General features: G+C 42.5%; 2 protein-coding genes and 1 non-coding gene across 4 annotated transcripts; 2 read left to right on the top strand and 1 right to left on the bottom strand.

Annotated features, from left to right (window-relative positions):
* Nucleotides 1-32,331: 32,331 nt before the first annotated feature.
* On the top strand, nt 32,332-36,448 carry GPRASP1 (G protein-coupled receptor associated sorting protein 1). Its single transcript, XM_052663409.1, is given in 4 exon segments — nt 32,332-32,354; nt 32,356-33,371; nt 33,374-36,300; nt 36,302-36,448. Coding segments are annotated over 4 exon segments (4,113 nt in total).
* Nucleotides 36,449-38,614: 2,166 nt separating this feature from the next.
* Nucleotides 38,615-66,055, top strand: GPRASP2 (G protein-coupled receptor associated sorting protein 2). Of its 2 annotated transcripts, XM_052663253.1 has the most exons (5): nt 38,615-38,830; nt 62,053-62,116; nt 62,219-62,282; nt 62,463-62,539; nt 62,864-66,055. In XM_052663253.1, the coding sequence occupies exon 5, from the start codon at nt 63,187-63,189 to the stop codon at nt 65,722-65,724; it is 2,538 nt and encodes an 845-aa protein (XP_052519213.1). In that variant the 5' UTR covers nt 38,615-38,830; nt 62,053-62,116; nt 62,219-62,282; nt 62,463-62,539; nt 62,864-63,186; the 3' UTR covers nt 65,725-66,055. The 2 variants fall into 2 exon arrangements, with proteins under 2 accessions (XP_052519213.1, XP_052519214.1); XM_052663254.1 differs by lacking the exon at nt 62,463-62,539.
* Nucleotides 51,080-51,151, bottom strand: TRNAC-GCA (transfer RNA cysteine (anticodon GCA)). The gene has a single exon. It is a non-coding gene; the product is annotated as a tRNA-Cys (tRNA).
* Nucleotides 66,056-72,089: the final 6,034 nt, after the last annotated feature.

Genomic DNA, 72,089 nt, shown 5'->3' with positions numbered 1-72,089 from the left:
GTCTGGTTCTAACTGTTGCTTCTTGACCTGCATACAGATTTATCAGGAGGCAGGTAAGGTAGTCTGGTATTCCCATCTCTTTAAAAATTTTCCACAGTTTGTGGAAAATTTGACTGATCCACACAGTCAAAGGCTTTGGCCTAGTCAGTAAAACAGAAGTAGATGTTTTTCTGGAACTCTCTTGCTTTTTTGATGATCCAACAGATGTTGGCAATTTGATCTCTGGTTCTTCTGCCTTTCTAAGAGGTTTCTGCCTTCTAAGAGGTTTCCCTTGTGGCTCAGACTGTAAATCGTCTTCCTTCAGTGCAAGAGACCTGGGTTTGATCCCTGGGTTGGGAAGATTCCCTGGAGAAGAAGTGGCAACCCACTCCAGTACTCTTGCCTAAAAAATCCCATGGATGGAGGAGCCTGGTAGGCTACAGTCCATGGGGTCACAAAGAGTCTGACATGACTGAGTGAATTCTCTCTCTCTCCTGCCTTTTCTAAACCCAGATTGGATATCTGGAAGTTCTTGCTTCATGTACTTTGGAGCCTCACTTGGAGAATTTTGAGCATTACTTTGCTAGGGTGTGAGATGAGTGCAATTGTGTGATAGTTTGAACATTCTTTGGCATTGCTTTTCTTTGCAATTGGAATAAAAACTGACCTTTTCCAGTCCTGTGGCCACTGGTAAGTTTTCCAGATACACTGGCATATTGAGTGCAGCACTTTTACAGCATCATCTTTTAGGATTTGAAATAGCTTAGCTGGCAATGGCAACCCACTCCAGTACTCTTGCCTGGAAAACCCCATGGGCAGAGGAGCCTGGTAGGCTGCAGTCCATGGAGTTGCTACGAGTCAGACACAGCTGACTGACTTCACTTTCACTTTTCACTTTCATGCATTGGAGAAGGAAATGGCAACCCACTCCAATACTCTTGCCTGGAAAACCCCATGGGCAGAAGAGCCTGGTAGGCTACAGTCCATGGGGTCGTGAAGAGTCGGACACAACTGAGCGACTTCACTTTCACTTTTCACTTTCCTGCATTGGAGAAGGAAATGGCAACCCACTCCAGTGTTCTTGCCTGGAGAATCCCAGGGACGGAGGAGCCTGGTGTGCTGCCGTCTATGGGGTCGCACAGAGTCGGACACGACTGAAGCGACTTAGCAGCAGCAGCAGCAGCTGGAATTCCATCACCTCCACTAGCTTTGTTCGTAGTAATGCTTCCTAAGCCCACTTGACTTCATATTCCAGGATGTCTGGCTCTAGGTGAATGATTACACCATCCTGGTTATCTGGGTCATGGAGGTCTTTTTTATATAGTTCTTCTGTGTATTCTTGCCACCTTTTCTTAATATCTTCTGCTTCTGTTAGGTCCATACCATTTCTGTCTTTTATTGTGCCCATCTTTGCATGAAATGTGCCCTTTGTATCTCTAATTTTCTTGAAGAAATCTCTAGTCTTTCCCATTATATTGTTTTCCTCTATTTCTTTGCATTAATCACTGAGGAAGGCTTTCCTTGCTATTCTTTGGAACTCTGCATTCAGATCGGTATATCTTTCCTTTTCTCCTTTGCCTTTAACTTCTTTTCTTTTCTCAGCTATTTGTAAGGCAGTACCTGAAGAACTATGGATGGAGGTTTGTGACATTGTACAGGAGGCAGTGATCAAGACCATCCCTAAGAAAAAGAAATGCAAAAAGGCAAAATGGACAAGTAAGACATTCTTTGAATATATATCCGGGCTTCCCTTGTGGCTCAGCTGGTAAAGAATCTGCCTGCAATGCAGGAAACCTGGGTTTGATCCCTGGGTTGGGAAGATCCTCTGGAAAAAGGAAAGGCTACCCACTCCAGTATTCTGGCCTGGAGAATTCGATGGACTGTATCGTCCATGGGGTCGGGTCGCATAGAGTCAGACACGACTGAGTGATTTTCACTTTCACTTTCAGTAATAACAATTTAACATCTATCTACAGACTAAAGTGGGTTTCCCTGGTGACTCAGTGGTAAAGAATCCTCCTGCAATGCAGGAGATATGGGTTAAATCCCTGGGCCAGGAGGATCCCCTGCAGGAGGAAATGGAAACCCCCACCAGTATTGTTGTCAGGAAAATTCCATAGACAGAGCAGCCTGGCGGGTTATAGTCCATGAGGTCAAACAGTCAGATGCGACTAGAGTGTCTAAGCACATGGACAAAAGTGCCTTTGTGAGAGCTGTGGGATCCAACACCATACACAGGACCTGGATGGAGTCTCACCCACTCATGTCTTAGGTAATACACATACAGATCTCTGTCTTGGCTTCAGACCCTGCAATGGCCCCAGTCCTTTTCATCCATGGTCTAGGAGCCCCTGAAGAACACTGTGAACAATCTGTGGATGAGACAGTCACCCACTGACACGAAAGCTGTTATGGAATTCAAGGTTTTCAGCAGAGAAGGTCCAGCATGCTGTTGGAGAAAGCAGACACACACATTGTGTGTGTGTATGTGTGTGTGTGAGAGAGAGTATGAGTTTGGGTTCATTGGAGAGGGAAAGAATAACATTTTGACTTTACCTGTACCACCCCACCCCCAATCAATATGCCTCAGTTCCAAGAGACACTTTCTTGGCCAGTGATTTCTCCTGCATGGGCCAGGAGTGCAGGGTTAGTGAAAGGGTGTTAAGGAGTGTCTGGCTTCCCCAGCGTGTCAGGGACCCATTTCTCTCTCATTCCATTCAGAGTACCGAGTTGTGAGCTACATGACTGGGAGTAGAAAGAGGCTGAAAGAGTAACATATAGGACTCTTGGAGGGCACTGCTGCTGCTGCAGAGTCGCTTCAGTCGTTTCCGACTCTGCGACCCCATGGACGGCAGCCCACCAGGCTCCTCCGTCCATGGGATTTTCCAAGGAAGAGTACTGGAGTGGGGTGCCATTGCCTTCTCCTAATGGGACATAATCGTACTAGCTGCTTCATGGACTCTCTTAAAAAGCCATGAATTTGAGGCAGTTGTAGTGAGGTGGATGAACCTAGAGCCTGTAATACAGAGAGAAGTAAGTCAGAAAGAGAAAAACACATGTTGTATATTAATACATATATATGGACTCTAGGCCTGGAGAAGGAAATGACAACCCACTCCAGTATTCTTGCCTGGAGAATTCCATGGAGAGAGGAGTCTGGAGGGCTACAGTCCATAGGGTCGCAAAGAGTTGGACACGACTGAGTGACTGAGCATATGGAATCTGGAAAAATGGTACTGGGGAACCTATTTACAGGGTGGGAATAGAGACGTGGATGTAGGGAATGAACTTGCAGACACTGTGGGGGAAGGAGAGGGTGGGACCAAGTGAAAGAATAGCATTGAAACATATATTACTGTATGTAAAATAGATAGCTAGTGAAAAGCTGTTGTATAACACAGGGAGCTCAACCTGGTGCTCTGTGACAACCTAGAAGGGTATGGCAGAAACTAACACAGCACTGTAAAGTAATTGTCCTCCAATTAAAAATAAATTTTGCACATTTTTAAATAAAATTTTTTTAGTTTAAAAAGTTTTTTTTTTTTTAATTTTTTTTTGGCCACACTGCATGGCTTGTGGAGCTTCCCTGACCAGGAGGACCAGGGATCAAACCTGTGCTCTGTGCAGTAGAAGTGCGAGTCTTAGCCACTGGACCACCATGGATGTCTGAGTTATCTGACTTTTTAAAAAATTAATTTATATAATTGGAGGATAATTACCTTACAGTATTGCGGTGGATTCTGCCACACGTCAACATGAAACAGCCACGGGTGCACATGTGTTCCCCCATCCTAAACCCCCCTTCCACCTCACTGCCTACCCTATCCCTCTGGGTTATCCCGGAGCATCGGCTTTGAGTGCCCCGCCTCATGCATTAAACTTGCTCTGGTCATCTATTTTATATATGGTAATATACATGTTTCAATGCTATTCTCTCAAATCATTCCACCCTCCCCTTCTCCCACACAGTCCAAAAGTCTGTTCTTTACATCTGTGTCTCTCTTGTTGTCTTGCAATAAAGTCATTACCATCTTTCTAAATTCTATATATATGCATTAATATACTGCATTGATATTTCTCTTTCTGGCTTACTTCACTCTGTATAATAGGCTTCAGTTTCATCCATCTCATTAGAACTGAGTCAAATCCATTCTTTTTATAGCTGAGTAATATTCCATTGTGTGTATGTATCACAACTTCCTTATCCATTCATCTGCCAATGGACATCTAGGTTGCTTCCATGTCTTGGCTATTGTAAACAGTGATGCAGTGAACATTGGGTTACTTGTGTCTCTTTCAATTCTGGTTTCCTCAGTGTGTATGCCCAGTAGTGGGATTGCTGTGTCGTATGGCAGTTCTATTTCCAGTTTTTTAAGGATTCTCCACACTCTTCTCCATAGTGGCTGTGCTAGTTTCCATTCCTCCACACCCTCTCCAGCATTTGTTGTTCGTAGACTTTTTGATGGCAGCCATTCTGAATGGAGTGAGATGGTACCTCATTGTGCCTTTGATTTGCATTTCTCTAATAATGAGTGATGTTGAGCATCTTTTCATGAGTTTATTAGCCATCTGTAATGTCTTCTTTGGAGAAATGTCTGTTTAGTTCTTTTCCCCATGTTTTGATTGGGTTGTTCATTTTTCTGGTATTGAGCTGCATGAGCTGTTTGTATATTTTGGAGATTAATTCTTTGTGAGTTGTTTCATTTGCTGTTATTTTCCCATTTCAAAGGCTGCCTTTTCACTTTGTTTATAGTTTCCTTCATTGTACAAAAGTTTTTAAGTTTCATTAGGCCACATTTGTGTATTTTTTTTATATTTCCATTACTCTGGGAGGTGGGTCCTAGAGGATCTTGCTGTGATACATGTCAGAGAGTGTTCTGCCTATATTTTCCTCTAAGAGTTTTATAGTTCCTGGTGTTACATTTAGATTTTTAATCCTTTTTGAGTTTATTTTCGTGTATGGTGTTAGAAAGTGTTCTAGTTTCATTATTTTTCAATGTGGTTGACCAGTTTTCCCAGCACCACTTATTAAAGTGATTGTCTTTTTTCCATTGTATATTTTTGCCTTCTTTGTCGAAGATACAGTATCCATAGGTGCGTGGATTTATCTCTGGGCTTTCTGTTTTGTTCTGTCGATCTATATTACTGTCTTTGTGCCAGTACCATACTGCCTGGATGACTGTAGCTTTGTAGTATAGTCTGAGGTCAAGATAGTTGATTCCTCCAGTTCCATTTTTCTTTCTCAAGATTGCTTTGGCTATTCAAGGCTTATTGTGTTTCCATACAAATTGTGAAATTATTTTTCTAGTTCTGTGAAAAATACCAATGGTAGCTGATAGGGATTGCATTGAATTATAGAGTGCTTTGGGTAGTATACTCATTTTCAATATATTGATTCTTCCAACCCACAATCATGGTATATTTCTCCATTGATCTGTGTCATCTTTAATTTCTTTCATCAATGTTTTATAGTTTTCTATATAAAGGTCTTTTTTTTCTTTGGGTAAATTTAATTCCAAAATATTTTATTCCTTTCATTGCAGTGGTGAATGGGATTGTTTCCTTAGTTTCTCTTTCTGTGTTTTCATTGTTAGTATATAGGAATGCAAGGGATTTCTGTGTATTAATTTTACATCCTGTAATTTTACTACATTCAAGGATTACCTCTAGTAACTTACTGGTGGTGTCTTTAGGGTTTTCTAGGTAGAGGATGATGTCATCTGCAAACAGGGAGAGTCTTACTTCTTTTCCAATCTGGATTCATTTTGTTTCTTTTTCTTCTCTGATGGCTGTGGCTAGGACTTCCAAAACTATGTTGAATAATAGTGTTGAGAGTGGGCACCCTTGTCTTGTTACTGATTTTAGAGGAAATGCTTTCAATTTTTCACCATTGAGGATAAGGTTTGCTGTGGGTTTGTCATATATGACTTTTATTATGTTGAGGTATGTTCCTTCTATACCTGCTTTCTGGAGAGTTTTCATCATAAATGGGTGTTGAATTTTGTCAGAGGCTTTCTCTGCATCTTTTGAGATAGTCATATGGTTTTTATCTTTGAATTTGTTAATATGGTGTATCGCATTGATTTGTGAATATTGAAGGATCCTTGCATCCCTGGTATAAAGCCCACTTGGTCATGATGTATGATCTTTTTAATATGTTGTTGGATTCTGTTTGCTAGAATTTTGTTGAGGGTTTTTGCATCTATGTTCATCCATGATATTGGCATGTAAATTTCTTTTTTTGTAGATCTTTGTCTGGTTTTGGTATTAGGGTGATGTTGGCCTCATGGAATGAGTTTCAGAGTTTACCTTCCTCTGCAATTTTTGGAAGAGTTTGGGTAGGATAGGTGTTAGATCTTATCTAAATTTTTGGTAGAATTCACCTGTGAAGCCATCCAGTCTTGGGCTTTTGTTTGTTGGAAGATTTTTATTACAGTTTTGATTTCCTTGCTTGTGATGGGTCTGAAGATTTTATATTTCTTCCTGGTTCAGTTTTTGAAGGGTATACTTTTCTAAGAATTTGTCTATTTCTTCCAGGTGTTCAATTTATTGGCATATAATTGCTCATAGTAGTCTCTTGTGATCTTTTATATTTCTTTTTGTCTGTTTTGATTTCTCCATTTTCATTTCTAATTTTACCAATTGGATTCTTCTCTCTTTTCTTGATGAGTCTGGCTAGTGTATTGTCTATTTTATTTATTTTCTTAAAGAACCAGCTTTTAGTTTTGTTGATCTTTGGTATAATCGCCTTCATTTTTTTTCAGTTATTTCTCCTCTGGTTTTTATTATTTCTTTCCTTCTACTAACTTTGGGGTTCTTTTGTTCTTTTTCTAGTTGCGTTAGGTGTAAAGTTAGGTTGTTTACTTGATGTCTCTCTTGTATCTTGAGGTAGGCTTATATTGCTATGGACCTCCCTCTTAGCACTAACTTTACTGAATTCCATAGGTTTTCGCTGTCATGTTTTCATTTTTATTTTTTCCTGTGCATATTTTGACTTCCTTTTTGATTCCTTCCTTGATCTGTTGGTTATTCAGAAGTGTGTTTTAGCCTCCATATGTTTGTGTTTCTTATGTTTTTTTTTTTTTTTTTTTTCCTGCAGTTGACATCTAATCTTACCACATTGGGATCAGAAAAGATGCTTGAAATGATTTCAGTTTTTTAAAATTTACCAAGGCTAGATTTATGGCCAAAGATGTGATCTATGCTGAGGAATGTTCTGAGTGCTGCTGCTGCTGCTATGTCGCTTCAGTCATGTCTGACTCTGTGCGACCTCATAGACAGCAGCCCACTTGAGAAAAAAGGTGAAATCCATTATTTTGGGGTGAAATGCCCTGTAGATATTGATTAGGTCTAACTGGTCCGTTGCATCATTTAAAGCTTGTGTTTCCTTGCTAATTTTCTGTTTGGTTGATCTATCCATTGGTGTGAGTGGGGTATTGAAGTCCTCCACTATTATTGTTTTACTGTTAATTTATCCTTTTATACTTGTTAGGATTTGCCTACGTATGGAGGTGCTCCTATGTTGGGTACATATATACTTATAATTGTTATATCTTCTTCTTGAATTGATCCTTTGATCATTATGTAGTATCCTTCTCTGTCTCTTATCACAGTCTTTATTTCAAAGTCTATTTTATCTGATATGAGTATTGCTACTCCTGCTTTCTTTTGGTCTCCATTTGCATGAAACATATTTTTCAAGCCCCTCACTTTCAGTCTGCATATGTCTCTAGGTTTGAGGTGGGTCCCTTGTAGACAGCATATATAGCAGTTTTGTTTTTGTATCTATTCAGCCCGTCTTTGTCTTTTGGTTGGAGAATTCACCCTATTTACATTTAAGGTAATTATTGATAAGTATGATCCTGTTACCATTTACTTTGTTGTTTTGGCTTTGTTTATATACACCTTTTCTGTGTTTCCTGTCTAGAGAAGATCCTTTAGCATTTGTTGAAGAGCTGGTTTGGTGGTGCTGAATTCTCTCAGCCTTTGCTTGTCTGTAAAGCTTTTAATTTCTCCTTCATATTTGAATGAAATCCTTGATGGGTAGAATAATCTTGACTGTAGGTGTTTCTCTTTCATCACTTTAAGTATGTCCTGTCATTTGCTCCTGGCCTGGAGAGTTTTCCTCCAGTTATCAGCTGTTATCCTTATGGGGATCCCTTTGTGCATTATGTGTTGCTTTTCCCTGGCTGCTTTTAATATTTGCTCTTTGTTTTTAATATTTGGTAGCTTGATTAATATGTGTCTTGGGGTGTTTTGCCTTGGGTTTATCCTGTTTGGGACTCTGATTTTCTTTAACTTGGGTGGCTGTTTCCTTCCCCACTTAAGGAAGCTTTTGACTATTATCTCCTCAAATATTTTTTCATGCCCTTTTTGTCTTCTTCTTCTGGGGCACCTATGATTTGAATGTTGGGGTATTTAACACTGTCCCAGAGGTCTCTGAGTTTGTCCTTATTTCATTTCATTCTTTTCCTTTTTTCTTTCTGCTTCATTTATTTCCACCATTCTATCTTCCGACCCACTTGTCTTCTCTTTTGCCTCAGTGATTCTACTGTTTGTTTCCTCCAGAGTGCTTTTAATCTCAGTTATTGCATTGTTCATTATTGACTGACTTCTTTATTTCTTCTAGGTCCTTGTTAAACATTTCTTGCATCTTCTCAATCCTTGTTGCTAGTCTATTTATCTGTAACTGCATTTTGTTTTCAAGATTTTGGATCATCTTTACTATCATTATTTTGAATTCTTTTTCAGGTAGAATCCTCATCTCCTCCTCTTTGGCTTCATTTGGCTTCATTTCTCTGCCTTTTCATTTTGTTTAGATTACTGTGTTTGGGGTGCCCTTTCTGCAGGCTGGAAGTTCGTGGTTCCTCTTGATTGTGGAGTCTGCTCCCGCTGGATTGGGTTGGACCAGTGGCTTGTCAAGGTTTCCTGTTTGGGGGAAGTTGTTTCTGTGTCCTGGTGGCTGTAGCTGGATCTCTTCTCTCTGGAGTGCAGTGAAGTGTCCAGTTACGAGTTTGGGGTGTCTATAGGTTTGACATGGCTTTGGGCAGACTCTGTTTTTATGTTTAGGGATGTGCTCCTGTTTTGCTGAGAAATTAGCATGGTGCGTCTTGCATTGGGTCTTGTTGGCTCTTCGGTGGTGCTTCGTTTCATTGTAGGTTTGGAAATGTTTGGGTGAACTCTTGTCTATTAATGTTACCTGGAGTCAGGAGTTCTCTGATGTACTAAGGTTCTAGAATTAAGCCTCCTGCCTCTGGCTTTTGGTCCTTCTCTTACAGTAGCCTGAAGACTTCTCCATCCATACAGCATAGAAGGTAAAACCACTAGGTTAATGGTGAAACAGTTCTGCACAGCCAGGAACACCCAGAGAGATTCATAGAGTTATATAGAGAAGAGAAAAGGGTGGACCATAGTAGAGGTAACCTGGAGGAGAAAAGGGAGAGTCAAAAAGGAGAGAGCAATCAAGCCAGTAATCAAATCCCTAAGTGAAAATGGATAGTGAGGATTAGATTCTTGAAGGTACAAAATTGATTGCAAATATCATAAAGCAAAGACTAAAAACCTAGAATACAGGTTAGACTCTCAAAAAATACCATATGAAAATACAAAAAAGTTGATCACAAAAGTTAATAAAATATGTATGGAATTTATTTTAAAATAGGGTTTTTTAAAGGTAATATTAGGCTATAAAATGAAAGTTAAAGGAGTAATAAAGAACTAAAATTTTTTAAAAGTTAAAAAGTGATAATAATAAAAATATATCTAGGAATTTCTTTGGAGTTGTTGTGGGCAGTGTGGGGTCAGTTCAGTGTCATAAAGTCCCTTGTTCCAGCTTGTACTTGTTCCCAAGGTCTAAAGTTGCCCCTCAAATGCACAATCTCAGCATTAACTGCAGGGTTTTAATCTGTTGTACCTATCACTTCCAGAATGCTCTTCCCCCTTCATTGTTTATTTTGCCTTACTTTGTTTGCAAGTCTCTTCAGTGTCTAATTTCCTCCTTGACGTGAGGGGGTGATGGTGGCCCTTTATTTATCCTCACTTGTTCAGATGTGCTGTGGAGAGGGAGGTACACTGCAAACAGATACCACTGGCATGTTTGGGAAGTGCTTGCAGTGGATGGGCCACACTGGATTGGCCACAGTCCAAGGCTGCGTGTACTTCCCAGGTCCACACTGCTCGGGCTCCAGGGTGCTCTGCAATGACACTGTTCCAAGTGGGCCCTGCTCAGGTCTGAGTTGCTCAGGTTCTTGGGTGCTCTGCAGGGACACAGACCCAGATAGGCTGTGCATTTGCCCTTCCCAGGTCTGAACAGTTCAGGCTTGGTGAATGCACTGTTCCAGGTTGGCCATGCATCTTATGCACCTCCCCCATCCCGGCCACTTGGTTTCCCCGGTGCCCTAAGAGCACAGTCCCAGGTGTGCTGTGTGTCTCCTCTCAGGAGCTGATCTCAGGCTGTGACACTCCTGGCAGGTGTGATCCATCCACGATCCCAGGAAGATGTGGTTAGCAACTAGCAGCCTGCTCACAGTTTGGTGGAAGATGCGGTCTCTGCAGCTGAGATTGCAGCAGCTCCTTGCCTTCTCATTCTGGCTGTCACACACCTGCCTCTCTGCTTCAGGGGAGGGAGGACCCTAAATGGCAGCCAGCTTGCTCTCCTTTGGTATTCACTGGGGCACAATCCTTTGTTCTGTTAGCATGCCAGGCATCTCCATGCGGCATTAGAGTCTTTGCAGGAAAGGTCTTTATTTTCTTTTTTTTGGTCTCTCTGGCGATCCCCTGGTTTGGGTTGCTATGTCACATTAGCTCCCTCAGATTGTCCTCAGGGCATTCAAGCCTGGTCCTTACCCTAAGGAAGGATGATGCAGCCTGGGCCTCCCTATCCCGTCCCCACTCGGTGGTGGTGGATGCGAGCATCTGAGCCACTTCTCCACTGATAGTTATTATTAGGTGCATATTCTGTGTGTGTGTGTTTTAATGTTGCCCTCTGAGATTCCGAAGCTCCCCACTGACACACCTGTGAGAAGGTTTCCTACTGTGTGGAAACTTCTCCTTCATGACTCCCTCCCCAGAACAGATCTCCATCCCTAAATCTTTTGTCTTCTGTTTATGTCTTTTATATTTTTTCCTTCCTCCTTTAGAAGAGATTGGGCTGCCTTTCTGGGTGTCTGGTGTCCTCTGCCAGCTTTCAGAACTTATTTTGTGGAGATCGCTCAACATTCAAATGATCTTTTGATGTATTTGTGGGGGAGAAAGTGTTCTCCTTGTCCTATTCCTCCACCATCTTGGGGCCGCTGCTATGCCTGGTTTTTTGATGTTACGTTGTATGACCTATTTATATATATTGGATATTAACCCCTTACTGGTCGTATGATTTACAGATATTTTCTCCCATTTTGTAGGTTGCCTTTTTGTTATGTCAGTGGTTACCTTTGCTAGGCAAAATCTTTTATGTTTAATTATGTCCCATTTGTTTATTTTTGCTTTTATGTCCTTTCCTTTAGAAGAGAGATTTTTAAAAATGCTACTACTATTTATAACAATTATTCTGCCTATGTTTTCCTCTAGGAGTTTATGGTTTCTGGTCTATTCTGTTCATTTTGATTATGAAGCTTTTTTTTATTAGCAAGTTACACTGTGAAAGATGCACATGAATCTGAGATTCTGGTGATAAACACAGTGTGGAGACTTCTTAACCTCTTCACTTTGGTAAACTCTGGGTATCAGAGGTCCACAACCACCATATTTATATATTAGTTGGAAATAATTTATCATCATTAATACATTCAGGGAAAGATACCATGAACTGAATGTTTAGGAAATGCTATTAGTTTGTTATTCACAGGACACTGGTAGTGATAGCATCTTTAAAATCTTTGATAATATCATATATGCTTTTCTGTACCTTTTTGAAAATTACAAATAGGTTTTTCCAAGAATAGAGAGGCCAGTCAGGACGTAGGAAAAGAAGGGATGTTGCAACTCCTTTAAGGATTCATTAGACATTAGGGAACATACTAGTTAGCAATCATATACTTGTAGGTAACATGTTGAGTTTTCTACCTGCTCTGTTTTTATCTGCCACTGTTATCACAAAATCATAATTATGAGTTCACCTTTCCTCACAGAGCAGTAAACAAGTTTGAGGTCTTTAAGCCTGAAAATAGGCCTTGGTACTCTTCCCTAAATTCTAAGTAATCCCCTTAAACTCCAGAAAGATCTTCTCAGCTGTTGTCTTAAAGCATTCAGCAGTAGGGTTAGGGCAGAATTGATAGAGACTTTGCAGTGTGCTTAATTTCAATATTCTCAACAATTCACCTAGGTAATTCCCTAAAGAAGAGTTCTAGTATTTCTATTCTGCTTAAAATCAGAGGCAACTTTTCTTATAATAGTTTCCTATTTGTCCTGTGAAAATTACTACATATATAATTGCTTCATAATCCAGGATAATCTTCCCATATCAAGAACCTTAACTTATTTTTATTACCATGTAAGTTAACATACTGACAAGTTCCAGGGATCAAGATACTGACATCTCTGGAGGGAAAGGGCCTTATTCAGTCTACCATACCACTTACAGTAAAGGCAGTAGAGTTACAGTAAAGTCACAGAAACAGTAAAACAAGTTACAAATGTGTAGATACTGTGGTAAAACAGGCTACTCACATAATTTGAGTTTCGTTATATGGATATCTTTGACAGACATCCATCCAGTCATTATTGATGGATTCACACAAGGGCATATTATGATAAGGTAAACAGATGAGTGATAAACTCCCCAGGTTTCCTTACCAAAGTGGAGTTGTGAAATTTTACCATTCTATAAATTTTACCTCAAAATGAACAACTTGGAAAACTCTTCTGTGATGGACTTCCTATACATATGATAGGGGTTCATTTTAACTTTCTCTTTATCATGATAACCCTCTGTTATGGGCTAAATTGCCCCTCTTTTCCTAAATATGAATTCCTAACCTCTCGTACCTCAGAATGTGATTATATTTGGAGACAGAGCATATAAAGAGGTGATCAACTTCAAACGAGTCCATTAGACTGGTGTCCTTATAAGAAGTGTAAATTTTATCAGGGACACATCAGACATGCATGTGCACAGAGGAAAGACCACACTAAGGTACAGCAAGAAGGTGATAATCTGAAATCCAAGAGGAGAGGCCTCAAGAGAAACCAAACCTGCCAACACCTTGATCTTGACCTTCTAGCCCATGGACCTGAGAGAAATAAATTTCTAGTAATAAATTAAGCCACCCAGTCTGTGCTATTTTTGTTAGGGCAGCCTCAAATTTCTCTTTATTGACTTGGCATCTAACATCCATTTTGGGAGACAGAAGACCCATATTTATGCTTAATATATAGAATTTTGTGCATGTTTCTTCAAAATTACAAATTTTATAAATCCTAGCAAACCAGTAGTTCCCCTTTCAGTATTATATACAGTTTCAGTGTGCTAATGTGTATGCATTAGTTTTTAAATCTGTTTTAGATGGCAGAGTAAAAAAAAAATGTACTGGGTAGAATACTTTCACCTTTACAAACAAAAAATATTATCTCCAACTGACTAATGAGTTTAAAGATATTTAATGGAGTGCTTCTTAGTTTGGCCAATGATTTGTTGTTGTTCAATCACTCATTGTTGTTGTTCAGTCATGTCAGACTCATTATGATGCGCATGGACTACAGCTCTCCAGGCTTCCATGTCCTTCCCTATCTCCTAGAGTTTGCTCAAACTCATGTCCATTGAGTTGATAATGCCATCCAACCATACCATCCTATATTACCCCATTCTCCCCTGCCCTCAATCTTTCCCAGCATCAGGGTCTTTACCATTGAGTCAGCTCTTCATATCAGGTGACCAAAGTATTGGAGTTTCAGCATTAGTACTTCCAGTAAATATTCAGGGTTGATTTCCTTTAGGACTGACTGGTTAAATCTCCTTGCAGTCCAAGGGATTCTCAAAGTGATGTCTCTGCTTTTCAATACACTGTCTAGTTTTGTCATAGCTTTACTTTCAAGGAGCAACTGTCTTTTAACTCCATGGCTCCAGTCACCATCCACAGTGATTTTGGAGCCAAAGAGAAAATAAAGTCTGTCACTGTTTCCATTGTTTCCCCATTTATTTGCCATGAAGTGATGGAACTGGATGCCATGATCTTCATTTTATGAATGTTGAGTTTTAAGCCAGCTTTTTCTCTCTCCTCTTTCCCCTTCATCAAGAGGCTCTTTAGTTCTTCTTCACTTTCTGCCATTAGGGTGGTGTCATCTGCATATCTGAGATTATTGATATTTCTCCCGGCAATCTTGATTCCAGCTTGTGCTTCATCCAGCCTGGCATTTTGCATCATGTGCTCTGCATGGAAGTTAAATAAGCCAGGTGACAATATACAGCCTTGGCATACTCCTTTCCCAATTTGAAACCAGTCCGTTGTTCCATATCTGGTTCTAACTGCTGCTTCTTGACCTGCATACACTTTTCTCAGGAGGCAGGTAAGGTGGTCTGGTATTCCCGTCTCTTGAAGAATTTTCCACACTTTATTGTGATCCACACAGTCAAGGCTTTAGTGTAGTCAATGAAGCAGAAGTAGATATTTTTCTGGAATTCTGTTACTTTTCCTATGACCCAACGAATGTTGGCAATTTAATCTCTGTTTCTTCTACCTTTCCTAAACCCAACTTGTACATCCAGAAGTTCTCGGTTCATGTACTGTTGAAGCCTAACTTGAAGGATTTTGAGCATAACCTCATGAATGTGTGAAATGAGTGCAGTTGTTTGGTAGTTTGAACCTTCTTTGACATTGACCTTCTTTGGGATTGGAATGAAAACTGACCTTTTCTAATCCTGTAGCCACTGCTGTTTTCCAAATTTGCTGGCATTTTGAGTGCAGCACTTTAACAGCATTATCTTTTAGGATTTGAAATAGCTCAGCTGGAATTCCATCACCTTCCCTATCTTTGTTCATAGTTGTGCTTCATAAGGCACTGATTATTTTAAAAAACAAAAAAGGGGAAGATGCCGGGAGCCAGGATGAGGAACTCCGCCGATGGCAAAAGTCATGAGGAAGGAGGCTTGGCATATGCAAAGGCCTGATCAAGCCTCAGGAAACCCCCTGCTCCCGGCACCATTTGACTTCAAACTCCAGGATGTCTGGCTCTAGGTGAGTGACCACACCATCATGGTTATCTTCATTAATGAAAATGAAAAGACCTTTTTTTGTATAGTTCTTCTGTGTATTCTGGCTACCTCTTCTTAATCTCTTCTGCTTCTTTTAGGTCCTTGCCATTTCTGTCCTTTATTTTGCCCATTTTTGAATGATATGTTCCCTTGAAAGTGAAAGTGAAAGTGAAGTTGCTTAGTCATGTCTGACTCTTTGCGACCCCTATCAGACTCCTCTGACCGTGGGATTTTCCTGGCAAGAATGCTGGAGTGGGTTGCCATTTCCTTCTCCAGGGGATCTTCCTGACCTAGGGATCAAACCCAGGTCTTCTGCACTGCAGGCAGATGGTTTACCATCTGAGCCACCAGGGGTGTCTCTAATTTTCTTGAAGAGATATCTAGTGTTTTCCATTCTGTTGTTTTCCTCTATTTCTTTGAACTGTTCACTTAAGAAGACTTTCTTATCTGTCCTTCCTATTCTTTGGAACTCTGCATTTGGTTGGGTATATCTTTGTCTTTCTCCTTTGACTTTCACTTCTCTTTTCTCAGCTATTTGTAAGGCCTCCTCACACAACCATTTTGCCTTACTGCTTTTCTTTTTCTTGGGGATGGTTTTGGTCACTGCCTCCTTACAGTGTTACAAACCTCCGTCCATAGTTCTTCAGGCACTCTGTCTATCAGATCTAATCCCTTGAATCTGTTTATCACTTTTACTATATAATCATAAGGGATTTGGTTTAGGTCATACCTGAATAGCCTTGTAGTTGTCCCTACTTTTTTCAATTTAAATCTGAATTTTGCAATAAGGAGCTCATGATCTGAGCCACAGTCAGCTCCTGGTGTTTTTTATGATGACTGTATAGAGCTTCTCCATCTTCGGCTGCAAAGAATATTCCAATTTGAATTTGGTATTGACCATTTGGTTATGTCTATCTATGTGTAGAATCTTCTTTTGTGTTGTTGGAAGAGGGTGTTTGATGTGACCAGTACATTCTCTTGGCAAATCTCTCTTAGCCTTTGCCCTGCTTCATTTTGTACTCCAAGGCCAAACTTCCCTGTTTCTCTAGGTAGCTCTTGACTTCAAAGCATGTAAAAGGATAATAACTCTCCTCAGATTTAAAATTATAGTGTAAACTGATATAATTTTTATAATCAACAGAAAAGGTTGATTTTCCCAGGGTTCTGGAGGCATTTATATATTTAATAAGTATTTATTAAGCAATCCATTATATGTCAGGCACTGTTCCTAAGTCCTGGGAATAGAGCATAGAAAAAGATAAATTGTTATACTCATGGAGCTTACATTTAGGATGAAGTAAAACAGATAATAAGAAAGTAAATATATAAAATATGTAATATAATATTTAGTAGTGATAAATTCTATGAAGAAAAATTGAGAACATAGTATGAGGATAAAGGATACTGGAAGTGAGGTACTATTTTTAATGAGATAGATAAATTCTCTATGAACACATAAATGAATGAAATGAGGGATTGGGGCATGAATCTATCTGCAGAAGAAATATTCTAGGCAGTGGGAACAATAAATGTAGAGCTCCTTGGGTAGAGAAATAGCAAGGAGGCCAATGTAGCTTAAATAGAGTAAGCAAAGAGGTTGGAAAGAAATGTAAATTTGTAGCCAGTGGCTGGATCTTGTGAGATACTGTAGGCCATGGAAAGAAATTTAGATAAAAGAAGTTTTATGGGAAGCCATTAGATGATTTCGACAAGGGGAGTAGTGTGATACAGCTTACATTTTTAAGGGATAATCCTGTCTGCTGTGTAAAGAATGGATCCTAGGGGAATAAGAATGGAAAGCAGGGAGACCGATTAGAAGCTGGGAAGTAATTGCAATGCTCTAGGTCAGAGATGATAGTGGCTTGGACTAGGGTGTTACCTGTGGAAATGGTGATAAGTATCCAGCTTTGGCCTATATTTTGTAGGTAATGCCAATGGATATTATAGATGGATTGAATGTAAAGAGAGAGGAATTGATGATTCTGATGCTGAGCAACTGAGTGAATAATGGTATCATTTACTGAGATGAATGAAGACTGGGAAGAACAGGTTTTAGGGGGAGGGTCATGAGCTCAGGTTAGGGCATGTTGAGTTTTAGATGCCTTTGATACATATACATGGAGATGAAAAGTAGGCAACTGGATGTATGTGTGGGACTTTTAAACGAGCTCCAGATTAGAGATAGAAATTTGAGAGTCATCAAGATGCTTGCATGCATGTTCAGTTGCTCAGTTGTGTCTGATTCTTTGTGGACCCATGGACTGTAGCCTGCCAGGCTCTGTCCATGGAATTTTCCAGGCAATAATATAGATGGTATTTAAAGCCATGAAACTGGGTGAGATCACTAAGGAATGTAAATAGTGCAGGTAGTAAGGGAAGAAGTCCAATGATTGAGCTTCTGGGGCTTTTCAATATTAAGATATAGGAGATGATAATGAACCAGCAAAAGCAAAATTGAAAAAAGAAAGTTAAGAATGTGCAGTCATGAGTTGCCAGTATAATGGGAGAAAAACCTGGAATGTATGGTATCCTGCAAATTAAGATGTTTCAAGAAGGAAGTTTTCAACCCTGCCTAACACTGCTGATAGGTAAGGTGGCAGAATACCCCGCCTTTCCCAGGACAGTCCTAATTTATGTCTGTTGTACAGAAATAATTGTCAACAGAATCCTTTTTCACTCTCAGAAATGTTCTGACTTGAATGGTAAATTGTATTGTAACTGGGATTGTAGGTCACAGTGAGGATTGAGAACTGATTATTAGATTTACTAACATGGACATCATTAGCAATTTTGACAAGAGTAGTTTCAGTGGTGCAGTGAAACTCCATTGGATGGTGGAGATGAAAGACTAACATGATTTCAAGAGAAAAGGAGGAGACAGCATTGATATAGTACCCGAAAACCGCAGTTAAAAGGAATTTTGTAGCAAAAGGAATCAGAAATGAGGTAGTAACTACTGAGTGATATGGTGTAAAGGGAGAATTTTATTTTGAAGATAGGTGATAGTACAGTATGTTTGACTGTTGGTGAGAACATTCCACTAGAGAGGGAAATGTTTATGATAAAAGAGAGAAGAAAATTTTAGAACAATGACCTTGAGTAGAAGAAATAGGATATCATCCAATGGACAAATGAAAAGGCCAGCTTTAGATAACAGGATGAAGAGTTCATTGTGAGAATACCAGAAAAGGCAGAATTTATGGGCACAGATGCAGGTAGATATGGCAGTAGGAGTTTGTGGGAGTTCTCCTCAAATTGCTTTTATTTTTTCAATGCAGGAGTCTTGCCTGGGAAATCTCATGAACAGAGGAGCCTAGCAGGCTACATACAGTCCATGGGTTTGCAAAGAGTCCGACAGCTGAGCAACTGAACATGCATGCAAGCATCTTGATGACTCTCAAATTTCTATCTCTAATCTGGAGCTCGTTTAAAAGTCCCACACATACATCCAGTTGCCTACTTTTCATCTCCATGTATATGTATCAAAGGCATCTAAAACTCAACATGCCCTAACCTGAGCTCATGACCCTCCCCCTAAAACCTGTTCTTCCCAGTCTTCATTCATCTCAGTAAATGATACCATTATTCACTCAGTTGCTCAGCATCAGAATCATCAATTCCTCTCTCTTTACATTCAATCCATCTATAATATCCATTGGCATTACCTACAAAATATAGGCCAAAGATGGATACTTTATCACCATTTCCACAGGTAACACCCTAGTCCAAGCCACTATCATCTCTGACCTAGAGCATTGCAATTACTTCCCAGCTTCTAATTGGTCTCCCTGCTTTCCATTCGTGTTCCCAATAGTTCAAACTATTATATACAGAATGGATAAACAACAGGGTCCTACTGTATAGCACAGGGAGCTGTATTCAATATCCCCTGATAAACCATAATGGAAAAGAATAAGAAAAAGAATGTTTTATATATATGTTTTTGTGTGTGTATCTGAATTACTTTGCTCTACAGAAGAAATTAACACACTGTAAATCAACTATACTTCAAACAACTAAAATTTAAAAAAATATGTATACACACACACACACACACACACACACACACAGTGGAATACTCCTCAGCCATAAAAAAGAATGAAATTTTGCCATTTGTGACTGACAACGTGACTGAACTTGTAGGCTATTATGCTCAATGAAATAAGTCAGAGAAAGACAAATGCAGGATCTAAAAAATAAACTAGTGAATATAATAAAAAAGAAACAAACTCACAGATGTAGAGAATAAACTAGTAGTTGCCAGTAGGGAGAAGGAAATGGGGAGGAACAAGATAGGGGTAGGAGATTAAGAGGTACAAAGTACTATGTGTAAAATAAATAAGCTGCAAGGATATACTGTATGGCACAAGGAATATAGCCAATATTTTATTGTAGTTGTATAACTGGAGTATAATCTTTAAAAATTGTGAAGCACTATGTTGTACACCTGAAGCATATAGTATTGTAAATCAACTATACTTCAATTAAAAAAATAGAAGTTTTTTAATTAATTCATTTAATTGGAGACTAATTACTTTACAATATCGTGGTTGTCTTAGAAGTGATTTCTTGGGTATAGCACTAAACTCACTGGCAACAAAAGTAAAAATAGATAAATGAGACCGTATCAAACTAAAACTAAAACGTTTGTGCACAACAGAGGAAATAATCAATGGAATGAAAAGGGAGAAAATATTTGCAAACCATATATCTAAGGGACTCATACCTAAAATATGCAAGGAACTCCTATAACTTCATAGCCAATAAAGCAGAAAAAAAAGGCAAAGGACTTGAATAGAAATTTCTCCAAAGAAAACATACAAATGGCCAACAAGTATATGAGAAGGTGCTCAACTTCACTAATCATCAGAGAAATGCATCAAGGTTTTCTCTTATGTTAACTTCTAGTTTTATAGTTTTGCATTTCATATTTAGGTCTGTCATCCATTTTAAGTTGATTTTTGTGAAAGATGTAAGGTCTGAGTTTAGATTCAGTTTTTGCATGTGGATGTTCATTTACTCCAACACTATTTGTTGAAAAGACCATCTTTGCTCCATTGTGTTGTCTTTGCCCCTTTGTCAAAGATCAGTTAATTATGTTGGTATTTTTCTGGACTCTCTGTTCTGATGATGTTTCATTGATCTGTTTGTCCATTCTTTCACCAATATCACATCACTGAACTGAACTGATGATTACTGTAATTTTATGATAAGTCTTGAAGTTAAGTGATGTCAGTCCTCTGACTTCCTCTCCTTCAGTATTGAGTTGGCTATTCTGGGTCTTTTGCCTCATCATACAAACTTTGATATCTTTTGATATCCACAAAATAGCTTGCTATACTTTGGTTTGGGAAGAGCTGGTTAGGAAAAACTAGTCTCAATAAGTCTTCCTATCCATGAACATGGACTCTCTCTCCATTTTAGTTCCTGTATGATTTCATTAATCAGAGTTTTGTAATTTTCCTCATATAGATCCTGTACATACTTGTTAGATTTATACCTATGTACTTTATATTTGAGGGTGCTAATATAAAAGGTACTGTGTTATTAATTTCAAACTTCACTTGCTCGTTGCTGGTATGTAGAAAAGCAATTGACTTTTTAATATTAACCTTATCCTGTACCCTTACTAGAGTTGCTTATTAGTTCCAATTTTTTAATATTCTTTCAGATTATCTACATGGACAATCGTGTCATCTGCAAACAAAGGCAGTTTTATTTCTTCTTCTCAATCTGTATCCCTTTGATATCCTTTTCTGGTCTTAATGCTTTAGCTAGGAATTCCTGTACAATTTTGGAAAGAAGTGGTGACAGAGGACTTTCTTGACTTTTCCTTATCTTAATGGTAAAGCCAATTCCTAACCATAATGTGGGCTTCCCTGGTAACTGTATGTTTCTGTATATTTCTTTATCAAATCAAGGAAGTTCCACTCTATTCCTAGTTTACTGAAGCAGTTTTATTCTTTTGCATGTGGATATCTAATTGTCTCAGCACAGCTTGTGACTGGACAGCACTCTCAACGAATGGTGATTGAATTCCAGTCAATGAAATCTAAGTGTAAATGATGTGGACATTCTTTATTAAGGATTTTAGGAAGCAGGTGGACTACCTCAAGTCTTATTTCCCATTTTGTTGATTAGACACAGACTACTGTGATGCCCCATAATAGTGAGGCGTAAGTGATGGTTAGGTAATAAGAAACATAACAGAAGGTACCATAGACTTTTCAATATCTTTTCTGTTTTGAAAAGTTACTTTGACATTCACTTAACTGCCAATATTTTCTGGCATTGTGGAAATTCAAGATCTCTTCTCCTTGCAAAGTTAATAACCATGAGCTCACCTCACCAGCCCCTTTAGTTCTAGAAATCCTCAAGGGGTATTTCCCATGTCCTAAATTTTGATGGTAATCACACAATTTTTCCATATGTCATTGGCACAGTATGCTTTACTGTCAAGCACTTAAGTCCCTCCAATTGCTCCCTCTAATTTGTCCAACCACTACCCACACCTAGAGTCCTCATGATGTTAGAATTGACTACTACTCTAAACTTTAAAACCATGTTGGAGAACAGACACTTTCTTCTCTTTAGGTTATACTTTATAAGTGGAATCTGCACACCAGAATGTTACAGTTTCTTTGCAGACAGTTCTTTTTGGGATAACTTATGAACCTGCCTTTGTTTTGATAGACATACAGTTGAAGGTATATGTTACAAGAGGCAAAAACAAGAGTTCTAATACCAGTGCTGCCATTACCAATAGAATAGCTAAACTTCCCTAATGAAAAGGCATTGTTCCTGGGCTGAAGTCATTGTGCCTGGCTTTGTTTTCCCTAAGGATAAATTCTCTTAAAGAAGAACCACTGTAAATGTAACCTGAACATATTCTTGGGTCAAGACTCCCCATAAATTCTTTAGATGTGCTTTGTCTCAAGTAGCAGACAGTTTAGAGCTTTCCTAGAGGTTCTTCAGTCCCTACTGAAAGTAGACAACTGTTGAGCCAGTTTCATAGTTTACAAGAACCCAACCCAGCCTGGAACTCAGGAATAGAAGAATGGATATATTCTAAGAACACATAGGGTTTGGATCAACCTTGAAAAAAAGGGAGATACCAGAGGGAAAGTTTGCCTGAGGCACATGAAGGACAGAAGAAAGGTAAGTTAAGCCAAATGGGCAAAACTAGGTCCGTGACCATGATGACTGAGAGAGACAGGAGTAGATCACTCAAGCTGCACAGGCAAGGTATACAGGTATATGTTAGAGTTCACGTGCATGGATATGGGAGGTGGGGTGGGTACAGTGAGGCAGCACAACTGCTTCTGTATCCCAGGCTTACTGGTTTGGAGATTGTTTGGGGGTGTGGGGAGAGAGACAGAGAACATGAAACTGGGGCTCTTCTTTTATGAGGGTCCCAGCATAGGGAGCCTAGGGTTCCTCAGGTTGTCTTTATTTACTAATTTAAAGCACAAGAATGGATAGTAATCTCAAGAATGAAAAATCAGGATCTCTTAAGGACTCCGTTAACTAGGTTAACCAAGGCTTTCTGAAAGAGAGAGCTTCATGAGTGGGAGTGGCCTAGTTCCTTCTCAGATCCATTCTGTAGCTGTCTTACAACCTATATGTTTATTTAAGATGGATGTCTTTTGAAATTGATGCCTTTGCAACTCAAAAGCTTAATGTCAGGCACTTAAAATCAAAAGGTGTAATGCCCAGCATTTACACCACAGAAATTTAGATTTCAGAGGCTAGTCAGGATTACACAGGTGCCATTGGAGACACTGGAGAGTGGAACTGTGGGTGTTGCATTCACATGAGAATCCATTTTACAAGGAAGTAAATACAGTATTTTTAAATACAGGGAAGTAAATACACTATTCTGGCCTGGAGAATTCTATGGATTGTATAGACCATGGGGTCGCAAAGAGTTGGACACAACTGAGTGACTTTCACAAATACAGTATTTACATGAAAACGAAGAGGAACTAAAGAGCCTCTTGAGGGTTAAGGAGGAGAGTGGGAGAGCTGGCTTAAAACTAAATATTAAAAAAACTAAGATAATGGTATCTGGCCCCATTACTCCTACTGCTGCTAAGTTGCTTCATGGCAGATAGAGGGGGGAAAAGGTGGAAATAGTAACAGATTTCCCCTTCTTGGGTTCTAAAATCACTGCGGATGGTAACTGTAGCCATGAAGTCAGAAGATGTTTGCTTGTTAGCAGGAGAGCTATGATAAACCTAGACAGTGTGTTGAAAAGCAGAGACATTATTCTGCTGACAAAGGTCCATATAGTCAAGGCTATGGTCTTCCCAGTGGTCATGTATGGTTATGAGAGCTGGACTCTGTAAAGAAGGTGGAGCACCAAAGAATTGATGCTTTTGAACTGTGGTGCTGGAGAAGACTCCAGAGTCCCTTGAACAGCATGGAGATAAAACCAGTCAATCTTAAGGGAAATCAACCCTGAATACTCATTGGAAGTGTCAGGGGACTGTGTAATTTCCTCAGTACTGTCTCATCACAACCAAAATTTGAAGTGATGGACGTTAAAGCCCTTGGGGTGTCACAGCTCTCGGGCAGTGTTATAGCTTAGTTTTATTTAGAAAATAATAGAAAACACATCCTCGAGGCATGAGAGCATGCTGACCCAAAAGATGCAAAGGGAAGAGAGAGACAGAGCAGGAAAGAGTGACCCCCGGCCCTTTGGCTCCTCTTTTTATATGTTTTTTCCTCCCCCTGGGCCTGCCCTATATAAATTGGGCTAGCCAGGAGTGCTGTTTGTTCTACCTGAGGTCCTCACTCTGGTCCTCAGACCTTCCTTTGTTCTATTTTCAACGGCTTTTCGCTTCCTCATCTTTTAGCCACCAGCATTCTGGACTCCTTTTTCCTATTCTAACTACCTAACAAAAAGACTAATACTGAAGGTGAAACTCCAGTATTTTGGTCATCTGATGGGAACAGCTGACTCATTGGAAAAATCCCTGATGTTGGGAAAGATTGAGGACAAAGGAGAAGAGGGCATCAGAGGATGAAATCGCTGGATGGCATCACCGATGCAATGGACATGAACTTGGGCAAATTTGGGGAGATGGTGAGGAACAAGAAGGCCTGGCATGCTGTAATTCATGGAGTCACAAAGAGTCAGACATGACTGGGCGACTGAACAACAACAAATCAATATTATTTAACAGTCAGATAGACATAGGTCAGCATCCTGTTTAAATCTTTTATTTGCTCTTTGATTTTAAACATGACGGTATCTCTGATACACACACATAAAGAACTAACATAAAAAGCATGAAATAGGACTTTTCTAGTCGAATAAATGTTAACAGCAATAGTGTCTGTTCTGTAAGTGAATTTAGAACAAATTATCCAAAATATATTTCATAGTCTCACAGTATCCACTCTCCTGCTAGTAAATGTTTTGGGGATCAATATCCCAGCATCTGGAAATTACCACAGAAGTTTGCATTGATATGACCATAAAATTTAAGGTAGGAATCTAAATAAAATAGAAAATACAAGTAAATGTATACTGAAGAGAACAGAGATTTTTTTTTTTTACTGCATGTCTAGAACCTAGGATAAAGTAGACACTCATATATATCTGTTGATAAGTGAAAGACACCAGACACTTTAACAACAACAAGAAACAGTTCAGAGAGGCAAAGTGTTTAACACACACCCACAGATCCCAGCAGAGCTTAGACACCCTTCTTAAACCTGGCATTCATCCAAGAGAGCGTATACTTTGGAACATAGAAAACATAATCCACAATTCAGCTAAGGTAATTGAAAGAGCACAGTGAAAGTCTTTCCTATGGAAATTGACATTTGTTGTGTCTAGATACATTATAGAATCATCTCTAGATTTTGTTCCTATCACTGAAATATTGTGCAGTTACAATAAATATCCAATAACAAGTAAAAGCTGATATGAAAATATATGAAAATTTGTGGTATGATTTGTTGTTCAGTCACTCAGTCATGTCCAGCTGATTGTGACCCCATGGACTGTAACACACCAGGCTTCCCTGTCTTCCACTATCTCCCAGAGTCTGCTCAAACTCATGTTCATTGAGTTGAATGATGCCATCCAACCATCTCATCCTCTGCTGTGCTGTGAATAAGGTTCTCTTTCCATCCTGATAAGCATCAGTGATTTTCAACGATTAGGGACTTTCTCCAAGAGAAACCTCAAAGATGATTGCAAAATTTCTCTTCTTTAGCAAAGAGAGTAGGTGCTTAAGAGGGTAGTTATAGTGGTGAGAGATGAGCCCCCAAATTGATCCTCCTGGGGGCAGAAGCCCAATTCAAGAAAGTGAAGGGGAATGGACTTTATCAGGATGGTGATAGATATCACCAGATGGTCAACACCGAAATCAGACTGATTATATTCTTTGCAGACAAAGATGGAGAAGCTCTATACAGTCAGCAAAAACAACACTGGGAGCTGACTGTGGCTCAAATCAGATCAGTTAAGTTCAGTCGCTCAGTCGTGTCTGACTCTTTGCGACCCCATGAATCGCAGCACGCCAGGCCTCCCTGTCCATCACCAACTCCCGGAGTTCACTCAGACTCACGTCCATCGAGTCAGTGATGCCATCCAGCCATCTCAACCTCTGTCATCCCCTTCTCCTCCTGCCCTCAATCCCTCCCAGCATCAGAGTCTTTTCCAATGAGTCAACTCTTCACATGAGGTGGCAAAGTACTGGAGTTTCAGCTTTAGCATCATTCCTTCTAAAGAAATCCCAGGGCTGAACTCCTTCATCCTTCTAAAGAAATCCCAGGGCTGATCTCCTTCAGAGTGGACTGGTTGGATCTCCTTGCAGTCCAAGGGACTCTCAAGAGTCTTCTCCAACACCACAGTTCAAAAGCATCAATTCTTCAGCGCTCAGCCTTCTTCACAGTCCAACTCTCACATCCATACATGACCACTGGAAAAACCATAGCCTTGACTAGATGGACCTTAGTCGGCAAAGTAATGTCTCTGCTTTTGAATATGCTATCTAGGTTGGTCATAACTTTTCTTCCAAGAAGTAAGTGTCTTTTAATTTCATGGCTGCAGTCACCATCTGCAGTGTTTTTGGAGCCCCCCAAAATAAAGTCTGACACTGTTTCCACTGTTTGCCCATCTATTTCCCATGAAGTGATGGGACCAGATGCCATGATCTTCGTTTTCTGAATGTTGAGCTTTATGCCAACTTTTTCACTCTCCACTTTCCCTTTCATCAAGAGGCTTTTTAGTTCCTCTTCACTTCCTGCGATAAGGGTGGTGTCATCTGCATATCTGAGGTGATTGATATTTCTCCCAGCAATCTTGATTCCAGCTTGTGTTTCTTCCAGTCCAGCATTTCTCATGATGTACTCTGCATATCATGAACCCCTTATTGCCAAATTCAGACTGAAATTGAAGAAAGTAGGGAAAACCACTAGACCGTTCAGGTATGACCTAAATCAAATCCCTTATGATTATACAGTGGAAGTGAGAAATAGATTTAAGGGTCTAGATCTGATAGATAGAGTGCCTGATGAACTATGGACGGAGGTTCGTGACATTGTACAGCAGACAGAGATCAAGACCATCCCCATGGAAAAGAAATGCAAAAAAGCAAAATGGCTGCCTGGGGAGGCCTTACAAATAGCTGTGAAAAGAAGAGAAGCGAAAAGCAAAGGAGTAAAGGAAAGATATAAGCATCTGAATGCAGAGTTCCAAAGAATAGCAAGGAGAGATAAGAAAGATTTCTTCAGTGATCAATGCAAAGAAATAGAGGAAAAGAACAGAATGGGAAAGACTAGAGATCTCTTCAAGAAAATTAGAGATACCAAGGGAACATTTCATGCAAAGATGGGCTCGATAAAGGACAGAAATGGTATGGACCTAACAGAAGCAGAAGATATTAAGCAGAGGTGGCAAGAATACACAGAACTGTACAAAAAAGAGCTTCACAACCCAGATAATCATGATGGTGTGATTACTCACCTAGAGCCAGACATCCTGGAATATGAAGTCAAGTGGGCCTTAGAAAGCATCACTATGAACAAAGCTAGTGGAAGTGATGGAATTCCAGTTGAGCTATTTCAAATCCTGGAAGATGATGCTGTGAAAGTGCTGTACTCAATATGCCAGCAACTTGGGAAAATGCAGCAGTGGCCACAGGACTGGAAAAGGTGTTTTCATTCCAGTCCCAAAGAAAGGTAATGCCAAAGAATGCTCAAACTACCACACAATTGCACTCATCTCACACGCCTGTAAAGTAATGCTCAAAATTCTCCAAGCCAGGCTTCAGCAATACGTAAACCGGATGGTCAAGCTGGTTTTAGAAAAGGCAGAGGAACCAGAGATCAAATTGCCAACATCCGCTGGATCATGGAAAAAGGAACAGAGTTCCAGAAAAACATCTATTTCTGCTTTATTGACTATGCCATGCCTTTGGCTGTGTGGATCACAATAAACTGTGGAAAATTCTGAAAGAGATGGGAATACCAGACCACCTGTCCTGCCTTTTGAGAAACCTATATGCAGGTCAGGAAGCAACAGTTAGAACTGGAGATGGAACAACAAACTGGTTCCGAATAGGAAAAGCAGTATGTCAAGGCTGTATATTGTCACCCTGCTTATTTAACTTATATGCAGAGTACAACACGAGCAACGCTGGGCTGGAAGAAACACAAGCTGGAATCAAGATTGCTGGGAGAAATGTCAGTAACCTCAGATATGCAGATGACACCACCCTTATGGCAGAAAGGGAAGAGGAACTAAAAAGCCTCTTGATGAAAGTGAAAGTGGAGAGTGAAAAAGTTGGCTTAAAGCTCAACATTCAGAAAACGAAGATCATGGCATCTGGTCCCATCACTTCATGAGAAATAGATAGGGAAACAGTGGAGACAGTGTCAGACTTTATTTTTTTGGGTTCCAAAATCACTGCAGATGGTGATTGCAGCCATAAAATTAAAAGACGGTTACTCCTTGGAAAAAAAGTTATGATCAACCTAGATAGCATATTCAAAAGCAGAGATATTACGTTGCCAACAAAGGTCCGTCTAGTCAAAGCTGTGGTTTTTCCTGTGGTCATGTATGGATGTGAAAGTTGGACTCTGAAGAAAGCTGAGCACCAAAGAATTGATGCTTTTGAACTGTGGTGTTGGAGAAGACTCTTGAGAGTCCCTTGGACTGCAAGGAGATCCAAGCAGTCCATTCTAAAGGAGATCAGTCCTGGGTGTTCTTTGGAAGGAATGATGCTAAAGCTGAAACTCCAATACTTTGGCCACCTCATGCGAAGAGTTGACTCATTGGAAAAGACTCTGATGCTGGGAGGGATTGAGGGCAGGAGGAGAAGCGGACGACAGAGGATGAGATGGCTGAATGGTATCACTGACTTGATGGACATGAGTTGGGGTGAACTCTGGGAGTTGGACACGGAGGCCTGGCATGCTGCGATTCATGGGGTCATAAAGAGTTGGACACGACTCAGGACTGAACTGAACTACTGTAACAAATTACTGCAATGTTGATGGTTTAAAAAAACAACAAAAACAATAAAATATTACAGTCCTGAGGGTTGCAAATAGGAAAAGGGTCTCTTATGTCTCCTGCATTGGCAGGTGGGTTCTTTTACATTAGCTCCACTGGGAAGCCCAGGGATATCAGGGAGATCTTTATTCACCCTACCACAAAGAGGGTGCCATTTCGTTGGGTTTTAAAATGGGCAACAGTGCCAGCAGGTTTGTGTTCACCCAGAGATGTTCTTAACCATGGTTCCTCTTTGCCCAAAGGAGCAAAAATGAAGGGGATGGAGACTGCAGGGAGGATGCAGAAGTGCAGGAATCAGAGGATTCAAGAAAGAGCAGGTTTCTGAGTGTTTGGTGGGGCCTTCTCCAAAGAATGGCTGGGGGAAGTAGACTGGTGTGTATGGCAAGCGTGTGAGATCCCAGTTGGTTCTAATCCTTGGCGTATTCCCACCCTGCCGAAGATGGTGAGCCCTTGGAATCCCCTGCAAGAGATGACCTGACAGAAGCCAGGAAGAGCCAGGACTGCCCCTACACGGTGCCGGACCCCTGGCTGTGGGGTGAGAAATAGGATTGAGCAGGTGCGGGTCCTGTCAGGGAAAGGTCCTCTTTCCTGGGCAACTGTGGGGACAGTGAAATGGTAAAGTGTGCCACCACAGCGACTGAGAGGACAGCAGTGTGGCAGAAAGAATGAGGACACTGGCGCAGACAAGTGGTTTGTCTCCTCAGCCAGAGGTCTGTCAGGGGCTGCCTTCCCTTAGAAGAGGGGCAGGGGCTCGGCCGCCACAGGCGCCCCCTCCCACTTTCCTCCAGCCCCTGAAGGTGAAAGCAGCCCCGCAGTCCCCCGCGCCCAAGAAGGATGGCTGGAGTGATGGGGGAAGGGAGGGGGCGGACACCGAACACTCTGCAGGTTCACACACACAGACACACACACACACAGACACACATACACAGACACACACAGACACAGACACACACAGACACAGACAGACACACTGCGGGGCGGCCTGTTTCCATCCGCTGCTCCCTGCAGTGAGACCCGTCCTGACCGGCCCTCGCCTCGCCACCCGTGACCCCCCTATGCTGCAGGACCAGAAGCGTGGCAGGGTGCTTACCCCACGGGGGGCAGTGGAGGGCTGGCGTGGCCCTGCCCCTTAGGCTGGCGTTCTTCCCAGCCCCGCTGTCTGTGTGTTGGAACTACACTGGGGCTGGCGGGGGTTGTATGCAGGGGCATCAAGCCCATTCGTGCCGTATCCCTCCACCTCCCCTTTCCTACACCGTCGCTGCAAGCGGTTGGTGCTGCAGCCTACACTTCCCCAGCCTAGTTTGGGGCAGCGGCGCAGAGGGCCAGAAGCTTCTGCTGTTCTACCCGCATGGCGAGCGGTGGTAAGCGAAAGAGGAACTGCGACCGGAGTGGGAGGACGACCACCGGGACCCTGAGCCTGCGAAGGCAAGTGAGGGTGTCGCGGGGCGACGACCGGCTCACAGCCTACCCCTGGCAGGCTGAGGACGGGGAGGCGAGCGGGTCGGAGCGGGACCCCTTAGAGAAGTGCGCAGCGCCAGAGGATCCCTGGCGCTGAGATAGCAGGGACCGGCACGGGCGGGGTGGTGGTGGGCGGGGTGGTGGTAGGCGGGTTCCCTCGGATGCTGGGGAGGCGGACTAGCCCCCGCCAGGGTTTCCGGGTGTCTGCGCCCCGGCCTCGACCGTGCCTGTGCGGGGAGAGGGCTGTGCGGGAGTCTGCTACGTTTGAAGTGGCAGAGGGAGCCGGGACGGGAGCAGCCCGGGATTCTGCCGTGGTCCCTGTTGGGCCCTGCGTGCCGGGTGCTGTCCCTTCCCACAGGCACCTCTTTGATGCCAGAGTCTCCTGTCTGTGCAGTAGGTCTGGCAATTTCAGGCCATGGGGTACATCTGTAAAGCAGAGGCTTGAGGAAAACAAGGGACAGGAAAACGACCTGTTTTTCTGAAGGTGTGTGGGGAATGAGGGGTTGAGGGTGGGCAGCAGCCATTGACTGGACATCTGAATCAGGGAGGGGTGAGTGCGACCAGCGCAGGTCAGGCATCCAGGAATACTTTCTAAAATTCTTCTATCTACCTGGTTTCTACACACCTCCCTTGCCTTCCTCTCTCTCATCTATCCAGAATTGGAGGTGGAAAAGCTGGACTGGGAGATAAAGGTGCGAGAGAAGTCATAAATACAAGTACCACTACACAACCTAGAATATGTGGGTGCTCTTGCCCCAATTTGTTGTTCAGCACAAAGGAGGTGAACAACAAGTGGTGAATCTTCAGAATTCAAGAAGAGAGTAAGAGGAGGGGTGTGATATGATGTTGAGTGGTTATCCAGAAACCTGATCCAGATGGCCTAAGTTAAAAGGAAATATTCTACCTAATGGGACTCTTAAAGGTTAAAAGGCAGGGAACTTGGGAACTCCTATGTTTGTGGTGCTTGTTTGTCCCCCAAGTACTCAGTTGCTGCTATTATTTCTTACCTTACTGTCTTACCTTTTCATCTGTTTTTCCATAGACCTGCTTTAAGTCTGGTCACTTCTGCAAGGAAGGAAAGGCAGAGGAGTCCGGTTCAAATCTCTGGAGGTTTGTGCAAAGAGGGGCAATACAGGAGACAGCTACAGAATAATATGGCAGATATCTTTGATCCAAGTCGTTGCAGGGCCTTCTTTACCTCACCTACTCCATGTCACATTTGCACACTGCCACAGAAACCCTCGCGTTTCCTACAGGGTGTACTAGGAATATTGGAGTAGGTGTGGACTGGGCTGTGAATGGGAGGGAAAGACTTGAGAGAAGAGACCAGGAGACAGAAAATATTAGGCATATTAGGCCTTGAAAAGAGTAGGATGTTTGTATCAGGGTCAGGGTTCTTGCTTGTCTCTCTAGCAGTCAGGATCCATTCTCTCTTATATGTTTACTTGTTCTCAGGATAGCTTACAGGCTGCTAAAGAGTTTGACACCACTGGAATCAAGGAAAGGAGCAAGAAATTGTGCTACATCAGTGCAGGTTGGTATGGGAGTGGGTACAGCTTTTGAGTGGGGTAGAGGAGACCAACATAAGTCCAGCAGTGACTAGGGTCTGGCCTTGGGGCTTCTCAGCCTCTCTTTGCCAAGATACTTTTCCACCAACTTCATACCTATTTTATAACAGGCAAAGTAATATGGCTGCTCTGGGGATAAAAACTGTAGACAAAATGAAGGTGATAGACTTTAATAGCCTAACTTTCCCACCAAGCATTTAAGGTCTAGTCTCTCTGTGTGAGTTTTTCATGGAGTGAGACAGCTGGAAAAGACTCAAACCTCCATGTTACTCTCACTTCCCAGATTGACTTCCAGTGGCAGCTCTGGTGGTGTTGAAATTGCCGCTGAGCAACACCTTCAACAGGTGTGTACCCACCCAGGAACCATCCATCCTCTCCCAGCTTGGTTGTGTTTTCTCTTCACTCTGACTGTAGTATTGACTGAGGCTGGGATTGGAAAGAAGGCTTATTGACTGCTGGACTGGTGATTGGCTCTAACTTTTCTTTCCAACTGTGTCACCTGAATCATCAAAAAATTAGAGTTTGAAGACACAAAACTGTGAGAAATCTGTGGTAGAAGCTGAGACTGGGATAGTTGTAGTTATTCATGTCTCCCCTGTAACTGTACTATGACTGGGGCTGAGATTGACACGTGTCCAGGCCAAGCCTGAAAAGAAGCCTGGCAAAGAGGTTGCTGGTGGGGCTGAAAGAGAGAATGAAGTCCCAATGGTGGTCAGACCAAAGGTTAGGACCCAGGGCCAGGTAATGCTTGGAGCAAGGCCCCAAACTGAGACCGTGGCAGTGACTGAGACACATCCTAAGAGTGAGGCCAAGGCAATCACTGTAGAAATGCCCATGAATGAAACCTATTCATGGGCCAAGACTGAGTTTGATGCTGAGGTCCTACTGAAGACAGAAGGAGTGTCCCAGAACAATGCTATAGCCTGGCCGCTGATCAGTACTGAGTCTGGGTCAGTTGCAAAACCTAAGACCTCATCTATGGTTAGGGAACTGGCCAGTATGGATGCTGAGTCCTTTCCTGGCACTAAGGTCAAGTCCCAGTCAGGAATCCAGCATTTGCTTGTGTCAGAGGAGGAGACCAGTATGGGGTCTTGGTGCCATCCCAGGCCTACATCTAAAAAAGAGACTTTTCACAATTGTGATTTCACATGGGTGGATAGATCCTTTATGAACTCCTGGTTCTGCAGTAGAGAAGAGGTCAGTACAAGGCTTCATCCTAGAGACAAGGTAAAAGCCAGTACTAGGTCTAGGCACATGGCCAAAGAAGAGGCTATGTCTAGGCCCCAAACCAGTTGGGAACTCTATGTTGCCTCCAGTTCTGGTTCTGAAGATGAATCTATCAAGAAATCCTGGTTCTGGATCAGAGAAAAGACCAGTATCCAGTCTGGGCCTAGGGAAGAGACCAATAGTAGCTCCTGGTTTGGGTCTAAGAAAGAAGTCTCTGAATCCAGTTCTGGGTCTGAATGTGAAGACAATGTCAAATCCTGGTTTTGGGCTGGAGAGGAGGGTAGGTACAAACCCAGAGCCAGGAAGGGGGCCAATGTCAGCACCAGGCACAGGGCCAAGCAAGAAACTTCCATTGATTTCATGTCTGAGTCTATGGATGTAGTCAAAAAAGAGCCCTGGTTCCTGCCCGGAGAGAAGACTAGTAACTTGGCAAGCCCAAGTCCAAGAAAGAGGTCAGGGCCAGAGCAGTGGTAAAGGAAGAAGCCAAAATCAAGGCCAGAGCCAGGGCCAAGCCAGAAGCCAGGCTGGAGGAAGAGTTCCTCACCGGGGCCTGGTTCTGGGCTGTGGGAGACTGCAGCATAGTTGGTGGGGCCACTGTCAAGTCTGGCTCTCAAGTAGAGGATGAGCCCATTGTTGGCAGTTGGTTCTGGACTGAAGAAGAAACCAGTGGTACATTCAGACCACAGACTGAGCAGGAGCCTATTGGCAGTTCCGTGCTTGGAACTGGGGAAAAGACCAATGTGGAAACTGAGGCTGATGCCACTTCCAAATCAGTGCCAACAGATGACAAAGAAAAGGTCATCGCCAGTTTTTGCTGGGCTAATGAAGAAACCAGCCCAGAGGCTGAAGAAGAGACCATTTTGGGGTCTTGGTTTTGGGTCAGTGATGCGGCCAGTGTGGAAGCTGGGCTTGGGGCCAACTGTGGGTCCAGGCCAAAGTCTGAGGAAGAAGAGGTCATTGGCCCCTGGTTTGGGGCTGGAGAAGAAATCAGTACAGTGGCTGAGTTCAGAGAAGAGGCCAGGCCAGGAGCTGAGACAATATTTTGGCCCTGGTTTTGGGCTGGAAATCAGGCCCACATGGATTCAGGGGCTGAAGTCTACTGTGATACTATGCCAGGGACTGAGGAGGAGGAACCCATTATTGGGTCATGGTTCTGGCCTGGAGTAGAAGCTTGTGGGAGGGCTGAAGTGAATAATAAGTCTAGCCTGGAGGACAAGGAAAAGAGTATTACATCGTCTTGGTTTGGGACCACTGAAGAGATCCGTATGAAGAATGCTGCTGGTGCCCAGTGTCAATTTATGACAGCTGCTGAAGAGATTAACAGTGAGTCTGGTTTCTTATCAGGAGAAGGTCCCTGTATGTTTCCTACCAATGAAGGTAGCTGGAAGTCTAGGCCAGAGGACGAACAGGACACTGTTAATTCATGGTTCTGTTCCATAAGATATACAGGGCCAGAGACCGTTGTAGGTCCCTCGTTATGGGCTGTGGAAGAAAGTAGTACAGATGATAGGGCTGAAGGAGAAGCCAAGCCACCTACCAAAGAGGAGACCATGATCACATCCTGGTTCTGGAAAGGGGATGAAGCCATTATAGAGGCTGCAGACAAAGAAGAATCCAGGCTGGATATTGAAGAGGAAGATATTATTGGTTCTTGGTTCTGGGCTAGGGAGGAAGACAGGCTAAAGACAGAAGTGGAGGCTAGAGAAGAGGACAGGCTGGCAGCTGAAGAAGAACTTTTTGATGGGTCTTGGTTCTGAGCCAGGGAAGAGGCCATTAGGAATGAGGCTAACATTTGCAGCAAATACAGTCCAAAAGCCAGAGAGGAGGAAGTCATTGTTGAGTCCTGGTTCTGGGCTGAAGAAGAGACCAGTCTGGAGGCAGGGGCTAGTTTTGAGTCCAAGCATGGAGCTGAAAAGGAGGAAATCATTGTTGGGTCCTGGTTCTGGGCTGAAGAAGAGAGTATAGACATTAGACCTCAGGCAGTAGAAGAGACCACATCAGGGTCTGGAGAGGAAACCATTTTTGAATCCTGGTTCTGGGATGCAAAAGAAGTCAATGTAGAAGCCAAAACATGCTGTGCGTCTAAGCCAGAGATTGATAAAGAGATGATTGTTGAGTCACGGTCCTTGTCTGGAGAGAAGGACATTAATGAGACTGAAACTGGGGCCACCTCTGAGTCTAGGCCAGAAAATGAGGAAGGGGCAGTTGTTGGGTCCTGGTTTATGGCTAAAAATGAGGACAATAACAGGACTAGTGATGGAACCAACTGTGAGACCAGGACAATAGCTGAGGAGGATGAGGCCATTGTGGGGTCCTGGTTTTGGGCACGAGATGAGACCCATTTTGAATCAGATCCTAGCCCTGTGTACAGGGCCATTTGCAGGTCCAGCTGTTCAGTTGAGCAGGAGCCTGATGCTTCACACAGGCCCCAGAGCTGGGAGGAGGTTACTGTTCAGTTCAAGCTTGTCCCGTGGGGTATGGTTGGCTTCCCATCCCCAAACCCCTTTAGATTTTCAAAAGAAGCAGCATTTCTATTCTCTGAAATGTTTGGAGGAAAGCCAAAGCACATAGAATTGAGCCTAGAAGGGGAAGACCAGGAATCTTTGCTTCAGTCTAATCAACCTGACCCCGAGCTCCCATTTCAGTATGATCCATTCTACTGGTCAGTCGTGCAAATTCGGGAGCATCTTAGGACCAGGGAGAGTACAGAGCCTGAGAGTTGCTCCTGCAGCTGCATACAGTGTGAGCTTAAAATTGGTCCTGAAGAGTATGAAGAAGAACTCCTATTAATGGACAAAATTCGAGATCCTTTTATTCATAAAATACCTAAAATTGCAATGGGTATGAGAACTACTTCTCAATATACTCATGATTTCATTCGCAATTCAGGTGTTGTCTCACTTATTGAAACCTTGCTCAATTATCCCTCCTCCCGAGTTAGGACAAGGTTTTTAGAGAATATGATTTACATGGCTCCACCTTACCCAAATCTGAACATAATTCAGACATATGTATGTCAAGTATGTGAGGAAACTCTTGCTTACAGCTTGGATTCCCCTGAGCAGTTATCTGGAGTAAAGATGGTTAGATACCTCACTAGAGCCACTGACTATCACACACTGGTTGCCAGGTATATATCTGGGTTTCTCTTGTTATTAGCCACAGGCAATACTGAAACAAGGTTTCATGTTTTGAAAATGCTGTTGAATTTGTCTGAAAATCCCGTGATGACAAAAGTGCTACTCAATGCTGAAGCAGTGTCAGAATTTATGGGCCTTTTTAGCAGGAAAGAGGCAAATGATAATATTCAAGTTTTTCTAGCAATGCTTGATAATATTGGTAACAATATTAAAAAAAGAGGTGTTGTTCACTGATAATTTCAGTCTTGAGCCACTTACTTCTGCATTCCATGAAGTTGAGAAATTTGCTAAGGAACTGCCAGGCAAAATAGATCATAAAAAGGACCCCGAGGCAGACCAAAAAAATGAGTATGATTAGTTACTTGGCTCTGATTATCCTTATGTTCCTGAGTTATGATCCTTGAATAATGTTTTCAAAGTTGGTTCTATGTTGTAATGTACATCCTTAATGCTGATACTAATTTTGCCCAACTCTGTATGAGCTGGATCTATCTTCTGATCCCAAACAAATATTAAAACTGAAAGCACATTTGTTGATATTTGTTTTTGTCCAGATTGTGAATTTAGTATTTAAACTTAGAGTGAATTGAGCCATCATAAGTAAGCTACCCTTTTGATTGTTGTTCTGGTGTTACTGATGTCGATTTGGGTCACGTCCTGTTTTCAATAAAGTTCTGTGTTTAAGTAGGCAGAAATCACCCTTCTCCTTGAACTTAAAATATAGATGTCAAGATAACACATGACAACATAGAGATAATTAATGTATGAATAATAATGCTCCTTGAAAAAGCTTATTCTTATATCTGTAAATGTATGATTTAGAAAAAAAGCACCCAATTGATTTGGGCTCTGAAATGTAGGGAAGAGGTTGGATGTTGTGAAGAAAAGCTCGCAGTTGGAAAAGTGCTCTTGTGGGAGTGAGATATCCAGTCTGCTTGGAGTGGCTGTGAGGAGTATTAAGTATTAAGCGATATAAAATGAGGTAAGTTTTGAAGAGCTGAGAAGTTTCATTTTGCAATTCAAAGTATGGATGTTTCTTTGATACTGCCTAAAGCAGGGGTCTGGGGTGCAGACCAGTACTGGTCTGTGGCCTGTTAGGAAGCAGGCCACACAGCAAGAGGTGAGCAGAAGGCTTCCTCTGAGCTCACCCCATCCCTTGCATTACTGTCTGAATCGTGCCCCCTTGTATTGCTCACGTTACCAACTGAACCATCCTCGTCCCACCCCCCCCCCCCCCGCCAACTCCAGTCTGTGAAGAAGTTGTCTTACATGAAACTGGTCCCTGGTGCCAGAAATGTTGGAGACCACTGGCCCACAGGTTAAAAGGAAAAGACCAGAAAGCACACAAATTTAACTGTTAGGAAGACCATTTCTTCATGGAGGTGCCATGGAGAGTGTTAAGGTAATAGCATACAGCTACTAAGAGTGATGATATACAGGTTTTTTAATTGGCTAAGAAAAGCTCTGATGCCTTCTATATTTGATGAAATAGAAAAGACTGGTAAAATATACGGAAGGATGATACTCCCCAAATGTGTGAAATGGACTGAATTTATGAAATGTATTTCATTATGGAAAATCTTATAACTATTTAAAACATGTCAAAAGAGTAAAGAAGTGTGACAGACTACAATTTAGGACTGGGTTGCCAAATAAAAATGCATAATTATTTAAAGGAAGTAAATTGTAAACTTTCTAAAGTTTCTGACTTTATGGTAAACTTTTTTTTTGGATTCACAAAGGTAATAATTATCTTCAGACAGGATTAAAAGTCAGGGATTATGTTGATTTGGGGTAGGAAGGAGTCCAGGCTAAAGGAAAAGCTACAAATTTTTATTCACCTTGGTTTGTCTCAGGAAGGAAAAAAAATTTTTTTTTCTATAAGACTCTAGGCTGTAAGATTTTTGTAAGTAGGACAAAGTGGCAGATTTCATCCATTCACAAACCAGAAGTGATAACAGAGCGACCTGGTGGTGGAAATTGGAAACTGAATGTTTGTTTTGCCTATCAGTATTCCAAGACAGATCGAGTCTCATCAATTCAGTCCCTCAGTCGTGTCCGACTCTTTGCGAGCCCATGGACTGCAGCACTCCAGGCTTCCCTGTCCATCACCAACTCCCGGAGCCTACTCAAACGAGTTTTATACAGAATATTAAAAGTCAGTTGGTCTCTGAACTCCTCACGGAGTGTTCCTCACCAGCCCTGTGTTCTTACAGAGCAAAGCCCAGGCCGAGGACTGGAAGCGTTGGCTCTAATCCAGCCTTCCTTTCAGCTCTTTATCTTCACCACCACCAGGAGCTTCAGGTTGTTCTAGGAAGCAGCTCAGCCCTAGAGGCAGAAGACTACCTTGCTTGGTTCGGCAGGGCTGCGGCAGACATGCCGAATGTGCGGTCACGTGAGGCGGAGGGTTGGTCACGTGACGGCGCTCTCACTCGGACTGGCGTAGAGGTGTGTAAGCACTGAAGAGGGTCGGGAAAGACTTGCACCTGACGCTTGACAGACGGCTGTAAGAGGAGTGGTAGGATGTAACGTGGGTGGGTGTGTGTCTCTTCATGCTGCACTAGCCTGAAAACGAATTCCTCAGGTGCCCAGGATTACGGTAATTGTTGGCAGAGGACACAATCCCTCAGCCACTCGCGAGCGTCAGCCGGGGCCTGATTTTCGTCCAGGAGCTCAAGAGGCCGGAAGTCATCCTGAGGGAGGCGTATGTGGAGAGAAGCAGCGGCCGCTGTTGGAGGAGGTGGGTTCGAGGCCGGCCGGGAAATAGCATCCATGGGAGGTGGTGGTAGAGACTAGATCCTTGTGGAGGAAGCGCCTGGGACCTTCGTGCTCCCTCCTGCTCCCTCCTGCTTTCTGAATGCCCCTCACCCCACCCAGCGTGGCGTGACTGTTTTCTCCGTTTGGGTAGGGGAGGTGGACACGAGGAAGCAGTTGGCTTCAGGGGCGCCCAGAAAGAGGACATGGTGAAGTGACAATACGTGAACACCCAATTTGCGTACACCCATAGTGCTGGCTCTGGAGAGGCAGGGATGGGATCTTTGAGGTACCATACCCCTTCCTTCCTCCCATCCAGTTGGCACTATCTCTTCTATCTGTCAGACAGTGGGGATGACTGGACTCAATATTGCAAGCAAGTTAGTGGTGGGAATGGGTATGAGGTTGATCAGAGAGTGATGGAACTGACTTTTGCTCTAAGATTCCAGGCGCCTGGAGATGCAAGAGAGGCATGAACCTCAACCTGGGCAGCTCTAGTATAGTGGAGAGAGGACACACTCATGAGGAAGGAACCTAGACTGCTTTGGGCCCTTCACATAGTGGTTCTCATTGGGATATCTGCAAGCTTTTCAACCCTCAAGAGGATCCCTGGATCTCAACCCAGGCGGCAGCATCCTGGGGATCTGCCCTGGAAATGAGATTCTGAAAGGGCTTAGTCGCCTTGCACCCTCAGCAGTTCCCATCCAGAGACACCAGGGTCATTGTTCTACCTGCTCCATCTGAGGCTCCCTCCCTTTCAGTCTTGGGCCTAGAGGAGGGTCTTTCTGGGAACCACCTACAGGAACTGCTTTATGAATTTTCTCACAGGTTCCCTTCCACTGACTCTTTCCTCTTTTCCTTGTTTTTGTTTTCTGGCCAATGCCTCTTGGTGGTTTGCATCTATCCTTAGTGATACTCCCTTATTTGTGCTAATCCATTTTGATCAGAGCTCAGCTTTATGAGGCATTTCCAGGATACCAAAGTCTTTTTAGGAGAGTATAGTTAGAAAAAAATTTGACTAATCCCTCTTTACCTCTTTATCTGCACATTTTACAGATTTAAAGCCAATTAGTACATAGCTTGGAGAAGGCAATGGCACCCCAACTCCAGTACTCTTGCCTGGAAAATCCATGGACGGAGGAGCCTCGTAAGCTGCAGTCCGTGGAGTCGGACAGGACTGAGCAACTTCACTTTCACTTTTCACTTTTCACTTTCATGCATTGGAGAAGGAAATGGCAACCCACTCCAGTGTTCTTGCCAGGAGAATCCCAGGGACGGGGAAGCCTGGTGGGCTGCCGTCTGTGGGGTCGCACAGAGTCGGACATGACTGAAGCGACTTAGCAACAGCAGCAGCAGTACATAGCAATCTTTTTCATTTTTTGCAGCTGCATAATCCTCCATTGTGTCACTGCTATGTGTTAATCACTCAGTCGTGTCCAACTCTTTGTGATCCCATGAAGTGTAGCCTGCCAGGTTCCATGGAATTCTCCAGGCCAAAATACTGGAGTGGGTTGCCATTTCCTTCTCCAGTCACTGCTATAATTTGTTCAGTTACTCTCCTGTATATGGGTATTTCTTTCCAATATTTTGCTGTTGCAACAGTGTTGGAAGAATAACCTTGTGCAGTTATAATTTTTGTATGGTTAGAGGTAGATTCCTAGAAGAGGATATTTGGTCAAATAATAAATGCCTATGTAGTTTTATTAGCTATTCTGAGATATCCCTCCAAAAGGATATTACAAATTTTTATTACCATCAGCAGTTTATGAGTTGTCTGTTTCCCTCCAGCCTTGCCAATAAATTTATTATCCTTTTGATGTTTGTTATCTAGTGATGTCATCTCTCTCATTCTTGATATCAGTAATTGTGTCTTCTCTTTGGTTTTCCTTTATCATTCTGGCTAGAGGCTGATCAATTTTATTGACCTCAACAAACTAGTGTTTAATTTTATTGATTTTAAAAGTTTTGTGTTTTCTATTTTTTATTGGATTTTTTTTTCTTTTGTTTACTTTGTGTTTGTTACTATTCTGTTTCCAGCTACTTGAAATAGAAGCTGAGGTCAATTAATTTGAGCTCATCATTTTTCTAATATAGGCATTTTAGTATTGTAAATTTTCCTCTAATACTGCTTAAGCTGCATCCCACAAATTTTGATATGTTGTGTTTTCATTTTTCAATGGAAATTATATACTAATTTCTTTTTAATTTTCTTCTCTTATCCAACAATTATTTAGAAGTAGGCTATGTAATTTCTAAATACTTGAGGCTTTTCCAGATGTGTTTCAGTTATATATTTCTACAGTACTGACCTGGTCAGAGAACTTACTCTGTATGGTCTGAATCTTTTTAATTTATTGAATGTTCCTTTATGGCCCAGAATATGGTCTATTTTAGTAAATATACCGATTGCACTTGAAAAAATTGTGTATCTTTCTGTTGTCCTGTGAACTTTTCTATAAATGTCAGTTAGGTCTAGTTAGTTCATAACCTTGTTTAAGTCTTCTGTTATATATCTTTACTTATTTTGTCTGTACTTGTGCTGAAATCTGACTGCAGTTATGGTTATGCCTCTCTCCTTGACAGTCTATCACAGTATTTTTGCTGTTACTGTTTTTTAATATACTACTAGATTCAACTTGCCAGTTTTTTTCATTTTTTTATTAATGATACTGACCTATGATTTTATATTTTAATGCTGTAGTTTTCTTATTATAGTTTCAAGATTATATTAGCTTCATTAAATGAGTTAGGATAGCTTTTGTTCTTTTTCTGGTCTCAGGAAGAGTTTGTATAACAAAGAATATCTGTACCTTGAATATACCTTAGAACATCTTTCTTTATTTTATTTTTATTTTTACTTTATTTTACTTTACAATACTGTATTGGTTTTGCCATACATTGACATGAATCCGCCACGGGTGTACATGAGTTCCCAATCCTGAACCCCCCTCCCACCCCATATCATCTCTCTGGATCATCCCCGTGCACCAGCCCCAAGCATCCTGTATCCTGTATTGAACATAGACTGCTGATTCGTTTCTTACATGATAGTATACATGTATCAGTGCCATTCTCCCAAATCATCCCACCCTCTCCCTCTCCCTCAGAGTCCAAAAGTCCATTCTATACATCTGTGTCTCTTTTGCTGTCTTGCATGCAGGGTTATCATTACCATCTTTCTAAATTCCATATATATGCATTAGTATACTGTATTGGTGTTTTTCTTTCTGGCTTACTTCAATCTGTATAATCGGCTCCAGTTTCATCCATCTCATTAGAACTGATTCAAATGTACTCTTTTTAATGGCTGAGTAATACTCCATTGTGTATACGTACCACAGCTTTCTTATCCATTCATCTGCTGATGGACATCTAGGTTGTTTCCATGTCCTGGCTATTATAAACAGTGCTGCGATGAACATTGGGGTACATGTGTCTCTTTCAATTTTGGTTTCCTTGGTGTGTATGCCCAGCAGTGGGATTGCTGGGTCATATGGCAGTTCTATTTGCAATTTTTTAAGGAATCTTCACACTGTTCTCCATAGTGGCTGTACGAGTTTGCATTCCCACCCACAGTGTAAGAGGGTTCCCTTTTCTCCACACCCTCTCCAGCATTTGTTGCTTGCGGACTTTTGGATTGCAGCCATTCTGACTGGTGTGAAATGGTACCTCATTGTGGTCTTGATTTGCATTTCTCTGATAATGAGTGATATTGAGCATCTTTTCATGTGTTTTTTAAAACCTTTTTAACTAATGCCTTTTAGGGTAGAACATACATTATATAGCACTTTACAGATCACACAAAATAGCCTTTCACAGACATCTTCACCATAGCTTATTCACACAGTTCCTTGCACCTGGAGAGGTCAACTTTCTTATTCACTTGTCCTTTTTCACTCATCTCCAGCCCCGTGTAATCTCTGTTAGAGGCCTATCCATTCTTCAAAGATTTTCTAGAAGGCCATCTATCCCCTTCATAGTGACACTGCTGATCCCTTTCACCAGTTGCATGAACTCTCACCTTCAGGTGTTTAGTGCTTATCCATTTGGTCATGCCTACTCAAGAGTCAAGCAAGGACTTCTTCCTTTAGGATGGGGCTGTGGGCTGGGTAATCTGTCTTAGAAATGTATAGTGAACTTAGTAGATACATATGTGTATAAGCCATCAGCAAAATTTTTAAGCCTTTTACTAATGGAATTGGGGAACATGGTACTGCCTTGTTATTTTGGTATTATTAATGAGGTTAAACCTACTTTCAGATGTTTCAGAGGTTAAACCTAGACAGTTGGGTTTTCTTTTTGTAAGCAGAGTATTTATAAGCTTTTATCATTTGCCTTTTAGAGGTTCTTGGTTTAGAGGTTCTTAGAAGTTCAAGAACTTCTTATTGATTTCTACATACACACAAGCCTGTGAATAGTCCAGAGAATTTTGAAAGAAAAATAATATGGAAGTTGGAAAGTGTTTTTCCCACAAGGAATTTTAAAATTTTTGTCAAATCTCTTGACAGGTAGAACTACTTGGGAAAAGTTAAATGGAATACAGGTAGAGAGCCCATATGTCTCCACATATATGTGGGTATTTATATTAGGGTGACAGTTCAAATTCATGGAGAAAAGCGAAAGATTCAGTAGCAGGATACACAAGGCTCAGTATACAGTTGTACTCACAGCTATGATTTATTACAAAAGAATGCAAAACCAAATCAGTGAAAGGAAAGAAGTGCATGGAGCAAAGTTCAAAAGAAACTGCTGCAAACTTCCAATATTTCTCTCCCAGGGGAGTCTCACAGGATACACTTAATTCCTTCAATAATTTATGACAACATGTGTGAAATATTATTTATCAAGGAAGCTTATTAGATATTCAGCACCCAAGATTTGAGGGAGGTACCTTTTGTCTAGCATGCACCAAAATTCGAGACTCCCAGAAGGAAAAAAGGTATTAATATTTAGCATAAACTGTATTGTTCGCACAAAGAGTTTAGGCACAGTGAGCCAATCATAATCTGTTTTGGGAATAGTGGACACCTTCTTTAAATTCAAGTTAACAGAATCCAACCAAAGGCCAGCCTTGCAAGTCTTTATAAAGCTTGCAATCTTACATCTTCTATGCTAACTCTTTTCTACACACTTGGTGAATGGTGTTAGAATAGTTAGCTAATCATTTGGGGAAACAGATAATGTTATATCACAATACATGTAATCAAATTCCAGGAAGATATCTTAAATATTTCAAAAGATGCAGAAGGATAAAGAAAAATAAATACTCATTTACCTAGAATGAATTTTGACTTGTGATATGTAGAGGGCAATGCAGATGGATTCTTTCCACTTAATACCAGTATGTTTTATTAAATAACATGCCCCTACTCCAACAATTTCCCATGTCTCTTTTATAGTATATGGTTATCTTCAAATATGTTTCTGAGGTAAGTTCTCTTTGGTGTTAGAAGCATACAGGCTTACTTATTGCAGTTTATAATAAATATTGTGGGTTATCTGAAATGTAATATCTATAGTTCATACCTGATTACTTTCCAATTAATATTGCCATTTAATCTTATCTTTAATATTATTATATTGATTAAGGTAGAGGGTTACTAGTATTCTCATATAACTCCTTTGAAATTCTCTTGGAGTTTCAAAAAGGAAAAGTGTGTTGGCCAGGCCAAAGACTATCTCTCTATGTTGCTATGTCAGATAGCATAATTTTTTTCTCATGACTGAATTTTATTTACATATATGAATAAATGTTATATATATATATATATAGTCATATATAACAGGTTCTTTGTCAGTTCATCTGTCAGTGCATATTTAGGTGGTTTCTGTGTCTGTCTATTGTGAGTAACGCTGAAATGAACACGGAAGTACAGATATCTCTTAAAGAGAGTGATTTCATTTCCTTTGAATATATACACCAAAGTGGGATTACTGGATCATGTGGTGATTAAAAAAAAAAAAGTTTTGAAAAGCCTCCATGCTGTTTTCCATAGTAGCTGCACTAATTTACATTCCCACCAACAGTGTATAAGAGTTTGCTTTTATTTATATTCTTGTCAACATATGTTATCCCTTGTGTTTTTGATAGTCGTCATTCTAACTGGTTGAAATGATACCTCATTGTGATTTGATTTGCATTTTCCTGATGACTAGTAATGTCATCTTTTCATGACACTAGTGATGTCATCTTTTCATGTAACTGTTGGCCATTTATATCTCTTCTGTAGAAAACTAATTATTCAGGTTCTTTACCAATTTTAAAATCAGATTATTAGTTTTACTATTCAATTGTATGATTCCTGATATGTTTTAGATATTAGTGAAAGAGAAAGTGTTAATCTCTTGGTCGTGACCGACTCTTTGCAACCCCATGGAACGTAGCCTGCCAGGCTCCACCGTTCATGGAATTCTCCAGGCAAGAATCCTGGACTGAGTTGCTATTCCCTTCTTCAGGGGATCTTCCTGACCAGGAGTCGAACTTTCATCTCCTGCATTGCAGACAAATTCATTACCACAGAACCACCTGAGAAGCCCTCTGTTAATGTAGAGTATCTCATTTGTTGATTTGTATATGATGAACCATGCTTTCATTGCAGATATAAATCTCACTTGATCATGGAATATGATCCTTTCAATGTACTGTTGAATTCAGTTTGCTACCATTTTCTTTGGAATATTTGCATATAAAAATATTTTCATTGGAGAATAATTACAATATTATGATGGTTTTTGCCATGCATTGACATGAATCAGCCACAGGTATACATGTGTGCCCACTATCCTGAACCGCCCTCCCACCTCCCTCCCTACCCAGTCCTTCTGGATTGTCCCAGACCACCGGCTTTGGAAACCCTCTTCATGCATTGAACTTGACTGGCATCTGTTTTACATATGGTAATATGCATGTTTCAATGCTATTCTTTCAAATTATCCCACCCTTGACTTCTTCCACTGAGTCCAAAAGTCTGTTCTTTATATCTGTATCACCTTTGCTGCCCTGCATGTAGGATCATTGTTACTGTCTTTCTAAATTCCATATATATGCATTAATATATGGTATTTTGGAGAAGGCAGTGGCACCCCACTCCAGTACTCTTGCCTGGAAAAGCCCATGGACAGAGGAGCCTGGTGGGCTGCAGTCCACGGGGTCGCTAAGAGTCGGAAAGGACTGAGCGACTTCACTTTCACTTTTCACTTTCATGCATTGGAGAAGGAAATGGCAACCCACTCCAGTGTTCTTGCCTGGAGAATCCCAGGGACAGGGAAGCCTGGTGGGCTGCCATCTCTGGGGTCGCACAGAATCGGACACGACTGAATCTGTTTAGCAGCAGCATACAGTATTTGTCTTTCTCTGTCTTACTTCATTCTGTATAATAGGTTGCAGTTTCATCCACCTGATTAGAACTGACTCAAATGCATCAAATGCACTCCTTTTTATAGCTGAGTAATATTTCATTCTGTATATGTACCACAACTCCCTTATCCTTCTGCTGGAGAATATCTCTAGCTTCCTTCCATGTCCTAGCTATTATAAATAGTGCTGAAATGAACATTGGGGTACATGTGTCTTTTTCAATTCTGATTTCTTCAGGGTGTATGCCTAGCAGTGGGATTGCTGGGTTGTATGGCAGTTCTATTCCCAGTTTTTTAAGGAATCTCCACACTTTTCCACAATGGCTGTACCAATTTGCATTCCCACCAACAGTGTAAGAGGCTTGCCTTTTCTCCACACCATCTCCAGCACTTACTGTTTGTAGACATTTTGACGGTGGCCATTCTGATTTGTGTGAGATGATACCTCATTGTAGTTTTGATTTGCTTTTCTCTAATAATGAGTGATGTTGAGCATCCTTTCATGTGTTTATTAGCCATCTCTATGTCTTCTTTGAAGAAATATCTGTTATTTTGCCCACTTTTTGATTGGGTTGTTCATTTTTCTGCTATTGAACTGCATGAGCTGCTTGTATATTCTGGAGATTAATTCTTTGTCAGTTGCTTCATTTGCTATTATTTTCTCCCATTCTGAGGTCTGCATTTTCACCTTGCTTATAGTTTCCACATTGTGTAAAATCAAGCAAGTTTAATTAGGTCCCATTTGCTTATTTTTGTTTTTATTTCCATTACTCTGGGAGGTGAGTCCTAGAGGATTTGCTGTGATTTATGTCAGAGATTTATGTTTTCCTCTAAGAGTTTTATAGTTTCTGGTCTTACATTTAGATCTTTAATTCATTTTGAGTTTCTTTCTGTGTATGGTGTTAGAAAGTATTCTAGTTTCATTCTTTTAAAGGTGCTTGACCAGTTTATCCAGCACCACTTGTTAAAGAGATTGTTTTTTTCTCCATTGTATTGCTTTGCCTCCTTTGTCAAAGGTAAGGTGTCCATAGGTGTGTGGATTTATTTCTGGGCTTTCTGTTTTGTTCCATTGATCTATATTTCTGTCTTTGTGCCAATCCAATGCTGTCTTGATGACTCTAGCTTTGGAGTATAGTCTGAAGTCACGAGGGTTGATTCCTCCAGTTCCATTCTTCTTTCTAAAGATTGCTTTTGCTGTTTAAGGTTTTTAGTGTTTCCATACAAATTGTGAAATTATTTTTTCTAGTTCTGTGAAAAATATCATTGGTAGCTGATAGGGATTGCACTGAATCTATAGATTGCTTTGGGTAGTATACTCATTTTCACTATGTTGATTCTTCCAATCCATGAACATGGTATATTTCTCCATTTATATGTGTCATCTTTGATTTCTTTCATCAGTGTTTTAGATTTCTATATATAGATCTTTTGTTTCTTTAGGTAAGTTTATTCCTACCTATCCTTTTCGATGCAATGGTAAATGGGATAGCTTCTTTAATTTCTCGTTCTGTTATTTCATTGTTAGTGTATAGCAATGCAAAGGATTTCTGTGTACGAACTTTTTATCCTGCAACTTTACTACATTCATTGAAGAGCTCTATTAATTTTCTGTCTATATCTTTAGGGTTTTCTATGTACAGAATCATGACATCTGCAAACAATGAGAGTTTTACTTCTTTTCCAATCTGGATTCTTTTCATTTATTTTTCTTCTATGAATGCTGTGGCTAGGACTTCCAAAACTATGTTGAATGTGGGCACTGTAGTCCTGTTACTGATTTTAGAAGAAGTGCTTACAAATTTTCACCATTAAGGATAATGTTTGCTGTGGGTTTGTTGTATATGGCTTTTATTATGTGGAGGTATGTTCCTTCTATGCCTGCTTTCTGGAGAGTTTTTGTCATAAATGGGTGTTGAATTTTGTCAAAGCCTTTCTCTGTATCTTTTGAGATAATCGTGGTTTTTATCTTTGAATTTCTTAATATGGTGGATCACATTGGTTGATTTGCAAATAGTGAAGAATCCTTGCATCCCTGCATCTTGTTCTCATGAGTGGGGCCACGCTCAGTAAATTTTTAATTGAATTTTTCTGTTGATGGTTGGAGCTGTGTTCCCTCCCTGCTATTTCAGTTCAGTTCAGTTCAGTTCAGTTCAGTCTCTCAGTCCTGTCCAACTCTTTGCAACCCCATGGACTGCAGCACGCCAGGCCTCCCTGTCCATCACCAACTCCAAGTTTTTATGCAAACTCATGTCCATTGAGTCGGTGATGCCATCCAACCATCTCATCCTCTGTCATCCCCTTCTCCTCCCAGCTTCAATCTTTCCCAGCATAAGGGTCTTTTCAAATGAGTCAGCTCTTCACATCAGGTGGCCAAAGTATCGGAACTTCAGCTTCAACATCAGTCCTTCCAATGAACATTCAGGACTGATTGCCTTTAGGATGGACTGGTTGGATCTCCTTGTCGTCCAAGGGACTCTCAAGAGTCCTTACCAACACCACAGTTCAAAAGCATCAATTCTATGGTGCTCAGCTTCTTTATAGTCCTACTCTCACATACATACATGGCTGCTAGAAAAACCATAGCGTTAACTAGATGGACCTTTGCTGACAAAGTAATGTTTCTGCTTTTTAATAGGCTGTCTAGGTTGGTCATAACTTTTCTTCCAAGGAGTAAGCGTCTTTTTATTTCATGGCTGCAATCACCATCTGCAGTGATTTTGGAGCTCAACAAAATAAAGTCTGACACTGTTTCCACTGTTTCTTCATCTATTTGCCATGAAGCGAGGGGGCCAGATGCCATGATCTTACTTTTCTGAATGTTGAGCTTTAAGCCAACTTCTTCACACTCCTCTCACTTTCATCAAGAGGCTCTTTAGTTCTTCTTCACTTTCTGCCATAAGGGTTGTGTCATCTGCATATCTGAAGGTATTGATATTTCTCCCAGCAGTCTTGATTCCAGCTTGTGCGTCATCCAGCCCAGCGTTTCTCACGATGTGCTCTGCATATAAGTAAAATAAGCAGGGTGACAATATACAGCCTTGACATACTCCTTTTCCTATTTGGAACCAGTCCGTTGTTCCATGTCCAGTTCTAACTGTTGCTTTGTGACCTGCATACAGATTTCTCAAGAGGCAGGTTAGGTGGTCTGGTATTGCCATCTCTTTCAGAATTTCCCACAGTTTATTGTGATCCACACAGTCAAAGACTTTGGCATAGTCAATAAAGCAGAAATAGATGTTTTTCTGGGATTCTCTTGCTTTCTTGATGATCCAGCAGATGTTGGCAATTTGATATCTGGTTCCTCTGCCTTTTCTAAAACCCACTTGAACATCTGGAAGTTCACGGTTCACATATTGTTGAAGCCTGGCTTGGAGAATTTTGAGCATTACTTAAAAGCGTGTGAGATGAGTGCAATTGTGTGGCAGTTTGAGCATTCTTTGGCATTGCCTTTCTGAGGGATTCAAATGAAAACTGACCTTTTCCAGTCCTGTGGCCACTGCTGCATTTTCCAAATTTGCTGGCATATTGAATGCAGCACTTTCACAACACCATCTTTTATGAGTTGGAATAGCTCAACTGGAATCCCATCACCTCCACTAGCTTTCTTCATTGTGATGCTTCCTAAGGCCCACTTGACTTCACATTCCCGGATGTCTGGCTCTAGGTGAGTGATCACACCATTGTGATCATCTGGGTCATGAAGATCTTTTTTTGTATAGTTCTTCTGTGTATTCTTGCCACCTCTTCTTAGTATCTTCTGCTTCTGTTAGGTCCATACCATTTCTGTTCTTTATTGAGCCCGTCTTTGCATGAATTTTCCCCTTGGTATCTCTAATTTTCTTGAAGAGATCTCTAGTCTTTCCCATTCTGTTCTTTTCCTCTATTTCTTTTCACTGATCACTGAGGAAGGCTGTCTTATCTCTCCTTGCTGTTCTTTGCAACTCTGCATTCAAATGAGTATATCTTTCCTTTTCTCCTTTGCTTTTTGCTTCTCTCCTTTTCACAGCTATTTGTTAGGCTTCTTCCCCTGCTATTTACCTGGGGTAAACTATGGTGGAGGTAATGAAGATAATGGTGACATCCTTCAAAAGAAGGAGTCCTATTATTATTCTTGCCTTGAGAACCCATGAACAGTATGAAAAGGCAAAAAGATAAGACACTGAAAGATGAACTCCCCAAGTCTGTAGGTGCCCAATTTGCTACTGGAGATCAATGAAGAATAACTCCATAAAGAATGAAGAGATGGAGCCAAAGCAAAAACAACACTCAGTTGTAGATGTGCCTGGTGATAGAAGCAAACTGGGACTCTGTGAAGAGCAATATTGCATATGAACCTGAAATATTAGGTCCATGAATCAAGGCACATTGGAAGTGGTCAAACAGGAGATGGGAAGAGTGAACGTTGACATTTTAGGAATCAGCGAACTAAAATGGACCAGAATGGGTGAATTTAATTCAGATGACCATTATATCTACTACTGTGGGCAAGAATCCCTTAGAAGAAATGGAGTAGCCATCATAGTCAACAAAAGAGTCTGAAATGCAGTACTTGGATGGAATCTGAAAAGGAACATAATGATCTCTGTTTGTTTCCAAGGCAAACCATTCAGTATCACGGTCATCCAAGTCTATGCCCCGACCAGTTATGCTGAAGAAGCTGAAGTTGAATGGTTCTATGAAGACCTATAAGACCTTTTAGAACTAACACCCAAAAAAGATGTCCTTTTCATTAGAGGGGTGTTAAAAGTTAAAGTGAAGTCGCTCAGTCGTGTCCGACTCTTTGCAACCCCATGGACTGTAGCCTACCAGGCTCCTCTGTCCATGGGATTTTCCAGGCAAGAATACTGGAGTGGGTTCCCATTTCCTTCTCCAGGGGATCTTCCCAACCCAGGGATCGAACCTGGGTCTCCTGCATTGCAGGCAGATGCTTTACCCTCTCAGCCACCAGGGAAGTCCTTCATTAGAGGGGACTATAATGCAAAAGTAGGAAGTCAAGAAACACCTTGGCGTTGGATTGCAGAATGAAGCAGGGCAAAGCCTAATAGAGTTCTGCCAAGAGAACACACTGGTCATAGCAAACACCCTCTTCCAACAACACAAGAGAAGACTCTACGCGTGGATATCACCATATGGTCAATATTGATATCAGATTGATTATATTCTTTGCAGCCAAAGATGGAGAAGCTCTCTACAGTGAGCAGAAAGAAGACAGGGAGATGACTGTGGCTCAGATCATCAATTCCTATTTGCAAAATTCAGACTTAAATTGAAGAAAGTAGGGACAACCACTAGACCATTCCAGTATGACCTAAATCAAATCCCTTACAATTATACAATGTAAGTAAGAAATAGATTTAAGGGACTAGTTCTAATAGAGTGCCTGATGAACTAAGAACGGAGGTTTGTGACATCGTACAGGAGACAGGGATCAAGAACATCCCCAAGAAAAAGAAATGCAAAAAAGAAAAATGGCTGTCTGAGGAGGCCTTATAAATAGCTGTGAAAAGAAGCAAAAAGCAAAGGAGAAAAGGAAAGATATACCCATTTGAATGCAGAGTTCCAAAGAACAGCAAGGAGAGATAAGACAGCCTTCTTCAGTGATCAGTGCAAAGAAATAGAGGAAAACAATAGAATGAGAAAGACTAGAGATCTCTTCAAGAAAATTAGAGATACCAAGGGAAAAATTCATGCAAAGATGGGCTCAATAAAGAACAGAAATGGTATGGACCTAACAGAAGCAGAAGATACTAAGAAGAGGTGGCAAGAATACACAGAAGAACTATACAAAAAAGATCTTCATGACCCAGATGATCACAATGGTGTGATCACTCACCTAGAGCCAGACATCCTGGAGTGTGAAGTCAAGTGGGCCTTAGGAAGCATCACAACGAAGAAAGCTAGTGGAGGTGATGGGATTCCAGTTGAGCTATTCCAATTCATAAAAGATGGTGTTGTGAAAGTGCTGCATTCAATATGCCAGCAAATTTGGAAAATGCAGCAGTGGCCACAGGACTGGAAAAGGTCAGTTTTTATTTGAATCCCTCAGAAAGGCAATGCCAAAGAATGCTCAAACTGCCACACAATTGCAGTCATCTCACACACTAGTATGGAGAAGGCAATGACACCCCACTCCAGTACTCTTGCTTGGAAAATTCCATGGACAGAGGAGCCTGGTGGGCTGCAGTCCATGAGGTCGCAAAGAGTTGGACATGACTGAGTGACTTCACTTCACTTTTCACTCCCATGCATTGGAGAAGGAAATGGCAACCCACTCCAGTGTTCTTGCCTGGAGAATCCTAGGGACAGAGGAGCTTGGTAGGCTGCCATCTCTGGGGTCGCACAGAGTCGGACATGACTGAAGCGATGCAGCAGCAGCAGCAGCAGCAGCAGCAGCAGCAGCAGCAGCAGCACACACTAGTAAAGTAATGCTCAAAATTCTCCAAGCCAGGCTTCAAAAATATGTGAACCGTGAACTTCCAGATGTTCAAGCTGGTTTTAGAAAAGGCCGAGGAACCAGAGATCAAATTGCCAACATCCTCTGGATCATCAAAAAAGCAAGAGAATTCCAGAAAAACCATCTATTTCTGCTTTATTGACTATGCCAAAGTCTTTGACTGTGTGGATCACAATAAACTGTGGAAAATTCTGAAAGATATGGCAATACCAGACCACCTAACCTGCCTCTTGAGAAATCTGTATGCAGGTCACGAAGCAACAGTTAGAACTGGACATGGAACAACAGACTGGTTCCAAATAGGAAAAGGAGTATGTCAAGGCTGTATATTGTCACCCTGCTTATTTAACTTATATGCAGAGCACATCATCAGAAACTCTGGGCTGGAAGAAGCACAAGCTGGAATCAAGACTGCTGGGAGAAATATCAATAACCTCAGATATGCAGATGACACCACCCTTATGGCAGAAAGTGAAGAAGAACTAAAGAGCCTCCTGATGAAAGTGAAAGAGGAGAGTGAAAAAGTTGGCTTAAAGCTCAACATTCAGAAAAGTAAGATCATGGCATCTGGTCCCCTCGCTTCATGGCAAATAGATGAAGAAACAGTGGAAACAGTGTCAGACTTTATTTTTTGGGGCTCCAAAATCACTGCAGATGGTGATTGCAGCCATGAAATAAAAAGATGCTTACTCCGTGAAGAAAAGCTATGACAAACCTAGACAGTATGTTAAAAAGCAGAGACATTATTTCACCCAAAAGATCCATATAGTCAAAGCTATTGCTTTTCCAGTAGTCATGTGCGGATGTCAGTTGGACCATATGGAAATCTGAACGCCAAAGAATTGATGCTTTCTAACTGCGCTGCTGTAGACGACTCTTGAGAGTTCTTTGGACAGCAATGAGGTCAAACCAGTCAATCCTAAAGGAAATCAAGCCTGAATAGTCATTTGAAGGACTGATGCTGAAGTTGAAGCTCCAATACTTTGGCCACCTGATGTGAAGATTCAACTCAATGGAAAAGACCCTAATGCTGGGAAAGATTGAGGGCAGCAGGAGAAGGTGACTGAGGATGACATCGTTGGATGGCATCATCAACTAACTCAATGGACATGAGTTTGAGCACAGTCTGGGAGATAGTGAAGGACAGGGAAGCCTTGCATTCTGCAGTCCAGAGAGTTGCAAAGAGTCGGGCATAACTGAATAACTGAACAACAATAACTAGGCTCAGACACATCTTTTATTAATCAAAATAGGAACTATTACAGTAAACAAATTATTACTGATGAGAAATAAGTTTGTTTATTCCTTTAGCATAAAAATTCATGATTTGGGATTCGACAACATCCTGGAAAGCATATTCTGCATCCTGCTGATTGTGGAAGCTCTTTCCCTGCAAAAAGCCTGAAGAAGTGGTAGTCGGTTGGTGAGAGGTCAGGTGAATATGGCAGATGAGGCAAAACTTGAAGCATTAGTTGTGCGAAGTGTGGTTGGGTGATGTCATGGAGAAGAATTTGGCCCTTTCTGTTGACCAATGCTGGCTGCAGGCATTGCAGTTTTCGGCACATCTCATCAATTTGCTAAGCATAATTCTGAGATGTAATGGTTTCACCGGGATTCAGAAAGCTGTAGTGGTTCAGACTGCTAGCAGACCACCAAACAGTGACCATGATATTTTTTTGGCGCAGGTTTGACTTTGGGAAGTGTTCTGGAGTATCATCCAACCACTGAGCTGGTCATCACTGGTTGCTGTATACCATCCACTTTTCATAGCATGTCACAGTCTACCTGATTGAGAAATGGTTTGATGTTGCATAGAGTAAGAGAAGAGGACACTTTGAAACAATGATTTTTTAAATTTTTGGTCAGCTCATGAGTCACCCACTTATCGAGCTTTTTCACCTTTCCAGTTTGCTTCAAATGCCGAATGACCGTAGAATAGTTGATGTTGAGTTCTTCGGCAGCTTCTCGTGTAGTTGTAACAGGATCAGTTTTGATTGCTCTCGGTTGGTGTTAACTTCTGATGGCCGGCCACTGAGCTCATCTTCAAGGTTCTTTTCTCCTTTGGAAAATTTCTTGAACCACTGCTGTGCTGTATGCTTGTTAGCAATTCTTGGACCAAAGGCATTGTTGATGTTGCAAGTTGTCTCACTGCTTTATGACCCATTTTGAACTGGAATAAAATCTCTCAAATTTGCTTTTTGTGTAACATCATTTCCATAGTCTAAAATTAATATTAAATAAATAGCAAGTAATGTTATTGGCAATGTCATTGGCAAGAAAACACAGACTAATGTGCATTAAATGATGTATAACATAACCACATTTAAGAATGTATTCCAATATCAAAGGCAAATGTCAACAATGCAAAAACTACAATTACTTTTGCGCCAGCCTAATAGAATGGTCATCTACATGCAAAAGAAAGTCTATACTCATATATTACATCTTTCACTATTATTAACTTAAAATGGATCATAGACTTACATGTAAAAGACAAAACTGTAAAACTCCTAGAAGAGAACATAGTAAAAGATCTAGGTAACTTTGTGTTTGGCAAGGACTTTGTAGATAAAACATAAAACATGTGATCCATGAAAGAAAACATTGGTAAGTTGAACTTAATTAAAGATAAATCTTCTCTGCAAAATACTGTATTAATAGGATGAAGACAAGTGGAGATTGAGAAGAAAAGTGTTGCAAAACAGAATTTAATAGACTAGTATCCAAAATATACAAAAAAACTTTAGTAATAAGATAGCAATCAATGCCGTTTTAAAAGGGGGGATGATCTGACCAGATGATTGACAAATAAAATATACAAATTAGCATATGTAAAGATGCTCAACATCAGAGGGCATTCAGTTCAGTTCAGACGCTCAGTCGTGTCTGACTCTCTGCGACCCCATGATTCGCAGCACACCAGGCCTCCCTGTCCATCACCATCTCCTGGAGTTCACTCAAACTCACGTCCACCGAGTCAGTGATGCCATCCAGCCATGTCATCCTCTGTCGTCCCCTTTTCCTCCTGCCCCCAATCCCTCCCAGCATCAGAGTCTTTTCCAATGAGTCAACTCTTCACATGAGGTGCCCAAAGTACTGGAGTTTCAGCTTTAGCATCATTCCTTCCAAAGAACACCCAGGGCTGATCTCCTTTAGAATGGACTGGTTGGATCTCCTTGTGGTCCAAGGGACTCTCAAGAGTCTTCTCCAGCACCACAGTTCAGAAGCATCAATTCTTCAGTGCTCAGCCTTCTTCACAGTCCAACTCACATCCATACATGACTACTGGAAAAACCATAGCCTTGACTAGACGGACCTTTGTTGGTAAAGTAATGTCTCTGCTTTTGAATATGCTATCTAGGTTGGTCATAACTTTTCTTCCAAGGAGTAACTGTCTTTTAATTTCATGGCTGCAGTCACCATCTGCAGTGATCAGAGGGCATTATGGAATTGGAAATTAAAACAACAGAAAATAGGACTTCTCTTGTGGCTCAGTGGTCAAGAATCTGGCTGCCAATGCAGGAAACATAGGTTCAATCCCTAGTCTGCGAAGATCCCATGTGCCACAGAGCAACTAAGCCCATGCGTCACAACTATTGAGCCTGACCTCTAGACCCCAGGAACCACAAGTATTAAAGCCAGTACACCCTAGAGCCTGTGCTTAGCAACAGAAAAGCCACTGCAGTGAGAAGCCTGTGCATCACAACTAGAGAGTAGCCCTCGCTTGTCACAACTGGAGAAAAGCCCACATAGCAATGAAGACTCTGCATAGCCAATAAATAAATAAAATAATTTTAAAAAACAGAAAATAGCCAAGTTAAGCTTAATAGACAAAAACTAGTCTATGTCCATGGTGAGTAAGAGGGAAGAGGCGTAGATCATATGTGTTGCATAGGCAAGGGATATGCTACTGTGAAAGTTCATGTGCATAGTAAGTATGTAGGAGGAGGGGTTGGGGCAGAATGGTAGGTATGATGTAGCACAGCTGTCTGTATCCTAGGCTTAATGCTTGGGGCTATTGGGTTCTGTGATTTAGATATAAGAGGCAAGTCAGGATTACACAGGACTGGTGGAGGCATAGGGGAGTGGAACTTTGGCCATCAGAATTTATTAGACTGGAATCCATTTTGTTATTGTTGAGTAGCTCAGCGGTGTCTGACTCTTTGTGACCTCAGGGACTGTAGCACACCAGGCTTCCCTGTTCTTCACCATCTCCTGGAGCTTGCTCAAACTCATGGACATTGAGTCAGTGATGCCATCCAACCATCTTGCCCTCTGTCATCCCCTTCTCCTCCTGCCTTCAATCTTTCCCAGCATCAGGGTCTTTTCTAATGAGTCAGGCTCTTCGATTCAGGTGGCCAAAGTATTGGAGCTTCAGCTTCAACATCAGTCCTTCCAATGACTCTTCAGGGTTGATTTCCTTTAGGACTGACTGGTTTGATCTCATTGCAATCTAAGGGACTCTCAAGAGTCTTCTCCAACACCACAGTTCAAAAGTGTCAATTCTTTGGTGCTCAGACTTCTTTATAGTCCAACTCTCACATCCATACATGACTACTGGAAAAACCATAGCTTTGACTATATGAACCTTTGCTGGCAAAGTGATGTCTCTGCTTTTCAATACACTGTCTAGATTTGTCATAGCTTCTCTTCCAAGGATCAAGGAAAGTGAAAGTGAAGAAGTAGCTCAGTCGTGTTTGACTCTTTGTGACCCCATGGACTATAGCCTACCAGGCTCCTCCCTCCATGGGATTCTCCATGGCAAGAATACTGGAGTGGGTTGCCATTTCCTTCTCCAGGGGATCTTCCCGACCCAGGGATCAAGCCCAGGTCTCCTACATTGCAGGCAAATGCTTTAACCTCTGAACCACTAGGGAAGTTTAAGCAGCAAGCATCTTCTAATTTCATGGCTGCAATCGCCACCTGCAGTGATTTTGGCGCCCAAGAAAACAAAGTCTGTCACTGTTTCCATTGTTTCTTCATCTAGTTGCCATGAAGTGATGGGATCGGATGCCATGATCTTAGTTTTCTGAATATTGAGTTTTAAGCCAGCTTTTTCACTCTCCTCTTTCACCTTCATCAAGAGGTTCTTAATTCCTCTTTGCTTTTTGCCATCAGGGTAGTGTCATCTGCATATCTGAGGTTATTGATGTTTCTACCAGCTTGTGCTTCATCCAGCCTGGCACTTTTCATGATATACTCTGCATATAAGTTAAATAAGCAGGGTGACAATAGACAGCCTTGACGTACTCCTTTCCCAATTTTGAGCCAGTCCTTTGTTCCATGTCTGGTGCTTGACCTGCATACAGGTGTGGCAGGAGGCAGGTAAGGTGGTCTGGCATTCTTTTTAAGAATTTTCCACAGTTTGTTGTGATCCACACAGTCAAGGGCTGTAGCGTAATCAATGAAGCAGACGTAGATGTTTTTCTAGAACTCTCTTGCTTTTTTGATGATCCAACGTATCATTTCATTTAGGATGAAATAAATACTGCTTACCAGTCAGGCAGATATAAGTCAGCATTCTTCTAATATTTAAAGCTTTTCTTTTCCCCATTGACTTTAAAGATGAAACAATTCATCCAAGCTGGTTTCCTCACATGTAACATGAAGGTAATAGTTTATTTCAATAATAGTTCATACCGTCCAATATTTTTGTGAATTAATACACAAAATGTTTAAAATAGGACCTTCCTCGGTTCAATAAATGTTAATGAGTTGTACTGTCTGTTGTCTAAATGAATTAACAATAAAATATCTAACAGACATTTCAAAATCTCACAGTATAGTCTGTCAGCTAGTAGTAGATTCACTCTTCTGTCAGTATCTTGAAATCAAGATTTCACTATATCCCGAATTACCACATAGGATTGCTAATATGACTTTGGATAAATCTGTAAATTTTTAGAAAAAAAATTAATAAGAATGAAACTACAAGTAAAGGTCACCTCCATGGGAGTGGAGATTTCTTTTTTGTTTGTGCCAAGGACAAAGTAGATGCTCATATATATATTCGTTGAATGAATGCAAGGCACCAGCCACTTGAAGGAGGAGAAAGAACAGTTCAGAGAGGCAAAGAGATTCACATACACCCACAGATCTCGGCAGAGCTCAGACTCCCTTCTTTAAGCCTGGCATTCACCCGAGAGAGAGTATATTTTGGAACAAAGAAAACATAATCCACAATTCAGCTAAGGCCATTCAAAGAGCACAGTGAAAGACTTTCCTGTGACAACTGACATCTGTTGTCTCTAGATACAGTATAGAATTGTCTCTAGATTTTTTCCTGTTATCTAAATATTGTACAGTTATCATGTCTGACTCTTTGTGACCCCAATAATAAGTATCTAATAACAAGTAAAAGCTGATAGGTAAATATATGAAAATTCATGGTAAGAATAATGTTCCCTTTTCATTCTGGTAAGCATCAGTGATTTTTCAGTAAATAGGGACTTTCTCCAAGTTGAACCTCAGAGGACTGCAAAATCCTCTCCTTTAGCAAAGAGAGAAGGTTGTTAAGAGAGTTGTTATAGTGGTGAGTGGTGAGAGATGAGCCCCCAAATTGATCCTCCCAGGGCATGAAGCCCAATTTGAGTGAAGAGGAATGGAAGTCAGGATGGTGACTGAATTCCATGCCTACTGTTGCTGTAACAAATTATCACAATATTGCTGGCTTATAAAAATAAAAATACTGAAGGTTGCACATAGGAAAGGGTTTCACTGGTCTGAAATAAAGGTGATAGGAGGACTTCATTCTTCCAAGAGGTCCTAGAGGAATCTGTCTCCTTGCCTTTTCCACTTTCTGGGTCTGCATGTGGGCCTTGGCCTCTGGCTTCCTTCTTCAAAACCAGCGACATCCTATCCACTGGTGGCATCTTGTATGCAACTTCACTGTGACACTAAATCTTCTGCCTGCTTCTTCCACGTTTAAAGTAGCCTTCCATGGCATTGGCCAAGATAAAGCAATGTAATCTTCCTTTACATTCAGATGATTAGCAATCTTAATTCCATCTGCGACCTTAATTCTCCTGTGCAAGGTAACATCATATATTTACAGGTTCTGGAGAACAGGACATGGACGTTTTGGGGGGACTTTTGTTCAGCCTACCAAAGCGAGGGTGCCATTTAGTTGGGTTTTAAAATGGGCAACAATACCAACAGGTTTGTGTTCAACCAGAGATGTTCTTAACCACGGTTGCTCTTTGCCCAACGGAGCACAAATGAAGGGGATGGAGACTGCAGGGAGGACATAGAAGTGCAGGAATCAGGATTCAAGAACCAGCAGATTAGTGTCTTGGGGAAGCAGGTGCCTGGTGGGGCCAACTCCAAACAATGGCTGGGGGAAGTAGACTGGTGTGTATGGCAAGCGTGTGAGATCCCAATTGGTTCTAATCCTTGGCGTATTCCCACCCTGCCAAAGATGAGGAGCCCTTGGAATCCCCTGCAAGAGATGACCTGACAGAAGCCAGGAAGAGCCAGGACTGCCCCTACATGGTGCCGGACCCCTGGCTGTGGGGTGAGAAACAGCATTGTCTGAGCAGGTGCGGGTCCTGTCAGGGAAAGGTCCTCTTTCCTGGGCAACTGTGGGGACAGTGAAATGGTAAAGTGTGCCACCACAGCGACTGAGAGGACAGCAGTGTGGCAGAAAGAATGAGGACACTGGCGCAGACAAGTGGTTTGTCTCCTCAGCCAGAGGTCTGTCAGGGGCTGCCTTCCCTTAGAAGAGGGGCAGGGGCTCGGCCGCCACAGGCGCCCCCTCCCACTTTCCTCCAGCCCCTGAAGGTGAAAGCAGCCCCCCGTGCCCAAGAAGCATGGCCGGAGTGATGGAAGGGAGGGGACGAACACCGAAAAGTCTGCAGGTTCACACACACAGACACAGACACACACTGCGGGGCGGCCTGTATCCATCCGCTGCTCCCTGCAGTGCGACCCCTCGCGACCCTCCCGGCCCCGGCCCGCGACCCCTCTACGCTGCAGGGCCAGAGGCGTGGGGGTGGTCACCCCACGGGGGGAAGCGGAGGGCTGGCGTGGCCCCGCCCCTCAGGTTGGCGTTCTTCCCGGCCCCGCCCACTCTGGGTCGGAACTACGGTGGGCCTGCGAGGGGGCGTCGAGCCCATTCGTGCCGTATCCCTCCGCCCCTCTTCCCGACACCCTCGCCGCGAGCCGTCGGTGTCGCAGCCTGCGCAGCCCCTACCCGGTTTGGCGCAGCGGCGCGGGAGGTGGGGACGCTTCTTTTCCATTCCGCCCGCACGGCGAGCGGTGGGAAGCGAGAGGAGAGCTGCGACCCTGCGCCTGCGAAGGCAAGTGGGGGGTGTCGTGGGGCGACGAGCGGCTCACAGCCTGTCCCTGGCAGCGTGAGGACGGGGAGGCGAGCGGAGCGGGATCTTTAAAGAGATGCGCAGCGCTGGGGGACCCCTGGCCCTGACACGACGGCGACCGGCGCGGGCCGGGCCCGAGGCCGCGGGGTCTTGGCTGTAGGGGTTCCCTCGGATGCTGGGGAGTCGTGCGGCGCGGACTAGTCCCTGACGGGCTTTCCGGGTGCCTGTGCCCCGCCCTCGACTTGCCTGTGCGGGGAGAGGGCTGTGCGGGAAGCTGCTATGGGCGAAATGGCGGAGGGAGCCCAGGTGGGCGCTCCGAGGAGGTCGCCGGAGCTGGGACGGGAGCAGCCCGGGCTATGATCCTGCCAAGGGGCTTGCCGGACCCCTCGTGCCGGGTGCTGTCCTTTCCCACAGGCACCTTTTTGACGCCAGAGTCTACTGTCTGTGCAGTAGGTCTGGCAGTTTCAGGCCACGGGTTGCATCTGTAGAGAGGCTTGAGGAAAACGAAGGACGGGGAAAAGACCTGTTTTTCTGAAGGTGTATGGGGGGCGGGGGTGGGCAGCAGCCGTTGACTGGACATCTGAATCGGGGTGGGGTGATTGCGACCAGCACAGGTCAGGCATGCAGGAATATTTTGTAAATTTCTTGTCTACCAGGGTTTTACACAGTTCCCTTGCCTTCCTTCCTCTTCGCAGTCCAGAATTGGGGGTGGAAAAAATGAACTGGGAGGTAAAGGTGGGACAGAAATCATAAATTCAGGTGCCACTGCACAACCTGTTTTCTAGAATATGTGGGCACCCTTCCCCCAATTTATGCTGCGTAAGGCAAAGGGATGTGGCGCACCTAGTGGTGAATCCTCGTAATAGGAGAAGGGAGTAATGCGAAAAATGTGACGTCAAGAGATGCTGTTTGTTATCTGGACTGCTGAAATACCGGACCTAAATAAAATGAGAATATTCTACTAAGAGGACTCTAAATATTGAAAGACAGCATATGAATTTCCATACTCGGTGTTGGTCTGTCCACCAGCCTCTTAGTTGCTACCTTGGTCTTCTGACTGTCTTTTTCATCTTTTGTCCATAGACTGTCTTTAAGACTGGTTACTTCTGCAAGGAAGGAAAGAAGGAAGAGACTGAAATCTCTGAAGGTCTGTGCAAAGAGGAGCAATGCAGGGGACAGCTACAGAGGAAGATTGACAAGTGTTTTCCATCTAGTTGGGTGTCGCTGATTCACATCTCCTCTCTTTTAGATTTGCATGCTGCTGCAGAATCCCTTGACCATTTCCTGTCCTGCAGGAGTGTTAGGATTGTTGGGTAGGTGTGCATTGGGCAGTGAATGGGAGGAGCAGACCAGAGAGCAGGGACCAAGAGAAAGAAAACATTAGACAAATTAGACACTTAAACAAAAAGAGGGATTTGTATCCAGGGTCAGGGTGTCTGCCTGTCAACCAAGCAGTCAGACTCCATTTTTACTGTATGTTTATTTATCCATAGGACAGCCTGCTGTTTGCATAAGGCCTAATACCACTGAAACAAAACAAGGAGAGGAAGATTGTGCCACATTAGTGCAGGTATGAGAGTGGGTACAGCTTTTGGGTGAGGTAGTAAAGACAAACACAGGTCCAAGAGTGATTAGGGTCTGGTCTTGGGGCTCCTCAGCCTCTCCCATTGCCAAGATACTTTCACACTATTTATGCATGTGTGTTGTAGCGAGCAAAGCAATGTGGCATCTCTGGAGTTAGAGTATGTTTGGGTAAAATGAGGATGACAGAGAGACTTTCTAATAGCCTGACTTTCCCACCAAGCTTTTAAGGTCCAGTCTCTCTGTGTGAGTTTTTGCATGGAGTGACACAGTTGGAAGAGATTCAATGTCCCATGTTATTCTTGCTTCCTAGATTGACTTCCAGTGGCAGCTCTGGTGGTGTTGGAATTGCTGCTGACCATCACCATCGACAGGTCTGCACCCTGCCCTGGGGAACCATCCATCCTCTCCCAGCTTGGTTGGTCTTCTGCACCCTGTGATATTGGCTGGGACTGGTATTGGAAAGGAGGCTGATTGAGTTCTGGACTGGTGTTGACTCTTAACTTTTGTTTCTACCTCTATTGTCTGAATCATCTAGAGATTACACAGTGTGAGGATTCAGAACTGTGACAGATCTGTGGTAGAGACTGAGACTTGGATTGAGGTATTTAACCAGGTCTTTTCTGTAACTGTACTATGACTGGGGCTGAAGTTGAGCCTGTTGCCCAGGCCAAGCCTGAAAAGAAGCCTGGAGAAGAGGTTGTAGGTGGGGCTGAGAGAGAGAATGAAGTTCCAATGGTGGTCAGACCAAAGGTTAGGAACCAGGCAACATCTGGGGCAAGGTCCAAAACTGAGTCCAAGGCAATGGCTGGGGCAAGGCCTAAAACTGAGTCACAGACAGTGGCTGGAGCAAGGCCCAGAACGGAGTTGCAGCCAATGGCTGGGGCAAGGCCTAAAACTGAATTCCAGGCAATGGCAGGAGCAAGGCCCAAAACTGAGGCCAGGGCAGTAGGCAAGGCACGTCCTAAGACTGAAGCCAGGGCAATCCCTGGAGCAAGACCCAAAGATGAAGCCCAAGTTTGGGCTCAGACTGAATTTGGGGCTGAGGCAATGTTGCAAGCAGAGGGCATGCCCCAAACCAGTGTAGTAGCCTGGCCATTGGTCAGTACCGAGTCTGGGTCAGTCACTAAACCTATGGCCCTATCCGTGGATAGGGAACTGGTCAATGTGGACAGTGAGACCTTTCCTAGCTCCCAGGTTCAGACAGGAATCCAACCCTGGTTTGGGTCTGGGGAGGAAACTAGTATGGGGTCTTGGTGCTATCCCAGGGCTAAGGCCAGAGAGGAGGCTTCTAGTGAGTCTGGATTCTGGTCAGCAGATGAGACCTCTACAATGTCGTCTTTTTGGGCTGGAGAAGAGGCCAGTATCAGATCATGGCCTAGGGAAGAGGCCAATACCAGGTCTAGGCACAGGGCCAAACATCAGCCTAATCCCAGATCCAGGCCCAGATCCAAGCAAGATCCCTTTATTGATTCCTGGTCTGGGTCTGAGGAGGAGTCTGGCAACCCATTCTGCTTGTGGGCTGGAGAAAATACCAATAACTTGTTCAGGTCCAGAATCAGGGATGAGGCAAATATGAGGTCCAAGCTCCGGGCAAAAAGAGAGGACTTCTTTGAATCTGAGTCTGAAGATGAGTACTATAAGGAATCTTGGTTTTTGCCTGAAGAAGAGGCCAATAGTAGATTCAGACCCAGAGACAAGGAAGAGCCTAATACTGTCTTGAAGCCCAGGACCCAGAAAGTTGTTAATAACAGTGACAGGGTCAAACAAGAACCCAGGTTTGAGGAGGAGGTCATTATTGGGTCCTGGTTCTGGGCAGAAAAAGAGGCCAGTATGGAGGCTGGAGCTTCAGCCATCTGTGAATCTGAGGCAGGGGCTGAGGAGGGAGCCATTGGTGGATCGTTGTTCTGGACTGAGGAGAATTCTAGTTTGGGAGCTGTGGCCAGAGAAGAGACCAGACCAGAGTCTGAAGAAGAGGCCATATTTGGGTCCTGGTTCTGGGACAGGGATGAGGCCTGCTTTGACTTAAATCCTCGTCCTGTGTACAAGGCTAGTCCCAGGTTCAGAGATGCAGCTGAGGAAGAAGTTAACGTATCTTCCAGGCCCAAAACCTGGGAAGAGGTCACTGTCGAATTCAAACCTGGTCCTTGTCATGGGGTTGGCTTCCCATCCCCAAGCCCATTTAGAATTCCTGAAGAAGCAACAACATCTGTATACACTGAACTATTTGAGGGAAAGCCCAAGAATGTGGAAGTTACCCCAGAAGGGGAAGAGCAGGAATCTTTGCTTCAGTCTGATCAACCTGACTCTGAGTTCCCATTTCAATATGATCCATCCTACCGGTCAGTCAGGGAAATTCGGGAGCATCTTAGGGCCAAGGAGAGTGCACAGCCTGAGAGTTGGTCCTGCAGCTGCATACAGTGTGAGCTTAAAATTGGTCCTGCAGAGTTTGAAGAACTCCTCCTATTAATGGACAAAATACGAGATCCTTTTATTCATGAAATATCTAAGATTGCAATGGGTATGAGAACTGCTTCTCAATTTACTCGTGATTTCATTCGTGATTCAGGTGTTGTCTCACTTATTGAAACCTTACTCAATTATCCCTCCTCCCGAGTTAGGACAAGTTTTCTGGAAAATATGATTCACATGGCTCCACCTTACCCAAATCTGAACATGATTGAGACATTTGTGTGTCAAGTGTGTGAGGAAACCCTTGCTCATAGCGTGGGTTCCCCTGAGCAGGTGCTTGGGTTAAGGATGCTTAGACACCTCACCTCAACTACTGACTATCACACACTGGTTTCCAATTATATGTCTGGATTTCTTTCCTTATTAACCACAGGCAATGCAAGAACAAAGTTTCACGTTCTGAAAATGCTATTGAATTTGTCTGAAAATCCCATGGTGGCAAAAAAACTGTTTAGTGCCAAGGCTCTATCAATATTTGTGGGTCTCTTTAACATAGAAGAGACAAATGATAACATTCAAATTGTTATTAAAATGTTTCAGAATATCAGTAATATTATAAAAAATGGAACAATGGCCTTAATTGATGATGATTTCAGTCTTGAGCCGCTTATTTCTGCGTTCCATGAATTTGAGAAGTTAGCTGAGGAACTGCAAGTCCAAATAAACAATCAAAGTGATCCTGAGGTGGGACAGCAAAGCTAATATGATTATCCACCTGCCTCTGATCAGCCTTATGTTCCCAAAGAACCCTGAGTAGTGCTTTGGTTTTCAGTCTGGTTTTTTATTGTAACTTATACTTTAATGCTGATGTTAACGTTGTCCAATTCTTTGTTTGAGCTGGATCATTTTGTGGATGCCAAATGATTATTAGTGCTGAAAAAATTTGTTGATATTTGTCTTGCTGTCCAGATTGCTGTATTTTTCAGTATTGAGCTTCTAGTGAACTGAGCCGCCTGTGTAAGTTACCGTGCTATTCATTGTTTAAACATATTGTTCTCTATTTGAGTCAGTGTTTTAAATAAAGTTCTGTGTGAAAAGTGGCAGAAGTGACCCTTCTTCAGTTTAAAATCTAGATGTAGATACATCGTGCACAGTGACAGACAGTTTGTAGTATGACATACATACCCTCATTGGAAAATCCCATTCTTGGAGCTTAAAGAGGAAGGGATTACTGTGGGCTGTGGTACTTGTGGAATGCTTCAGAGAAGAGGGACTCAAATTGGTCACTGAATAGGAGGAGGAGACAACCCATTAGGTCATTCTTGGAAGTGAGCAGTGTGGTGTGAAGAAAAGTGTGTAACAAGAAAAATCTATTCTGGTAGCATGGCTATAACCTGTCTTCCTGGAATAGGTGAGACAAGTTTAGTGAGGGATGCAGTTGGAATGAGGCCACTTTGGAGAACTAAGTTGGCCAAATCTGCACATTTTGCAGCTCAAAGTAGAGGTGCTGCTCAGTGCCACCTGAAGAGAGAACAAGTAGAGTAGAATACCAATTAAATGGAGTCAGGAATAAGATTTCCCTTGTTATCCTAATCCAAGGAAAGTATTAAGGAAATACCATACAGCTATTAAAAGAGATCTATTTATTGGCATGGAATGACACCGATGCCTTTATATCTGGTGACGTAGAGAAGACTGTGACATCATCTATGGAAAATTATTAATAGATTCCATTTTTAAAACCTGTGTGTAAACAGACACAATTCCTGTACAATTTCAGTAATGACTTTCTAAGAAAGTTCACATATTCCATATTCTGGAAGAAAATACTGTGCTAAAGAAGTTTTCAGAGACAGGCATTGGGAAGATACAAAATAAGACAATGGTTTTACCTTTTAATATGCTTATATCTAGCGCTTAAAGTTATAGGTGGACACGTTGGAAGGGATATAGTTATGTAAATGAACATGTATTAAAATAACTTTTTAGAGATTAAACCCATTTAGAACAGTTGAAAAGGAATGAGACTTCAGAAAAACTAGCTTATGAAATGTTTTAAAGAAAAGTAGAATTACCAAGGTTGCAAAGTTTCTACTAGTCTCTTGATTGTATGAAGATGGCAGCCTTTTGACATGACTGTTACATACAAAAGATCACATTTCCTTTTGTAGTGGACAAAGTGGACAACAAAGTTCCAGATGCAGATAGTGGTAATGATTGCACAACACTGAATGTACTTATGCCACCTTAAAATGTACACCTTAAAATGGTTATGATTTTTCATAAGTTTTATGTTATGTGTATTTTCCACAAAATAAGAAAAATATCATACCATACCTTCAGACAAGAATTGCAGAAGTCAGGGATAGAGTTGGTTTGGAGAGGGAATACAGGCTTGTGGGAAATACCATATGTCTTGTTATTTTTAGACACGGTGAAAATGTTTTGTCTGAGGATGCTGTTAATTTTTGAAATGGTAAATTTATGATTCATAAATTAGAAATCACTGCAGATGGTGACTGCAGCCATGAAATTACAAGACTCTTGCTCCTTGGAAGAAAAACTGTGACAAACTTAGTGTATTAAAAAGCAGAAACATCACTTTGCCAACAAAGGTCCATATAGTCAAAACTATGGCTTTTCCAGTAGTCATCTATGGACATGAGAGTTGGACATAAGGCTGAGCACCAAAGAATTGATGTTTTTGAACTGTGATGTTGAGAGTCCCTTGACAGCAAGGAGATCAAACCAGGCAATCCTAAAGGAAATCAACCCTGAATAGTCATTGGAAGGAATGATACTGAAGCTGAAGTTCCAATACTTCGGCCACCTGATGTGAAGAACTGACTCATTGGAAAAGACCCTGATGTTGGGGAAGGTTTAAGGTGGGAGGAGAACGGGGTGACAGAGGATAAGATAGTTGGATGGCATCACCAACTCAATGGATATGAGTTTGAGCAAGCTCTGGGAGATGTTGAAGGACAGGGAAGCCTGCCGTGCTGCAGTCCATGGGGTTGCAAACAGTCGGATACGACTGATCGACTAAACAACAATAAAATTAGAAATGGACACATGGAAGTTTTTTTCAACACAACAGCCAGTAAGATTATGAGAATGGCTGAAGGAGATGTGTATATACAATATACACTATATAATCATAAACAAAACATGTTTAGCTGCTAATTTGAGTCCGCCTCTTTTGCAACACCCATGGATTGTAGCCTGCCAGGCTCCTCTGTCCATGGAATTTCCCAGGGAAGAGTACTGGAGTGGGTTGCCATTTCCTTCTGAAGGGAATCTTCCCAACTCAGGGATCGAACCTGCATCTCCTGCATTGCAGGCGGATTCTTTACTAATGAGCCACCAGGGAAGCAGACAAAATATATATGTATTAAATTTCATACACATAGAAAATTAATAAATGTTAGTATAACATTGCTGAATCAGGTACAAAGTTGATTAATATCTTAAGGGTGATAAATCATTTATGTTTTCCACTGGACATGAATCATTTCCATATCTGTTGGACAAAATACCTACAAGTTAATATAGCCTCTCAGGGTTGAAAACTTGCTCAGTCAACAGGAAGTGAATCCCAGCACTGCACTGAACTAGTATCCAGTAACTTATATTGTCTTTACCCAATTTTTGTATACTTTTTCTGACAGTGCAGCACCTCCCATCCAATTTTAGGCTCCAAGGTTTTTGTAAGTGGGGCAAAGTGGCAGTTTTGCCTCCATTCACAAACCAGAAGTGATAACAGAGATCAACCTGGTGGTGGAAATTGGAGATTGAATGTTCGTTTTGCCTGTCAGTATTCTCAAGACAGATCTTGCGTGTGTTTTAATATATCACCCGAGTCTCATCAGTTCAGTAGCTCAGTCATGTCCGACGCTTTGCAAGCCCATGGACTGCAGCACTCCAGGCTTCCCTGTCCATCACCAACTCCCGGAGCCTACTCAAACGAGTTTTATACAGAATATTAAGTCAGTTGGTCTCTGAACTCCTCATGGAGTGTTCCTCACCAGCCCTGTGTTCTTACAGAGCAAAGCCCAGGCCGAGGACTGGAAGCATTGGCTCTAATCCAGCCTTCCTTTCAGCTCTCTATCTTCACCACCACAAGGAGCTTCAGGTTGTTCTAGCAAGCAGCTCAGTCAGCCCTAGAGGCAGAAGACTACCTTGCTTGCTTCGGCAGGGCTGCGGCAGACATGCCGAATGTGCAGTCACCTGAGGTTGAGTGTGGGTTCCATGACGCGGTCTCACTTGGACTGGCGTAGAGGTGTGTAAGCACTGAAGAGGGTCGGGAAAGACTTGCACCTGATGCTTGACAGACGGCTGTAAGAGGAGTGGTAGGATGTAACGGTGGGTGGGTGGGTGTCTTTTCATGCTGCACTAGCCTGAAAACCGGAGAAGGCAATGGCACTCCACTCCAGTACTCCTGCCTGGAAAATCCTATGGACAGAGGAGCCTGGTGGGCTGCAGTCCATGGGGTCGCTAAGAGTCAGACATGACTGACCGACTTCACTTTCACTTTTCACTTTCATGCATTGGAGAAGGAAATGGCAACCCACTGCAGTGTTCTTGCCTGGAGAATCCCAGGGACGGGGGAGCCTGATGGGCTGCCATCTATGGGGTTGCACAGAGTCGGACACGACTGAAGCGACTTAGCAGCAGCAGCAGCAGCAGCAGCAGCCTGAAAACGAATTCCTCAGGTGCCCAGGATTACGGTAATTGTTGGCAGAGGACACAATCCCTCAGCCACTCGCGAGCGTCAGCCGGGGCCTGATTTTCGTCCAGGAGCTCAAGAGGCCGGAAGTCATCCTGAGGGAGGCGTATGTGGAGAGAAGCAGCTGCCACTGTTGGAGGAGGTGGATTCGAGGATGGCTGGGAAATAGCATCCATGGGAGGTGGTGGTAGAGACTAGATCCTCGTGGAGGAAGCGCCTGGGACCTTCGTGCTCCCTCCTGCTCCCTCCTGCTTTCTGAATGCCCCTCACCCCACCCAGCGTGGCGTGACTGTTTTCTCCGTTTGGGTAGGGGAGGTGGACACGAGGAAGCAGTTGGCTTCAGGGGTGCCTAGAAAGAGAACACGGTGAAATGACAGTTCATGAACACCTGTGGTCTTGCATCAGGAAATGCAAGTGTGCAGATAAGAACTATGAGCTACACTCCCTTCCTCCCACCTCGTTGGCACTCTCTACTGTTTGTCTGTCTTTTCTAGCTGGTGAAACCAGCTCGAAATTGGGGCAGGAGGTGGGATATCCAAGGCTCCAGCTGCCTGGAGATGTAAGAGACGAATTAACCTCAATCTGGGCAACTCTGAGGAAGGGGAGATAACAGACTCCGGAGGAGGGAATCTGTTTGTTTGGGGCCCTTCGCATAGGAGTTCTCTTTGGGATACTGCCAAGCTTCTCAATTCCCAAGATGATTCCTGAATCTGTGCCCCAAGTAGCAGCTCCCTCCCATCTAGGAACTCAAAAGCTGCTACTCCTTGGAGGCTCCCTCCTGCTGCCGTGCTGGGCCTCTGAATAGGGTTTTCCTGGCAACCACCTATGAAAACTGCTTTATGGATGGCCTCGTGTGTCTGCTCTGCTGACACTTTGCTCTCTTTGCCTTTTGCTTTCTGCCCACTTCTTCAGGTGTGTTTCTTTGGTCTTACACTAGGTGTAAGATCCTTGGTGTATCCTTGCACTAGGTGTAAGGTCCTTGGTCTTACACTAGGTGTAGGTCTGAAAGGTTGTTGCTGAATGAAAAGACGCCGGGATTCTTGGCCTCTGGAGGAGAAGAATTCAATCTGGGGCCAGAGATGAGGCTCAGAGCTTTTGTGTAATAAAGTTTTATTAAAGTATAAAGGAGATAGAGAAAGCTTCTGACATAGGCATGAGAAGGGGGCAGAAAGAGTACCCCCCTGTTAGTATTCAGCTGGATGTTACTTAGCTACTGCTACTGCTGCTGCTGCTAAGTCGCTTTAGTTGTGTCCCGCTCTGTGTGGGATGGCAGCCGACCAGGCTTCCCCGTCCCTGGGATTCTCCAGGCAAGAATACTGGAGTGGGTTGCCATTTCCTTCTCCAGTGCATGAAAGTGAAAAGTGAAAGTGAAGTCGCTCAGTCGTGTCTGACTCTTAGCGACCCCAATGACCGCAGCCTACCAGGCTCCTCTGCCCATGGGATTTTCCAGGCAAGAGTACTGGAGTGGGGTGCCATTGCCTTCTCAGTATATTGCTACTCAGTCAGTCAGTTCAGTTGCTCAGTCGTGTCCAAGTCTTCGCGACCCCATGAATTGCAGCATGCCAGGCCTCCCTGTCCATCACCATCTCCCGGAGTTCACTCAACTCATGTCCATCGAGTCCGTGATGTCATCCAGCCATCTCATTCTCGGTCATCCCCTTCTCTTCCTGCCCCCAATCTCTCCCAGCATCAGAGTCTTTTTCCAATCAGTCAACACTTCGCATGAGGTGGCCAAAGTACTGGAGTTTCAGCTTTAGCATCATTCCTTCCAAAGAAATCCCAGGGCTGATCTCCTTCAGAATGGACTGGTTGGATCTCCTTGCAGTCCAAGGGACTCTCAGGAGTCTTCTCCAACACCACAGTTCAAAAGCATCAATTCTTCGGTGCTCAGCCTTCTTCACTGTCCAACTCTCACATCCATACATGACCACAGGAAAAACCACAGCCTTGACTAGACAGACCTTTGTTGGCAAAGTAATGTCTGCTTTTCAATATGCTATCTAGGTTTGTCATAACTTTTCTAGCAGTCTATTAATGAAAGAGAGGAATGTCTTAAAACTCAGAATGGCACCAGGCCCCTCATCCATAAGATGCATTTTGGGATAATCTTGGCACCAGGTGATTCATCCTGGGCCATAAAACAATTGACTTGAATCTTGTAGAAGGGAAGATTACCATACAGATAGTTTCATTTACATAGATTAGGGGAACAATATCTGAGTATAACATACTGGTTTGTCAAGTAGGTTCTGAGCGATTAGTCTAACAAGTTTGGGGTAAATGCATAGTACATTAACATAGCTTAAGACAAACATTTCCATAAGAAAAATGCATTGGTTAACTCAAGGTTTGAGAATAGTTAACTTCTGGTGAAACCAGGTGTCATTATGGCAACACAGTA

The sequence above is a fragment of the Budorcas taxicolor genome, chromosome X, assembly GCF_023091745.1.
Source record: "Budorcas taxicolor isolate Tak-1 chromosome X, Takin1.1, whole genome shotgun sequence".
In the NCBI taxonomy this organism is placed as follows: domain Eukaryota; kingdom Metazoa; phylum Chordata; class Mammalia; order Artiodactyla; family Bovidae; genus Budorcas; species Budorcas taxicolor.
Note: the sequence above shows the minus strand (reverse complement) of the source record. Positions and strands in the feature narration are given on the sequence as shown.

Bases quoted from the DNA above. Each gene is read 5' to 3' on its own strand.
- GPRASP2 (XM_052663254.1), top strand. From the start codon at position 63,187: ATGACTGGGGCTGAAGTTGAGCCTGTTGCCCAGGCCAAGCCTGAAAAG.